At 49.2% G+C, this 70,677-nt stretch overlaps 1 protein-coding gene across 1 annotated transcript; it reads left to right on the top strand.

Annotated features, from left to right (window-relative positions):
- Nucleotides 1–14,763: 14,763 nt before the first annotated feature.
- Nucleotides 14,764–63,639, top strand: SLCO2B1 (solute carrier organic anion transporter family member 2B1). Its single transcript, XM_009492141.2, has 14 exons — nt 14,764–14,844; nt 25,170–25,307; nt 25,408–25,570; nt 27,166–27,393; nt 29,010–29,108; nt 32,508–32,638; nt 44,132–44,240; nt 51,026–51,190; nt 52,772–52,964; nt 53,764–53,920; nt 59,400–59,569; nt 61,381–61,445; nt 62,289–62,409; nt 63,465–63,639. Exons 1-14 carry the CDS (start codon nt 14,764–14,766, stop codon nt 63,637–63,639), a joined length of 1,995 nt encoding a protein of 664 aa, XP_009490416.1.
- The last annotated feature ends 7,038 nt before the right edge of the window (nt 63,640–70,677 follow it).

Here is a 70,677-nt window from a genome sequence, read left to right as displayed (position 1 = left end):
AGGGTTGCTTAAGGATGCTTTATATCCATCTACAGAGGCTGTAAAACCTGTTACTGCTCCAGTTACTGAGCAGGTTTGTCCTGGTTTCGGCTGGGATAGGGTTAATTTTGTTCCTAGTAGCTGTCCTAGGGCTGTGTTTTGGATTTAGGATGAGAATAACGTTGATAACACACTGATGTTTTAGTTGTTCCTCAGTACTGCTTATGCTAGTCAAGGACTTTTTAGCTTCCCATGCTCTGCCAGGTGCACAAGAAACTGGGAGGGGGCACAGCCAGACTGGCTGATCCAAACTGGCCAAAGGAATATTCCATACTGTACAATGTCATGCCCAGTATAGAAACTGGGGGGAGTTGGCTGGGGGGCAGCAATCGCTGCTCAGGGACTGTCTGGGTATCGGTCGTCGGGTGGTGAGCAATTGCATTGTGCATCACTTATTTTATATATTATTGTTATTATTACTATTATTCCTTTTCTGTCCTGTTACACTGTCTTTATCTTAACCCATGAATTTTACTTTTTTGTTTTCCAATTCTCTCCCCCACCCCAATGGGGAGGGGGAGAGCAAGCGAAGGCCTGCGTGTTGTTTAGCTGCCGGACAGGTTAAACCACAAGGTTTCTCTTTGCTTAAGAGGCACGTTACAGAATCGTTTAGGTTGGAAAAGACCTTTAAGATCATCCAGTCCAACCATTAACCTAATGCTACCAAGTCCACCACTAAACCAATTAAGGGGAGAGTAGCAACCCCATGCCTCCTGGCTTGGTGGCTGGATCATTTATAATGAAAGTAAAAACTAGGAATCATTAAGGTTGGAAAGGATCTCTAGGATCTTCAGTCCAACCATCAACCCAACACCACCGTGCCCACTAAACCATGTCCCACAGTGCCACGTCTGCCCATTTTTTGAACCCCTCCAGGGATGGGGACTCCCCCACCTCTCTGGGCAGCCTGTTCCAATGCTTGACCACTCTTTCCGTGAAGAAATTTTTCCTAATATCCAATCTAAACCTCCCCTGACGCAACTTGAGGCCATTTCCTCTTGTCCTATCACTGGTTACTTGGGAGAAGAGCCCAACACCCACCTCGCTACAACCTCCTTTCAGGTAGTTGTTTATGCCCAAAGCTCTCTGCAAGCTGCGTGTAGGGATACGCCCTGGTTCTCTTATATCACTGGTGGTTTGGGGCAATTGCTGTGTCAGAAGGCCGCATTCCTCCCTCACTCCTGTCTCACCTGGATACGTGTCTGAGGCACCTTTTCACAGTGGGCATGGATTTGCAGCCGTGCCATGGGTTTTGTCCAGCTGGAACCCCTGCAGTGCACTGGGAGATGGGTGAGATCCCTGGACCATGATGCTATCAGGTCCTGCTGCTTTGTGTCCAACCCGAGCAGGTTCTGAGCTCTTCACTGATGCTTTTAGTGCTCCAGGTCCATGGCAAAAAGGAAAATGCCAGTCAAGGATGTTGGAGTAAATCAAAGAACAATGGCAAATGAGGCAAAAAAGAGAGACGCTTAGGGCTGGTTGTGAGCAGAACCAAGGATACCCAGCCATACAAACAGGCCAGAGCTGAGCTGCTCCAGGAGCTTATCAAAATTCATGTCTATATTTCACCCTACCAGCTGTGTATGATAACCTTATATAGCATCTGCCTGAGGCAGGGCAGTGCAGCTCGCCCGCGGCTGCTGGTACAGCTCCAGCAGGCAATGGAGCATCCTTTATCCAAGCTCCCATCAGGATCTGATTTCTCACCAGTGCTCCAAGCCGTATCGATCTGCTCCAAAGGGCCTTTTGTCAGGTATTTGCAGAAATTTCATGACTGCATTTTTTTCCTCTCCCTGCCCTGGTCTACAGTGTCTTGTGCTCAGGTGGAAGATGCCAGAAAGGTGAAAAACATTAGAAAGGAGCAATCGCCTCCCTGCTGTGGCATCCATCACGGCATCCATCTGCTTTGCCTTCCACTAAGAGTCAGCAGCTATTGAAAAGCCTTGCAGCCTGAGAGAGGGTTTGCCCCTGCCTTGTTTGCACAGACACATACAAAACCGTGCTCTGCTTTGGCCGTTTTGCTCATAAAGCTTCTGAAGGGCTGCTGGGGGAACTGCTGATATCAAGCTGGCTGTGTGAGCCCTCCTGACTCCCAGTCCTCCTGGTTGTAATTTATTATTTGGTTATTTTGCAATGTGCTCTTAATTTCTTTTCATTTTTCCCTCCTGCGCTTCAAATTTTCTTGCCTTTGCCAGCCGTGCTGCTGGGGGTGGGTGGCATTTCTGGGCTCTGAAATGCTTTGTCCTGGCTCATCCAAGCACTCCTAACCCAGCCGTTCAGTCTTGCTGGGCTGCTTGGTCTCTTGTCTCCAGGGATCCTGGTCTGGTCGAAAATAGATCCTAATACCCTTTCTCTGTGGTTCCTGGTTCCCAGTTTGGTCCCAGTGCCTCCCTGGGGGTGCTGGTCTGCACTGTGCTGCTCTCGTTGCAGCTTGGCAGCACATCCCAGCTTTATCCTGAATCTGCTGCATGTTCCCTGGCTTGAACCATCCCGTGGATTAAATGCTTGGTGTCTTCAGCCATTACCTTGATAAATATGGGCTTGAGGGAAGGCCTGGGAGCCTCATTACCCATCTCAGGACCCGTCATTAGCCCCCAGGCTTTGAAAATGTTGATTTTCAAAAGAAATGGAGGCAGTGGTGTAAGACGCTGAGCAATGAAGGGAATTTCTGGCTTGAAACATGATTCAAACACTGCAAGGCTCTGAAACATCCTCTGGGAGAGATCGATAGCGAGTGGCTGGCTGGAGAAATCCTGGGACAAGATTGCTCCCAGGGTTGCAGGAGGGGGCTTGCTGCCAGCTGGGTGCTGGGTTGCAGACGGGCAGCTCAGCCCAGGACAGATGTGGCTCCAGCTGCAGGTCTGGGGACTTCCAGAAAGTAATCTCCTTTTTCACTGGGCCTCCTTGATTCGTCTGAGTGGGCCAGCCTGTACCTGCTCTTGGGGTGAGCAGGAGACGCTTCTTCCAAAGGGTATAAAAAAACCTGGCAGCAAAAAGAAAAGCAGCAACATCCCTCCATAATAAAGACGACTTGCTGCAGTCCATTAATATTAAATAATGGAAGAATGACATTTAGTTGTGGCATGAATTAATTCCCCCTGCTGCCCAAAATATCAGCGTTTCTTCCCTTTCCCGTGCCAGCTCCAGCCCGCTGGGCTGGGACTTGCTCCAGCGCTCACCCCTTGTCCCAACATCGCCCTGTAATGTCACCCACGCTCTTCCACCCTCAGTGTTTCCTCCTGGGTGTTTATAACCAGCTCCTTTTGCTGGCTAAGGAAGCTTTTCACTTCTCCTAAACCTTACTTTCAGTTCCCTTCATCGTAGTAGCATTTCTCTGCACCTGCCCTCCCGTTAATCCCTCTTATGTGTGGGTGGCCGGCATCATTCACAGCTCCTGCTGAAGCAAAGCTTACTGGTCTCCCCCAAAAATTTGGGGATGCTTTGATTACTAATCTATGGATTAGTCTGGAGGGAGGAATGAGCTGCCCTTGAATGTCCCGTGGAAACAAATGGGTAGGAAGCAAGTGAACTGGTGTGTAGGTGCTCCTCATGCAATACTCGGCATCAGCTTGGGGGATCAGGGCCGCGGTCCTGGGCAGACCATGTGTGCAGATGCAAAATCCTGGTTTGGGGTGTGGGGTTTTTTTGGGTTTTTTTTCAGAAGTTATAGATAATATATAGCAACCAACATCTGGCTTGCTCCAGGAAGACTGTGCTCCAGGGAGTTATTGGGACTTTCATTCAGGCTGCGTGTACAAGGCACAAGGCCTTTGCAGCATCTCCTGCTTTTCATTTTACAATAGCTTCCCCTTCGAAAAGTTAGTTTTTCTCATTGGACCGTGTTTGCATCTGTCAGGCACTGGAGCCCCTCTGGCTTCTGCCTTTTTCTTGCTTTGATACATTTCCTCCAGCTGCTCCTTGCAAATGGCACTGCAAAAAGTCTTACAGCTCTTTAGAAATAGTCAGCAAAAAACCCCATCTTTTTCAGAAGTCTTCACTCCTGTCCAAGCATCAGTAAAGTATGGGGGGAAAAAATTATCAGGAAGGCATTTATGGTGTGTAAAACCGCAAATTAGAAAAACTCTGATTTGGGATCACCTTCCTTCAGACTTCTATTGGCAGATGTTTCTCTGTAGACTTGAGCACCGTGCCTGCAGCCTACGGAAAAGCAGGTCCCCGCTGGGGAAAGGGATTTTCATACTTAATTCATCATTTTAACTCCTATCCTGAGGTTTTGAGCTGCTTGAAGCAGGGAATATTTTCCTGCCAAACACACAGGAGGTGGTGCTAAAATAGGAAATCCCCACCAAGGACACGAGACATCGCTTTTCTGTAGTACACACCACACCTGCTCGTCCCCCCGTACAAGAGTGTGCTCAGCATCTGGCACGGTCCAAAGGAAAGGGATAACCTTTTATTCAACGTACTGCCTGAACTCTTACGGAGAAGCAGGAAAACTCCCAAAGCCGTGAGCTGAGAAGGAGGAAAACTCACCAAGCCGTGAGCTTGAGCTGAACCATCCTTGAGCTGAACCGCATTCACCCCAAAGCACAACGGCCAGCACAAACCAACCCCCAGTTCACGCGGGGAGAAACAAGGGCAGGAGTGGCACCGAGGTTTAAGGAGATGTTGCTTTTGCATGGAGCAGCGTGCATCCCGCAAACGCTTGGGAAGCAGTGGGAGTGAGATGGCGAGCGGGGGGTCTCTGGGGGTACCGGACTCTCATGGCTCCGGAGCCCTGGGCAACCTTTGAAAATGAAACCGTGCGAACGATTCATGTCCTTATCCAATTCCCAGCCTTGCTGCTTATGTAGTTTGCCGAGATTGGGGATCTCAGCTGCAACACCTCCGTCACCTGTAACCTCTGCAATTCTTTCCATCTGCGCTCCGAGCCACTTTTGCTCTCGGGCGCTTTCCCCTCTTGCAGGCGAGGCCACCTCAACCCTTGCGATGGGTGCTGTCTTCTTCCCAAGGATGCATGATCTATGAGACCTCATCACAAAAATGGGGAGAAGGGCTTCATCCTTCCCAAGTTGGAGGGGGTCAGGGCTGGCAGGGACCTCCAGAGAGCACCTGGTCCTGCCCCGTGCCGGAGCAGGGCTGGTGCCTCTCCCTCATCACCCATGGTTGTGTTTCACGGGTTTCAACACCAATTTTTCTCTTTCTTCTAATCTTTTAACTTCTCAGTAACAGACTTCCTTTTGTGTAGTTTCTTGTGGGGTTTATGGAGTTTCAGGGATGTGTCATCCCTAACACATTTCTCTTTGTAAGAGTCACCAAGCTGGGCTGATCTCATTTTCACTTTCCTTTTGCCAATTGGTGCAAGATTGAAACAGCATTTGGGCACATCTACACATCCATTTTATCCCTCAGATTTTCCAGCGAGGGAATGATGTGTATACATTGGATTCACAGAATCACGGAATGCTTTGGGTTGGAAGGGACCTTTAGGGATCACCCAGCCCAACCCCTGCAGTGAGCAGGGACAGCTTTAACCAGAGCAGGGTGCTCAGAGCCCCGTCCAACCTGGCCTGGGATGTTTCCAGGGATGGGGCATCGACCACCTCTCTGGGCAACCTGTGCCAGTGCCTCACCACCCTCACTGTAAAACATTTCTTCCTTATATGTAGTCTAAATCTGTTCTTCTTCAGTTTAAAACCATTACTCCTTGTCCTGTCACAACAGGCCTTGCTATAAAGATTCTCCCCATCCTTCCTGTAGGCCCCCTTTCAGCACTGCAAGGCTGCACCAAGGTCTCCCCGCAGCCTTCTCGTCTCCAGGCTGAACAACCCCAACTCCCCCAGCCTGGCCTCGGAGCAGAGGGGCTCCAGCCCTCGGATCATTTTGGTGGCCTCCTCTGGACCCGCTCCAACAGCTCCGTGCCCTCCTTGTGCCGAGGGCCCCAGAGCTGGGCGCAGGGCTGCAGGTGGGGTCTGCCCAGAGCGGAGCAGAGGGGCAGAATCCCCTCCCTCGCCCCGCTGGCCACGCTGCTGGGGATGCAGCCCAGGATGGGGTTGGCTTTCTGGGCTGTGAGCGCACATTGCCGGCGCATGTCCAGCTTTTCATCCCCCAGCACCCCCAAGTCCTTCTTGGCAGGGCTGCTCTCAATCTCTTCATCCCCCAGCCTGTACTGATACCGGGGGTTGCCCCATCCCAGGTGCAGGACCCTGCACTTGGCCTTGTTGAACCTCATGAGGTTCACACAGCCCCACCTCTCCAGCTTGTCCAGGTCCCTTTGGGTGACATCTCGTCCTTCTGGTGTGTCAACCGCACCGCTCAGCTTGGTGTCGTCTGCAAGGATTATAAAGCATCTTTGCACCCACATTTTCCAAGCCAGCTTCCTGTTTAACACAGGCACACTCATAAATACACACGCTGACACTATTCCAGTTTTACCACTGGCGAATGTAAATTATCTAGAAATTCAGCAGAAGGAAGACAGATTATGAGATGTTTGCTGGCATTTTGTCTCCCCTGCTGGGATTTAATTTGCTGTGTTATTTTCACCGTTATTTACTCAAGCTCTGCTGAGCCCAGCGCGTGCTTTTCCTTGTTCAGCTAACAGGAGCTGCGCTGCTATTAATAAAGGTGTTGCGATAGATTTATGTCCTCAGGAATGGGACAGGAACCTGGTGCCGCCGAGCCCGCTCCCTTGGTATCGCAATCGGGACCATTGTGCAAGTCCCAGAGAAAATGGGAGGTTTTGGGGTACTTCTGCTGCTCTGGTATGAAAGAAAGGACAGCTTGGGGACAAGTGGAGCCGCTTAATCTGTGCTGCAAAGGTTTATGGGGTTATCTGGCCAAGCTCTGTACATATGGGGGTTATTGCCCAGATTGTAGCCCCCTGCTTTGCCACTTTGCAGGTCACTGTCTCCTGGGAGCGGTGATGTCAGGCAAGCAAGGCTGTAATTAATGGCAAGATTTTATCGTAACCTGATGGCATCAGTTGGTGTGGGACCGGCCTGCTGGCAGCGTCCAAGCTCTGTACCCACGACACCCAGGGCTTGTCGTGTCAGGCTCTGCCTTCCCAAGGGATGCTGTGACCCAGGCCAAAAATGTGGAAAAAATGGGGCTCTGAGGACAAATCCTTCATCCGTAGCTGAGAGGAATAACATCAACTGATGGATCTGCAGCATCAGGCACCTTTGCTCTCTGAACAACCATCCATCCATCACCTTCCCTGGAGGAAATGAGTAAATCCTGTGGGTGCTTGGTAGCTGCTGGTTGGGGTCCTGCTGCATGAACCCCTCCACTGAGCCCCTGCACCGAAAACGTCATCTCCCAGAAGCCACCCTCGGTGAAACCTGGGCACCCGCGCACCTAGCTAGACTCCTAAGCGCCGCTGTTGAGCGCAGAAAATCCCTCTGGGTTTTATGGGAGAAGCGATTTTGCTTGAGAGTTTACATGCAGGCGTACAGGGAAGCAATTTTCTGCTTCATCAGGGTGCAGCGCTGGCTTTAAAGGGCTTTGTGCCAGGGTCAGTGACACCGCTTGCGGTCACGGATCCTGCCGCTCCTGCCTGTCACCCTGCATCCCACCCAACACCAGCCTCTCCGTGGCTGTGTTTCCCTAGCAAATGAATTTCATGCTCCTGTCATTTGAGGGAGAAAAGGTGAAAGGCACCACTGAGAGCTCCGACAGAGCAGCGTTTGGCGTCACAAATACCTCGCTGGGCTGAGATAACACCTCTCCCCTCTGCTGATGTGTGCAAATGAATATAGCTGTGTTGGAGCTGATGGGTACAGCTGTACATGAGAAAGCAGTGCAGAAACGCCCGGGGCTGGCTGCAGCAGCTGCTTTGCTGTGGGGCTTCACTCCTCGTGGTCGAGGAGGGGAAAGGAGGATGCATAGCGAAGTGTTTGGATGGAGGTGCTCAGAGGGGTTTCTCAGAGCAGAACTGCAGCCCCGGGCTGCTCTGCGAGCTAGCGAGATGTGAAGGTGTGATGGAGAGCAGACGCTGGCTGCGTTGTCTCTGCTTGCCATCCATGGTGAAGACCATCCCAGGAGGAGGAGACCCCCGCTGCTAAGGCACCTCCGTCGGGAGGTGTTCAGGGAGAAATGTGCCTTTGCTGTCCCTCCTTTCCTCACCGCTGTGTTTCTTGGACGTCCCTTCCCATCCATGTATGGGGCAAGCTCATCTCCTTTGGGCAGCAAGAGGCCGTCAGCTCACCAAGCAGGCTTCCAGCGGCCGTGTTGTCCTGCTTAGTGTCTCACCAGGAGCAGAGGACTGAAGTCAAGTGGTGGCATCTACTCCCGCTTTGCAGAAATATCCCATTGCCAGCACCATTAGAGCAGAAACCGTGTCTCTGGGGCTGGCTGGAGGGAGCTCGGAAAGGAGAGGGGATGCTGCCTGGCTGCCATCGGGTCTGAAAACAGCTCCAGGCAACCTCTGCCCTCGCTCCTGCAGGCAGGCACTTGCCCGTGGCCACAGCCCAGTTCTTCAACCACCCCAATCCTCTAGACAGCATTCCCCAGCTTGCAAGCAGCAGCCCCTGACACTCATTAAGCATGTTGTATAATCATGGTACGTTGTGCAAACACAGCCTAATTGCTCTCAGGTAGCCAATTAAGATAGGTGGGATGGTCACTTCGGGTTTGTGTTTGTAAATGGTGCTGGCGTGCTGCGTTCACGGCGTTTGCGAGAGCCTGGTCTCGCAGACCCGGGGTTAGTTCCTTCCTTGGCGATGCTGCAGCCGCGGTATCACTGCTTGCAAAAAGACCTTGCAAAACGCTTTTCTGGGAAGGAGCTTACTCACTGCAAGAGGCAGCGAAGCTGCCCCCGTCACAGCACCCTGAAAAACCAAAGACAATGTTTTGCTGCTTGGCTTAAAACCCCTGCTGTTATGTGGGTTAACCTTGGTCTGACACCCTCCTAATGCGGTTTCGAGCTGGAGGAGGAGGAGATTTGGCATGGAGCAGATGCTTGGCTGCAGGGATGCTGTGGAAGTCATTAGGAAGTTCAAGCTCTTGTAGCAGCATCTCAGCTCATGCTTTATTGTTTAGGACAAAGTTCCTTCGAGGGCACAGCTGGGTGCAGCCTGCAGAAGTTGCAGGGAGGAGTAAACAACGCTCTTTGCAGCACCCTTTCCTCCCTAGCGGGGCCGGGGAATGGTGCCCACTGTGCTAAGTCAGCCCCCACTGTCGCAACCCACAGCCTTTGCCTGTCCCAGTTTGTCCCAGTTTGTCCCAGTTTACCCACGGCTCCCCAAACACTTTACAGGGGCAGGTGGTATCTATTCCCTGGCCTGTTCTTGGGGAAACTGAGGCACAAAGACGGGAAGCATCTTGCTCCGGAGGTGAGGTTGGGAGCTGGGTGCTGTTGGTCCTTGTTCTGCGGGGCTGGTCTGGGAGTGGGTTTGGGTCAGGCTCTCCGAAATCAAGGGGTGGCACTCCGGGATTGACTATTTCTCACCTTTTCCCATCGCACTGGTGTGGCCCCCGTGTGCCCCACAGGTACCTTGGTGAACGCACGGGGATGCTTGGAGCAAGGTAGGAATAGCAATTCCCATCGTGTGTGTGTGTGTGTGTGGAATAGCAATTCCCCAGTGTGCCCAGGTGGCCAAGAAGGCCAACAGCATCCTGGCTTGTGTCAGGAATAGTGTGGCCAGCAGGAGCAGGGAGGTGATTGTCCCCCTGTACTCGGCGCTGGGGAGGCCGCACCTGGAATGCTGTGTCCAGTTTTGGGCCCCTCAGTACAGGAAGGACATTGGGGTGCTGGAGCGTGTCCAGAGAAGGGCAACGGAGCTGGGGAAGGGTCTGGAGCACAGGCCTTATGAGGAGCGGCTGAGGGAACTGGGATTGTTTAGCCTGGAGAAGAGGAGGCTGAGGGGAGACCTTATTGCTCTCTACAACTACCTGACAGGAGGTTGTAGTGAGGTGGGTGTTGGTCTCTTCTCCCATGTAGTTAGCAATAGGACGAGAGGAAATGGGCTTAAGCTGTGCCAGGGGAGGTTTAGACTGGAAATTAGGAAAAATTTCTTTACGGAAAGGGTGGTCAAGCATTGGAACAGGCTGCCCAGAGAGGTGGTGGAGTCACCACCCCTGGAAGTGTTCAAAAAACGGGTAGATGTGGCACTTCGGGATATGGTTTAGTCTAGTCTACCCTTGATTGGCTTAGAGTAGACTTGGTAGTGTGGGTTAATGGTTGGACTGGATGATCTTAAAGGTCTTTTCCAACCTAAACGATTCTATGATTCTATGATTCTATGATCGTGCATCCTCTTCCTGGGATGCTGGAGGGGACTTGGGCCATCAGGGAGCAGAGGGCTGCAGGCATGAGCCAGGCATGTCCTGTCCCCCCCAAATCCCGTTGGGTTTTGGTCTTTTTGCCTCCCTCTCTCCTTACTCTGAGGCAGGTATATCTTCTGGTATTTGCTATCTCATCCTTCCTTTCTGCCTCCTTCCCCTGCCGTACCCAGCCTGCAGCGCTAATCCTGCCGCACCAGTTCTGCCTCCTTCCTGCAGAGGAGCAAATTCAGTGACCCCTCTTGACTTTACCTAGGAGAAATTGCACTAATTGAAAAGAATCTTTTTTCCATCTGGAGATGTCCATCCACGAGGAGAAAAATGTGGCTCTCGCCAAGCAAGTGCCATCCCCAGAGGTGATACGATGCGTTCTGGGAGAGCTGGGCTGAGCAAAATGGGCTCGATCCAGTCAAAGGAAACAACAACCAGACTGACCTTAGCATGCTGCTATTTCATGCAATTTTTGTTTTATCAATTAAATCTTATCTGCCTTTTTATTTGGTCTGCTCATTGTCCTTTGTGCTGGATCAAAGTACTTTTCTGTTTCGTTTTATTCTTAAAGAAGCGTTGTGGATGAACAGTGTCTGAATGCAATAGGTTATTCTCATTTTTAACTGCTGGAAACCTTTGCAGAATTTCAGATCTCTGCTGGGCGTTTGCCCTCAGGTCTCTGGGTGCCTCACCCACCCTCCCTCTTTCATAGACGGTGTACACTCTCAGGTAATAGCGAAATGGAGGCATGAAACCTTGCTGAAGGTGAGGTGAAGGTGTGCATGGTGCGATGGAGTCAGACTTGGCCGGGCATCCTTGGCCACTGGCTGCTGACGGATGATGCCAGTTGTCCTTAACACAAGAGACTCCTCTGGGGAAAGAAGAACCGAGTTCCTCCGTGGCGGTGTGGGAAATTTGGGGTGATTGTGGTGCACGGCAAATGGTGAGGGGCTTTTACACCCTCCTTGGGCAGGGATTAGTGAAAACATTTCTACCAGTGCTTTCTATCATTTTCTTCTACCAAGAAGACTATGAAAGCCAATTAGGGAAGAGGTTGGGCTATTTTCAGATGCAACAGCTTTCTGGACACCCTGAAGTGTTAAAGGATGCACACATTTAAAGGAAGGCCTGAAAAAGATGGGCAGGGGGACCAAAATACTCCTAGAGACCATAGGATCTGTTGTTTGCAAGTCTGCTTGAGTGCATCTTTGGTGAGGAGGGCTAGCAAAGGCATTAATATGGTTAACAAGGGAAAGAAGGGCATTAAGCCTATAGTGGTTATCAGCTCCATGAACATGCCCATGAAATCTGGTTTGGTTTCCTCCCTTGCTATCCTGGCACCCTTTTTCTTTCCCTTGTGTAGCTCCTAAGCTTACAAGAGGCTCCAGCAGCAAAGTCGGTAGCTGTAAATAATTAATCACAGCACTGCTCCCAGAGACAGGCAATATTGGACGCCGTGGTCCGGAGACAGGCAGGTGCTTTTGCTCCTGCACTACTTAACCCTCCAGAGGTTCAGGGGAGCTTTTCATGGATGCTTTAATTTACGAACGAATTTACTTTATTGATCCCATCTTATATTTTGTTGTAGCAATATCTCGTCTCTTGAAATGGGGCTGAGGAGAGCAATTGCTTTTTGCAGAGGATGCCACGGAGCTTGTAAGTCAGCGGTGTGCAGGTCCCCCTCTTGAATTTACCTCTCCTGTGCAGTGCGCTTAAGGGTTGTATAAACACCACAGTTAAGACAGTCTCCTCTTGCTAGAATTTACATCAACCCGTACATTTGTTAATTTGTTTGAGGCTGTGGTACTTGCTCCTTTGCCTCTCATCACAGGGGAAATAGAATTATGCAAACTAATAATGTAAAGCCTTTCACCCCATTTGCTGTAGAGCTTGCAGATGCCGCTGAGATGGAAACATCTATTAGAGTGTACTGAACAACAGGCTAAAGCCTAATGGGTTTAACGTGCCTCCAAACAATACAGCTTCCTGAGCAGGAAGTCTGGGTACTAAAAACCCGACAAAGACATTGTCCTCCCGCACATCATTCGCTCCGCAGATGTAGCCAGTGAGAAGGGAGGAGGGAGCACAGGTCGAAGGGAAGGAGGCCAGCGGTGCAGGGAAGGGGACGGTGGCTCCCCACGGATTTACATTGCTTTGCGTGGTTAAATTTAGGGGGTGGTTGGGAGCCAGAAAGCAAGGGTGGAAGGATTCTTCCAGGCGAGATGCAAAAACACTGGGGGGGGGGGAAATGAGAGGCAGGAAATAGAATAATGGAATCATAGAATGCTTTGGGTTGGAAGGGACCTTTAGGGATCACCCAGCCCAACCCCCTGCAGTGAGCAGGGACAGCTTTAACCAGAGCAGGGTGCTCAGAGCCCCGTCCAACCTGGCCTGGGATGTTGCCAGGGATGGGGCCTCCACTGCCTCTCTGGGCAACCTGTGCCAGTGCCTCACCACCCTCAGCGTAAAACATTTCTTCCTTATATCCAGTCTAAATCTGTTCTTCTTTAGTTTAAATCCATTATTTCTTGTCCTGTCACAACAGGCCTTGTTAAAAAGATTGTCCCCATCCTTCCTATGGGCCCCCTTTCAGCACCGAAAGGCTGCACTAAGGCCTCCCTGCAGCCTTCTCTTCTCCAGGCTGAACAACCCCAACTCCCTCAGCTTGGCCTCGGAGCAGAGGGGCTCCAGCCCTCGGATCATTTTGGTGGCCCTCACAAAATGGCTGTAGAAAGGAGGGCTTTAATCCATCAGAGACCCAGCGTATGGAGGGATGGAGAAGGGCTTGCTGAACCCCTCTCCTGCAGGCAGGAGCTGTCCATGCCTCCAAGCCCATGGGGGAGTCCCCAAAACCCACCTGCATTTAGGCAGAGCAATGCTTGTCTTTAGCCTGGTCTTGGGAAGGCAATTTGGCCAGCCAGCATCTCTAAAGCTGCTTGATTTCATGCACACACTTCTGCACGCCTTGCCCTGGTGCATCCATCAGTCCTGTTTGATGGGGAGCTGAAACCAGTTACATCCCATGAGGACATTTAGCAGCAAATGCGCCCTCAGCTGCAGCTGGTGAGCTTGGCCTCACCTTGGTGGGATCCTCGTGTCTGGGCAGATCCCTTGTACTTGGCCCAAGACTGCTCCAGCACCGTTCAAGAGCTGAGCTAATGCCCAACTGTGTTTTCTTCTCAACCCCTTTTCCCATCTCTTCAGTGCTGTGGGTATTTTTCTCGCTCCGTAGCATTGACCTTCAACTACAGTGTCACTGCGTAATGCGTATTGCAAGCATACCTAGAAAGATAAGACAGCTTGATATAGTGCAATATATAATGTGGAGGCTGGGTCCTTGTCTCAGCTGCATCTAACCAAATCAGAGGAGCTGCCCTGGGGTTTGTGGAGCCGCACTACCATGGGAAAGAGAATAAGGCTCAAGGAGATTCACACCAGCACGGTGGAGACCAGAGCCTGCCCCAGGCACCGTATGAAGACCCTAGGATGCTCCTTGTGGCTAGGGTTCAGGATGGGATTAGGGGAGGTCTGGAGATCCATTTTCTAATTGGGATGCTTGCTCTAAGTGTGTGGTTGATACCAGACAAAAAGAAGCCAAGATGTCCTGTGTGGTTCAAGGATATGAAGGGGTCGATCGGAGCAGAGTTTGGGACAGTAAAGATTGCCCTCCTTCCTCCTACTGGTATTGAAATGATTATTACAGGACCACAGAATGGCTGAGGCTGGAAGGGAACTCTGGAGATCATGTCCACACTCCTCTTAATGCAGCCCAGCTCACTTGCTTTGCTGTGAGGGCGCGTTGCTGGCTCACGTTCAACACAAGGTCCTTCTCTGCAGAGCTGGTTGGGGCCCAGCCTGTGCTGGTAACTGGGGTTGTTCTCCTCAGCAACAGGACTTTGCACTTTTGGTTAACTCCAGCCTGTTGAGATCCCTATGTCTGCCTGTTTCTCCAGCCCATTGACGTCCCTCTGGATGACAGCACAGCCATCGGCTGTGGCCGTCGCTCCTCCCAGTCTTGTATCTCCTGCCAACTGTCTGAGGGTGCACTCTGTCCCATCACCCAGGTCATTGATAAGGATGTTCAACAGTACTCACCCAGATAAACAATACTGGCCTTGATTATATTGAACAACGTTGGCCCCAGTTATGCTCTGGTACGGCTGGGATTTGGGAATAGCAAGAACCTGGCCCAGCGCTGCTTTGTTGCTTTGAAGTGAAATGATTGATAACTCTTAACCTCTCATGTACCCTGCTGATTAGCATGTTAGTGTTTTGCATGCTGCTTTTTTTTTTGCTTTGCAGAAGCGAAGCGCTAAAAGAAAATGAAAAACAGGAATAATTAAGAATTGCTTACGACGACCCTGCGCCTACTGTGTGGGTTTGCAAAGCACGACAGGATTTTGCTGTGCTGAGCAAGGCGAATTCAGGCAGAGCGACGTAGCATTGTGCTGATTTCTTTTGGCAGGCGGATAAAGCAGACCTGACAGAATGACGAGTACCACTACAAAGAGCAGCTACCCGGACCCATCCCGGAAAACACTCTGCAGGAACCCATTTCTCAGTATCAAGGTAAATACCTCCTTGCTTTCTATAACCGCCCCCCTTGGATTACTTGCCTTGTAAAGAGGAGTTTAGCTTTCTGCAGAAGGCATTGACAGGGTTTCTGTTTACAAAATGTGTTTGGAAAATGCTCCGGTTACTCCCTACGGCAGAAGTGCCATGGGACGTGCAGCCAGATCAGCGCAAAAGCAAGCGGTGGGACGGCGATGTTGCAATGCAAGTTTAACTTTCAGCTTCTGCATTATTTAACTTCTATCAGTGAAACTCCCAGAGCCCAAAGCAAACCTTCCAGAGAAACAAATCCCAGATCTTAAAGCAGCTATGAGCCTCAGTCTTCAAGGAAAAATTTTTTTTATGATATCCATGGTAAATGCATGCACGTAATGGGGGCAGATGAGATGGAGGAAAGGGGGAATCAGTGCTCACTCTTGGAGCTCAGCCCACAGCAGCCTGCAAAGCTTTGGGTTTAGCTTTTCTAGCTAAATTAGCCCCCATTTAGGCAAGGAATGGCATCTAGTTGGATTAAACCCTGCCCTTGCTTGAATTTATTCACTGAAAATGTCCTAAGCAATGATTTAGGCCACCGGCCCTACAATGCTGCCTGACCCTGACGTAAGTTCACCCAGCTCCTCTTGTTTTGCTGTTGGGTATCTGGGGGCATGCAGGGAGATGGTTCCTCCATACCTCCACCCAAGAGCTCTGCCAGGTCCAGTGCAGGCGACCAGATGAGTGGACTTCAGTAAGCCCTTTGGAGAAGCCCCAAAAGTTGGTTGTGGTGGGGACAGCAGGAGGTGATGGTCACTTCTTGCGCAGCAGTCTGATGGTCAGAGGGCTGCCCAGGGAAGGCAGAGGACAAGCTCGACTCACCAACGTGGGCATGAAGCCACTTTTCCTCTGTCGTGGAGCACTCAAACTGGGGAACCCTGGGTGAAGGTCCCCTTTTCTCCCCTTCTCAAAGCTGGGAAGAGGCATGAGGCTGGATGCAGTAGAAGATGAGATCTTCTGGTGGTGGAGCCCGTGCTGCCTGTGTGGGCTTAACACGCTGATCCTGAGCTTGCCTGCAGATGTTCATGGCCTCTTGCCACCTACCCAGGGCTGTGTCGGCACCAGAGGGGCTCCTCAGCTCATTATTTGCAAAGGCATTTGCACGCTCAGTTGTTTGCTCATGGAGGTGGTGGGGAATCCTTTTCTCTTTGTATAACGCTAATGGCATTTTTAAAAAATCCCATGTAATGATAATGATCACACCATTTGTGCAGCTGGCGGTCTGCTACAAGATACTACTAGAGAAGTGTAGCAACACTCAAAAGAGAAAAGGTGTAAACATTTAGGTAAGATGAGCATCTGCAAAGTGCAAGTAATAATCAGCACTGACCACAGTATTGTCAGAAAAAGACAGTTCTCAGCTTGCATCAGATTCAAGTTCATATTTCCATCTTTTTTTTTCTACAAAAAGGACATTTTTCTACAAAAAGGACATGTTGTGTTCTTTTCTTACATGTCACAAGGAAGCAGGAAATGAAAACTAAAACTGCTGGGTGAATAAAAGGAGAACAAGACAGAAAATGCTTTTTCTGTTATTATGCAGCCACAGGTTTGGGGATTTTCTTTGTACACATGCAGTATGCACATACATGATTTAACATGAGCTTTTCTTAACATGTCACTGCAAGCGTGTGCAGGAAATTATGGTTTCATTTACTTCAAGCGTGTGCAGGAAATTATGGTTTCATTTACTTAAGAGAGTTGGTAGTCACTTGGTAAGTTGGGAGATCAGATTCCTCATTCTCTCTGTTGTCTTTTCATTTAATTTTAACGTAAGCCAGAGCCAGTCATATAAACCTTGCTTCTTCAAAGTCTTAGGGCAATGCAATGCTCTAAGTGTCCTCCTCAGTGCAACCTCAGGTCCCCTCCAGCTGAGCGTTTGAGGAGCTCTTTGCAGAACCGCGGGCTGGTTCATTCTCCTTTGGTTGAATAATTTGCACCTTATCAACAGTGGCAGCATTATCACCAATTTAATGATACATTCGGAGTAGCTGGAAGCCAATTACCTGACTCATTAGAGAGTCTCGCTAGGTTGTAGAGCAAAAGGTGACAGCCAGTGTTAAAGGCTTAAGATTTCTTTGTCACTCTCATGGGGAAGATTTTGGGGTTTGGGGTCTTTTAACAAATGCTGGTGATTTAATCACTCTCATCCCTTGTGGCAGAGGGGAAATGAGCTCAGAAGAAGTCAGGGAGGCAGAGGGTTACCAGAGGCTGGAGGCACGGGAGAGGGGATTGCCGGTGCCATACAGTCCTGAGGTTTCTCCCCCGATACTCTTTTCAGTCCATTCAGCTCTGGTTTTTTTTTTTTACATGACAGCAAGATTATCTTTAAAAATAAAATCCCATTGATTTTTTCCTTGCAGAGAAATTTTAAAGGGGTTTGAAATGTCAAAGATTAAAGCCACTGCGGTGCAAAGTCAGCTTGGGTCTGGGAGCAGAATCAACATCTGTTTTGCTGAGCGAAGGCATCTATGAAGGTAGATGTAAAGGAAACTCTTCATGAAGAATATTGCAGGCCAGACCTGGGCAGCACAACAGGCAGCTCTGAAACTGCCCATGATTGCTAGAGTCCATTGCTTTCTGAAGGGTTCCTGGAGCCCACCCTGAGAAGGGCAGGAAGTGAGGGATTTTGGTGGAGACCATTTCTGCTCCTGATGGACACCCTGCTGCTGGATTTCTGCTTGGAAAGCTCAGCAGAGAAACCCTGACTGATCCCTGCAGGTCAGAGCAGCGTTGCAGGAGGCTGCAGGGATGACTTCAATCGCAGCAGGCTGGGACCAGCCTCACTGAAGCCATTGCCAGGAGTTATCCTGGCACTGCCAGGCATTATCCTGGCTGCAGCCCACAGCTAAGGAGACCAAAACCTCTTTTCCAGTTCTATGTTCCACATTAAACTGCTGAAGGACTTGGTTTTACCCCAAAGGCAGAGCTGACCTGACCATGCATGTCACCAAGCACACAACTGTACTCAGCACAGGATGTTCTCCCCAGATCTCTTTTTTTAGTTGGGTTGTTTTTTTTTTTTTTTTCTTTCAAGAAGTGAGGTCACCCTGTCCGGTTTCTAAATTACTTGCTCAGAAAACATAACTTTAAGTCCAGGGTTTGAATGGTTCTTGCAGAAAACACAAAATCACTGCACAATGTGGTTTATGCGTTTGACATGGCTGAAGGACCAAAAATCACAGCACCGCGGTTTTTATATATGTATTGTATGTATCTACAGAGAGAGAGAATGAGTCACAAAAACTAATTGCCACGTGTCAAAATGTGACTGAGAAGCATAACTCCAAACCATCCTTCTAGGGAATGCTCCCAGGGCTGATGGTCCCTGAGCCTTTAAGGTACCTGGCCATAACTCCAAACCATCCTTCTAGGGAACGCTCCCAGGGCTGATGGTCCCTGAGCCTTTAAGATACCTGGCATGAATTCCTACAGTCCATCAGAGCAGATTAAAACAGGTCTACTGCTGCTTCCAGTGAAGCGCAACACCTTGTCTTGGCTTCAAGGAGCGTTTTGCATCCCATGCCAGACCCACAAGTTTGGGAAGAGCAGTTCTGCTGAAGAGCTGGTTATGCAAAGACATGGAGAAGTAGTTTGGGATCCTTTGATGGAGACTGCTACAGAAGGAGAAACTTTTTTGGAAAGACTATGTGTGTGTAACAGCAGGTGAAGAGGAAGCAGACTGAGAGCAATGACTTGTTGGGCAGTAAAGCATAGTCCATAGTGTGATCCATTGTAGTCAATATAAAGAGTTTTTGGCCAATAGAACTGGGATATCTGGAAGACTGAAAGGCCACTTGAACATTTGAAGACCGTGGCTGCTAATGAGGTCACTGGTGGGTTGTTTGAGGTGCACATGTTTTCAGGCATCATGCCAGCGGCAAGGTTGGTGAAACCCCTCCTGGTAGGGACAGGCGTGGGAAGGTGAGTGGCCCCAGGGGGATTCCATGGTCCCATAGCCACGTCTTTCCCATCCCTGCCAGGCCCTGCCTGTTGCCATCCTGCACCTTGAGGACATGCGCAACGACCTTCATGCCCCAGAGGTGGCTTCCAGGTTCATCTGCAGACACAGCTGTGGATCCAACACCCCTCCTCAAGGGATGGCATGCACGTGCCCACTTCCTAAAGCAGCTATCGAGGAGCTGGCTGAGGACATTCACCCTCTGTGAGAGCTTCAGCCCTTGATGTTCTGCTCTGTGCTTTAATTGAAGAACAAACTAGAGCTGTCCCTGCCCCAAGCCTTTATTACAAGTGGTTCTGCACAGTGGTAGGGACTTGTGCCCAATTACACGCAACTAATTTTGATTAAATCATCACTGGAACAAGCTGATTCCTCCCAGACCTGTTTCCTCCCCTCTGCAAACACAGCCCAGTGCACGGGATTTTATCATGTGCTAAGGCACAAAAGCCTTTCTTAAAATAGCAGCAAAAGGCTCCCAAACACATGGAAACAGCGTGACAGGGACTTCCCTGTGACAACCGGGGCAAAACTCTGTGTGGCTTTCAGAGCCCTTACATGGAAGATTTGTTGCCAAACTGCATGATCAACACCAGAAACAAAATGGAAGCTTGGTAAGAAGCTTTTTCCAGACCACTGAGAGAGGAGTTATTGGTGTTTAATCCCCAGTTCTGCAATTTATTGGCTGCTCAGGATTGAGTACATTTCTCTATTCTCTTACACATGCGGAGTGGGAGCAGCAATACCTCACCGACGCAATGCAAGGCTTAGTAGAGAAAAGCCTGCAAAAATGTATTAAAAAATACAGAGAAAAACAGAAAAGCAGCGAGTTCCTTCGAGAGTGCACGATTGCAGAGAAGCTCCTTGTTCAACGTGTGGTAGAGCAGAGACGCGCTCATCCCCGTGCTGGTTGTGGAGGGTGTAGACATTGGGTTGGGATGTCGTTGCCTGTGGGTGAGGGCACCTCACCAAAGACCTGGCAAGGATGCTGGTCTTCCCTCTGGGGCACTGGGAAGATGTCTTGGGCACTCTCTATGCCTCACTAGCGGTAGGAAGTGGTGGTGGCACGTCTCCGGAGGAAGAAGCACCCTGGCACTGCAAGAGGGTTGTTTTTGGCAGGGGTACATCAGTACCAAGCACCCTCTGTCCCTGGTCTAGTGCAATGTTTGGTGTTATCCCAACATAGAGTCTGAGGAGGCTCTTATAATATTGTTTCACAGATGTTTATCAAAAAAAGCCATCAAAAAACCTCTCCCTTCCTTCCTCCTCAGCCTACACAAGCACTTGTTTGGATTCTTTGAGTTGTTTTAATTCTACTGATGTAGAGGGGAAAGGATGTGAGCATGGCTTGGCCCATAACAGGAAAGAGGTGCCAGACAGCTGGGCTTGGGGCTTCTGAGAGCAATGAGCTCTGGGGCTGCTCCTGTCTTTCCATGACCGTGACCTGCTGTTGGGGCCCAGGTCTTGGGAAAAGGCTGGTGTCTGCCGACCCAGGTCACCTTCTGATCTTCTCCTGCTGCTGGGGTAGCCCATCCGACCCAGTCTAGGTGTGGAGGGAGCCCAGCCTCATGCCCTTGGGAAAAGTAACTAGATGGCACAGAAAGATGATGCAGAGGATCTGCCTGCCCTGTGGCATGGGCTATCTCCCAGATCTAGCTGAGAAAGGTGCAGGGTGGCATCTGAGTCTGCATGTGGTCAGCCCTGCACCTAATATCATCGGAGGTCCCAGAGGACCCCTGTGATAGACACACTGCTGGGGCTCAGCCAACCACCACCATCATCACAGCTACAATGGGACAAGCTGGAAATCACACATTAGCAATTACCATCTCTCTATTTCTCACCCATTAAAATACTCCCCAGCCTAAAAATGCCCCATGGTTAGGGTGGTTGCCCACAATGACTCCCTGAGGAGCAAGAAGGAGACTTGGCCTTGCAGAGCTTTAATTGCAAGACCTCCCACTTTGCTACTTTAAATCACCATCATGGAGAAATGGGAAACACAGAAAGTCTGGCAGATCCTGTAAAAAGCCGAGTTTTTCTGTGACATTTTCCCAGAACTAGTTGACTTACAATCACTGCAGAAATTGGAGAAAACACAAGCAGTGGTCTTCACATTCCTGTTTGTTTCTTCTTTCTCAACCACTTGCATCTTGATTTTGACTTTGTAAGTGTTCCCCTGCTAGCTCGGGGGTTCTGACTTGGGTCTAAAAACTTTTGTGCAGCAACTAGTGCAGTTACCATCTGAATATCCAGGTTTTTATAAATCTGCTGGTCTTTGCTCTTTCAACACACACAGTGCAGAAATGTTAGATGTTGGCCCCTCAAATGTGTTTGGTTGTTAGCAGTCATTTTTTAAAAAGGCACACATTGAAGAAAAGAGATTGAAATGTTTAATTAAAAGCTGCTATTGATAGCTTGATCTTAGGAATCTCTGCCGGGCAGTCCATGGGGATTTCCTTCCCTTTGTTTCATCCTGCTGTTTGCACTGTGGTCAGATGTCTTTGCAGCTCCTTCACCGCCCCTGCTCCTTCAGTGGGACACGGTGCATACCTGAGGGCTCTTGCTGGGCTGTCTTTAACCACCCCACCAGCTCCTGGTGTTACCCAGGCCCCCTGTGCTCCGCCTCCAGTGTCCTTGAGCTGCTGCAGTCCCCTCAGGATGTCCTGCCACCAATGATGTCCTCATACCCTTGCATTGACCCAGGCTTCTGCTCTTCTCCGTGTTCCCCAGGGCCTGCAGTACTGCTTTTCTCTTCCAGAAAAGGGAAAGATAAGCCTATAAAAATGCACTGCGGATTTCAGTGAAGGAGCTCCAAGTCTACTAGATCTTCATCCCCTGAAGTCCTGGAGGGCATACCCCAAACTCGAGCAGACTGGGAGGGCGTAGGTGATGGTTGCAGAAAGCACAGGAACCTTCTTCCAGTATAGGGTTTTGGTCTGGATGACTGAAGCTGCAAGCAGCAGCTTGCTGGGAGAAACCCAAAACCCTCTTATGATGAGCATCATGGTGTGGCCACCTTCCTGGGCACATCCCAAAAGCAGGACCAAGACTGCCCTGCACCTTCACCCCAGCACAGGCTGGGGGAGCACAGCTGGGCATGTTGATGCCGGTCCCCGGGATCAGGTCCTCCAGGGATGAAAGGGGCATTTTGCATACCAAGATGCCAAGCAGACCGCAACATTACAGCTCATCTGGCTGTACCTCTGAATTATCACCTACTCCATGACTTAGCCCTGGGCCAGCTACTACTTTCCCCCAAAAATGGGAAGCTGAGGCCTGGGGACCATTCCCAGCAAGCATTTTGGGTGAAACCACCCTATTTTTAAGGCTCAGTGAGTTTACTAGGATGGATGCAGGCTATTCTGTTCCCACTGGCTTTGGCTTCAGAGAATTGCCTCTGACCTGTTTCATTTATGGGTATAGACTCAACCTTTGGGACTCAACCAAAACTAGGCTTGCAGCCATGCCTTTGAATGGAGGAGACCTGGATCATGGCTCTTGGTGTCACACCCCTCTTTCCAGCCTGCGTTATGCTTGTAATGTGGATAGGATTCACAGCCTGTACTTTGAGAGTGGAAAGGGATGCTCTGGGTTGGGAGGTTTGTTTCCTGGGAGCTGATAAGCAGACATAATTTTGCCCAGAGAGGTGGTGAAGTCCCCATCCCTGGAGGGGTTCAAAACACGGGCAGACGTGGCACTGTGGGACATGGTTTAGTGGGCACGGTGGTGTTGGGTTGATGGTTGGACTGATGATCTTAGAGGTCCTTTCCAATCTTAATGATTCCTAGTTTTTACTTTCATTATAAATGATCCAGCCACCAAGCCAGGAAACATGAAATTGCTACTCTCCCCTTAATTGGTTTAGTGTGGACTTGGTAATATTAGGTTAATGGTTGGACTGGATGATCTTAAAGGTCTTGTGCAACCTAAACAATTCTATGATTCTATAATTTGATTTTAGCGTGTTGCCTTCATTCTTAACACCACTGCTGTCTGCTGCTTCTCCCTCCTTTTGCTGGGAGTATGAAGAAGCAGGCTCTGCTGGCAGGGAAGGATTTAGATGAAAGCAGGCTTGGTAGGGTTAGCCCTGCTGATCTCCTGGGACAGGAGAAGCACAAGTTGGTGTGCATGTCCATATGACCTCTGGCAGCTTGGAGATGCCGTAGGCATCTATGCCCTGTGGCTCTCAAACAGAGCTGAGCTTATGCTCTGCAGCAGTTGGTCTTCAGGAAAATCTCTCCCTCTGTTCACGAGGGTCACGCTGGTGTCAGTAATGGCCTCTCCTTCCAGGCGTGAAGATCATCTTTCCAGACAATACAAGTTAGAGAGCCAGATGTCATGATCAGACACAGAAATGTAAACAAGTGATTTCTGCTGCAGGACAAAATGCAGCCAAAGAGGGACATCTTTCTCTCCAGGGGATCTGAAGTCCATGAGTCTGTTCCTTTTTTCCCTGGCAGATCACCAGCCGTGCTGTGATCTGATGGCTAACAGCAAACAGCCCCTGGAGCTAGAAGAGCTGGGGTCCTTGCCCGGTGCTGACACCAAGCCACTGGAAGTCCTTTGCAGAGCCATCTCTCTTTTCTGTGCTTTAGTCTGCCCAGATAGGGGAGGCTGAAATAGCAGATTTCCAACCCATTTTGACCTCCTGTGCTGAAGAGGATGGGGGGCAGTCGTGGGCAGCAGCTGAGCTGATGTAAACCAACGTGCCATGGAAGTCCTGGATTTGCATACCCATTGGGCTGTGTGTTATGGATACCTGGAAAAAAATAATCTGACCTCAACATTTCCCTCTGAACTTATGTATTCAGGGAACAGTGCCTGGACATAGCCAGCATGTCTTGCAGGAACGTAGGAGTTTTAGCAAAGCTGACTGTGGGAAAGCTTTCCTTTGGCTAGGTGACATCTTCTTAGTGCAAACATGTTGCACCACTCAGTGGTGACATGAGCCTGGAAGCGGGAAGGTCCTGGATTGCATCCTGCTTTGCATGATGCCAACGCATCACTTTTGGTGGTGGTACCTGTACCCCCCGTGCTCCAGCTCTTAGGGAGCCAAGGGGGCTTGACCATCCTCTTTTTTTCCCCTTTTTGTGCTGTAAATAGTCCCTCTGCTTACAGAGGAGTCCAGTTAAGCAGTGACCCTGCTTCAGCCCTGGATTAGAATGAGACATAGCAGAAATCCAGGCCAGGCTGAGCAGCTCCTCCAGGCGAGACTCCTGCCTGGTGAGAGCTGGCTGCAAAACAGGCACAGCCGGAGCAAAGCCCTGCTCTGGCCAGCAACTGGGAAAACACCTGCCAAAAGCAGTACCCGGTGGCTTTGGCCAGCATCAAAGGCTGAGGGCATCAGCTTTGCAAGGACCCAGGGATATTCAGCCTGTTCTGCAGTGAGATGAGTGGTCCATCTCCTTAGGGTATGCGACTGTTTGGGTTGGTGAGTTTGTTTGAACTCATTTGGGGACTGGAAGGATGCCCGTGGAGAGCCATGAGGCAGCAGGGAAGGAGATGGCTTGCCACCTCCTTTCCTTGGCCAAGTACTTTGCAGAGCTGCGGAGGAAGAGGAGGTGGTCTCCATCCCACCTGGGACAGTTCATTTGGCACTTGCAGAATGCTTCTGTGCGAGGAGCAGGAAGACAGATGCTGCTCTCAGTAATGCTGGGGCAGTTCAAGCCACGTGTTCGCCTGGGCAGCTGAGCACCAATACGTCCCAAACTCTGGAGAACATGAGGTCAGATGATTTTCTGGGAGCTGATGGTCTTTGGCAAGGTTTCCTTCTGGAAGTGGAGATGAAACATCACATTTTCCAAAAGGAGATACATCCTTTACATCCAGAAGGAAAGGAAAATCAGAAAGTCTGAATTATTCTCCCTGACCTTCTGACTTTCTCTAAAGAAGCTGTCTGTTGTGTTCGGAAGGGCTTGTTCCTGTCCCAGAAGTATTCCTGCCAGCACTGGGGATGGCTGCCTGCCTCGGGCTGGACGGGAGTGGGAAGGTTGTGTAACCTTCCACTTCTGCTGCTGGATCTCTGGGTCAAAGCCAACACAAACTAGCAGTATCCCAAGTGAAGACATCTCTTTGTCCAAAGGCACTTTCAGCTGAAGAAACTACGCTCTCCTTGCAAATACTAACCCTATTGTCATTTTTGGCAGAGGACTATTTAATGGCCCTGACCTAATTTCAGAAGACCACTGATGGCAGGAGAGAGGGTAATATTTCAAAGGCTTATGGTGAAAGGTTCATGTTCAATAATCACACCTTTGTGTAGGAGATGCAGTTTGTTATGTTGCAGCTTGCAGTAATCATGCTGGATGCTCTCTTTTTGTGTTGGCAGTTCTTCGTTTTCTGCCACGGGCTCCTGCAGCTCTCCCAGCTCCTGGTCTCTGGCTATCTGAAGAGTTCCATCTCAACCATCGAGAGACGATATGGACTCTCCAGCCAGACATCAGGGCTGCTGGCTTCCTTCAATGAGGTGAAAACCAGCTTGCTTCTCCTAGTCTACCTGGTGAACACTCTCCCCATGCTCCCGCCATTCCCTTGTGAGACATCTTGGTCTGTGTGTCCTGCTGCAGGTTGGAAACACATTGCTGATCGTCTTCATAAGTTACTTCGGGAGCCGAGTGCACAGACCCCGTTTCATCGGCTGCGGTGCCATCCTTGTCTCCTTGGCCGGGTTCCTCATGTCTCTCCCCCACTTCATAACTGGACCCTACAAGTATGACCAGTCTGTTGCCAGTAGGTACTCTAGGAACTTATTTTATGCCTTTTGGGACACATAAAGGAAATTACCTTCCCTCAGGGGGTTGGGAGCTGCAAGCTGCAGCTTTCTCCTCAAGGAATTTTAATTTTATGAGAATGAAATCATCTCAGTCAAGAGGCAACAGCTGATGGTGGGAAGCAGAGCCAGGGGCAGCTGGAACCACAGGATTCCTAGTTTTTACTTTCATTATAAATAATCCAGCCACCAAGCCAGGAAACATGAAATTGCTACTCTACCCTTAATTGGTTTAGTGGTGGACTTGGTAACGTTAGGTTACTGGTTGGACTGGATGATCTTAAAGGTCTTTTCCAACCTAAACGATTCGATGATTCTATGAAACGGAATGAAAACCACCAAAACGTAGGCTATGCCTCCGATTCCTCTTGTCTTCTGCACATCCATGCAGCAGACAAACACCGGCTAGCAGGAAGGTCTTCCCCAGCCATTGGGGCCCTCGTTTTCCACACGTTCAGCCACGTTGTCCTCACGCACATGAACTCTCCTTTATTTTCATAACATAGATAGGATAAGGTTTCATGAACACTGAAGCCCTTTACAGGAAGGAAACAAGAGGTATGGGAAGGAGCTTGACTCAACCCAACGGGGCAGCTTTGGGGGTGAAATGCTGTTGTCTGCAACAGGGGAGCATTGGTTTCACACCTACCTTCTGCTTATGGGGTACCTCACCTGTCTTCCTGTGCCTAGCTGAGCTGTCTTTGAGGGAATGCTTTGAGGTTTTAGATCCCACTAGAAAATCAAGCTCCTGTGAGTAACATGCAGGTGTAAATCACTCATGGAGGAGCAGGTCAGGGTGGAATTTGGATTTTCTCCCTGAAAGGGAGGTGAGAAGAAGGTGAAGGGATGAGAAAAGAAAGAAAAGAGAAAACCACTCATTACCTTCCCAAATCCTGCCATGAAGGTCCAGCAGATCTTTTAGAAAGCGCCACTAAACAGCTTTTCTCTGGCTCATCAGAGAGAGCGCAGCTGGTTCATGCAGCTGCAGCCACCAAAGGAAGACTTAATAGGTGAATAATTCATGGATGCAAACAGGGGTCAGTTTGGAAACAATTAGCCATGCATTTTGGGAGTGCTGGTGCAGGTGGCCCTGTGTCAAGCGCTCAGAGTTGCATATGATTTGGGGCATAACCATGGAAATTCTGCTATAAACATCACCCCTCCCTCCCCCAGTATTTTAAGGAAGATGAGGGTGCTAGAATCAGCACTTTCACTCAGGCAGCTTTGTAATCCACTTCTGGGGAAAATGAGTTCTCATTTCCTGAGTAGCTATTCACGAAATCTGCAGTTTTGCTCACTTACCTTTATTGCAAGGTCTATCAAAGGTCCTGGAAGTGATCTCAGCTCTGCTTTTTCCATGGAGGTGGCTTTTCATGGCATGTGCATCCATCTCGCTGTGAACACCTGCACAGTAATAGTAGCACTTTTTGCATTTTCTTCCACTGACATTTCCCACCTGACATCTACTGAGCGCATATCTGCGTGCTTGCTGCTGCCTTAGGGAAGCTCTTTCTCTAGCCTGAGCCCCTTAGACCTGCTCCCCTTGTCATCGCAGGCATGTTCAGCAACACAACTGACCTGTGTGAGCCCAGGGTGCCGGCGTCCCAAGGGAACTTCAGCGATGCCGGCTGCACCCCTCATGCTGCCAGGGAGAACCACGAGGTTCTCCTCGTCATGTTCATCGCCCAGGCGCTGCTGGGCATCGGTGGTGTCCCCATCCAGCCCTTTGGGATCTCCTACATCGACGACTTTGCCAGTGAGAGGAACTCCCCCCTCTATTTGGGTAAGGCTGGGGCTGCTGTGGGAAGAGCGTGTTCAGAGACGGGCAACAAGGCTGGTGAAGGGTCTGGAGAACAAGTCTTATGAGGAGCGGCTGAGGGAACTGGGGTTGTTTAGCCTGGAGAAGAGGAGGCTGAGGGGAGACCTTATCACTCTCTACAACTACCTGAAAGGAGGTTGTAGTGAGGGGGGTATTGGTCTCTTCTCCCAAGTAGCTAGCGATAGGACGAGAGGAAATGGGCTCAAGCTGCGCCAGGGGAGGTTTAGACTGGAAATTAGGAAAAATTTCTTTGCGGAAAGGGTGGCCAAGAATTGGAACAGGCTGCCCAGAGAGGTGGTGGAGTCACCATCCCTGGAAATGTTCAAAAAACGGGTAGATGTGGCACTTCGGGACATGGTTTAGTCTAGTCTACCCTTGATTGGTTTAGGTGGGCTTGGTAGTGTAGGTTAATGGTTGGACTGGATGATCTTAAAGGTCTTTTCCAACCTAGACGATTCTATGATTCTATGATTCTAAGAGGATAAATGAGAATTAGTCCTCTATAGCAAGGCCAGGCAGTACTAATTTGCATTAATGAGAGCAGAGCTTGCTATAGCCCTTCTGCTCTACCCAGTGCTAGGAAGGTTTCTGCAAAAAGAGTTTACCTGCTTCAAGCTTACCCAAACTGCAGACAGACCAGGAGTACTGGAAAACGTGATTTAGGGGAGATGTTGAGATTTTTGGCCTGAGAATGATAAGTCAGAGAGGGACACAATAACTATGTCCTCCTCCAGAAAGGCTTCAACAAGGAGAAGAGGAATAATCTGATCTCCCTGTTCACAGGAGGCAGCTGTGGGCTCAAGATGCAGCAAAGACGACTTTGTTTAGATATAGGGAAAATTGTAGGAAGCTAGAAAAGCAGGCTCAACCATCTGGGAGGTGGGCAAGTATCCTTCAGGGGAGGGGCTGCTGGAGAACAGCTTGGGCACACAGCTGCAAGGGATGTCCCAGGGTGGTGGGATGGACAAGATGGTCCTTGCAGGTCCTTCTAGCCCTTTTCCAGCTGTTATCTGTGACGGCCTTTTGAACTGAATGGGACAGCGAGGGTGGCTCAAAAATGGTGGCTCAAAAACAGGTCATTACTGTCAAGAGACTGGAAGAACTGCATCAAATTTTGCTCTGGTAGATGCTCCAAACCTCTGAACCATGTTTGAAAGGATCACCTGTAAGATAGGAGTGGAATCTTGCATGTGTTTAATTTTTTATCAGTAAGTCAGATAGAAGAGTTTGCTGATAACTTTTATCTCCTTAACCTTGTAAAAAACCTTTGCATTTCCTGAATTTCTTATGCCAAGGGGCACGTCCTGTTCCTGGGTGTATTTCAGTCTTTCTAGGAGGCTGAAGAAAACTGGCAGGAAAGATCTGAGTTTTGCAAAACCTTTCCTGTAGAGGGATCCTGGAAAGCGTGGGGTTGTTATTCTTTGAAAGGCATGAGATAAGAAAGCTGCCAGGGAAATAGCCCTTGCTGGAGGCAGATGGGGTGGACCCTGGTCCAGCACGGTCCTGCCTCAAGGCACCTCCTGCCCGCCCTGGTCCCTTCACGCAGGACTGAGCCCCTCTCTGCTCTCGCCCCTCTGCAGGGATCTTGTTCTCCGTGACTGTCATCGGGCCGGGGGTGGCCTTCATGCTGGGCTCTGCCATGCTGCGTTTTTACGTCGACATTGACAAAGTTGCCAGAGGTGAGTGAACGTGCCCTCGGAGAGCCGGCTGGCACCCTTCACCCTGCATCCCATTTACTGAGCTAGCAGTGGTCCAGCCCCTCTCTGGGCATCCCGACCTCCAAGGGATGAAGATGCAACCTGCGGGGCAGGGGCTGGCTCCCTTTGCCTGCTATCTCCCCTGTTAAATCGCTTCCATCACCTGGGAGTGCTCTGGGACCGGTCCCATCAGTGCTGGGGTGGATGACCGAAATAAGTAGGTCCTTCCTACCGAACTCGGTGTCGCACACACCTCTGCAGGGTTAAACCTGGCCCCCGTGGCAGCTGGAATCCCATATTTCAAGCAGCGCTTTTTCCTCCTTCAGATCTGGGGATCCCTCACCCCTAGGCTGCTGCCGGGTCTGGTTAGAGGGATGCCCATCTCTATTGTGCTTTTAGAGCAGACCTGATTTTCATTCTTCTACGAATTTTCTGCCATATGCTAGCAACAGCAGCAGGAACATTTTGCCGCCAGCCAGCACTAGGGAAGAGTGGGGATGTGGAGGATGAGCAAAACCCAGAGAGAAACATGGAAGAGAAAGATGGAGGGGAGAAGTAAGAGAGAAGGAACGGAGAATGGGTACCAGGACCCTGAGATGTGAAGAAGCAGAGGGAAGGGTAGGATGGGAGGAAGGTGAAAACAAGTAGAAGAGAAATGCTGGGTAGGGCAAAAAAGGAGCATGAAAGGGACTTTCTTTAAAAGCTCTGCCTGAGCCATGCTATCAAAGCATTTGTAGTCGCCTCCTTTTTGGTTGCTCTTGAAACCCAGCCTGGAAAACAAGAGGCTCTTTCCCGATTATTAACAGAGCAGACACACGTTATACAGCTCAGCATATCTATCCCTCATGTGAGGAAAAAGATGATGGACAGGCTCCTTTGGGTGGTGACCAGAGAGCATCAGGGCTGGAGCTGGATGAGCAGCGGGTGTTGACACTACAGATGCATTAGCTTTGGCTCGTCCTCGGTGCCTCCAGCTCATTCCTGCAAACTGACTTCACCAGACGTTTTTTCACCTGGACTTTGTCACTTTATACAATTATAGTGTTTGTAGTCTCAACATTGCTGCCTCCTATCAGGTGACCTCCAAGCTTATTGCTGCAGCTATCCACCCTCCTCAATGGGTGAACCTTGGCAAGGTGTCTGGAGTCTTGGTTGATCTGCCTCTGAAAGATGAAGAAATGGGATTAGGGTCTGCAGTCTGCCTGCACACCCTGCCTGCTCAGTTCTTCTAAGCCATCTCCTGCAGAAGGACATTGAATGAGAAATGTGCCGGAGTAGCCAGAACTGGAGAACACCCAGTTTTAGAGCTGTCTTCAGCCTGAAGATGTCTTAGAATCATAGAATCATAGAACCGTTTAGGTCGGAAAAGAACCTTAAGATCATCAAGTCCAACTGTTTACCTAGCACTGCCGAGTCCACCACTAAACCACGTCCCTAAGCGCCACATTACACATCTTTTAAATACCTCCAGGGATGGAGACTCAACCACTTCCCTGGGCAGCCTGGTCCAATGCTTGACAACACTTTCCATGAAGAAATTCCTCCCAATATCCAATCTAAACCTCCCCTGGCGCAGCTTGAGCCCATTCCCTCTCGTCCTATCGCTTGCTCCTTGGGAGAAGAGACCAACACCCCCCTCCCTGCCCCCTCCTGTCAGGAGCTGCAGAGCGGTCAGGTCTCCCCTCAGCCTCCTCTTCTCCAGGCTGAACACCCCCAGCTCCCTCAGCCGCTCCCCACCAGCCCTGTGCTCCAGACCCTTCCCCAGCTCTGTTGCCCTTCTCTGGACACGCTCCAGCACCCCAATTTCCTTCCTGTAGTGAGGGGCCCAAAACTGGACACGGCATTCCAGGTGCGGCCTCCCCAGTGCCGAGTACAGGGGGACGATCCCTGCCCTACTCCTCCTGCTGGCCACACTATTCCTGACACAAGCCAGGATGCTGTTGGCCGCCTTGGCCACCTGGGCACACTGCTGGCTCATGTTCAGCCGCCTGTCGACCAACACCCCCAGGTCCTTTTCGGCCAGGCAGCTTCCCAGCCACTCTTCCCCAAGCCTGCAGCGCTGCATGGGGTTGTTGTGACCCAAGTGCAGGACCCGGCACTTGGCCTTGTTGAATCTCCTACAGTTGGCCTCGGCCCATCAGTCCAGCCTGTCCAGGTCCCTCTGCAGGGCCATCCTACCCTCCAGCAGATCGACACTCCCACTTTCAGCCTATTGGGGAGAGCTATCAAGCTGTGGCTGCTTAATGCTATATCTAATTTAACCTCACGTTTTCCTCGAAAAAAACTTGTTCATGTTTATTCAGGAAGGGATTTAAAATTCCAATTTGCTAAATGCACCGTGCAGTGAGGAGATTATAACATTTCTTTGACCTATCACTTGTTACTTCCAGAGATGGGAGATTAGATATGGCAGTATCCACTGTACCAAAATCCAGTAAACTGATTGCAGTTTTAATTGCACCCCCACAATGAGAATAGCTGACTTGTGTTAAACCTCACAGTTAAGGAAGAGGTTTCTGGGACAACTCGTTTCCCGGGCTTGCTCATGAATGTTATCTAACCACAGGTATCCCCTTTTTCTGTAGATATATTTCAGACTCGCCCTGTTGTGAATTTGCATTCTGGCTTCTGCATATCCCATTTTATTTATGCCAAGTACCCTCCCCACAGAAAATGTTATCTTTGGCAGAGTGCCCTGAGGATGACAGGAGAAGAGGCTGGGCAAACTGAAGGAGAACAGGCAGGAGAAAGGGATATAATCCTTATTAAAGCATTTTTAAAGATCAGCTTCCGTTGGTTGAGCTGCAAACCAGGGACTGGCTGATGGACCAGACTGGTGGGCAGAGCTCCAGGGTCCGAGTCCTGCTGTGAACAGGGGGTCCTTGTGTGGGTAGCCAGACTGTAAAAAAGTAAACCAGTGCTCTTGGGTGCTGAAAGTTAATTTGAGTTAACTCCATTTTAATCTTAAGAAAGGATTTTTCCTTCTGTATTGACAGACATCATGGCTTAATCCCCTTGAGTGAGCATTTCCAAGCTTTTTCACATGGGTATCCCTTCTCTGAAAAAGCTGTGATGGGGATGCTTGCCTTTGCCTTTCCAACTCTAAGACATCCCTGCCCCAGTTATCTCCATCCAAAGGGCTGAGTGGGTTTTTAGACACCCTGGTGACGATGAAGAATGAAATGTGATTTAGCACCAGGGGATGAGTCAGGTGCAAATGCTGCTCAGACCCCAAAACTGATGGCCCCCCGGTTGGGAGCCACCACCTTGGAGCACGCTGATGTTTGGGGTGACTGGGGCCACCCATCACCATCCCTTAGGTGCACTGGGGTCCCTCCGTTCACCTTTGATTTAATCCCCATTTCTCCGTTTGTGTTGCAGATGGAGTCCAGCTCACGAACAAAGACCCACGGTGGGTCGGTGCCTGGTGGCTTGGTTTCCTGATCGCAGCCAGTCTTGTGGCCGTGTCTGCGGTGCCTTATTTCTTCTTCCCACGGGAAATGCCAAAAGAGGTAGGAGAGTTGCTGCGGATTCCCCTTTTGGCATTGCACTCAAATACCTCGTATATTCATATGCACGCTCCTCCCTCGCCGCCAGCGTTAGCTGCTGCATCCGTGGGAAGCACAACTATGGAAGTGGTCACGCAGCCTATAGCTGCATCCCGAAGTCGGATGTGAGCTGTGGCTTGCTCTCATCTCCGGTGTCTGAGGCTCTCGTATGCTAAGCAGATGCTCAGTGAAACCCAGCATGGCACAAGCAGCTTAAGGGATGTGATAATTTCCTTGGTGGGGCACTGAAACAGCACCTGTGTGTCAATTCTTCTGCATAAGAACATATAGCAACAGGCAAACCTTGCATGGATCGAGGTCCTTCTCACAGCCTGGCTCACCGGGAGGTGGGACTCCTTGCCTTCCCTAGAGAAGCAGTGGTCCTGCTCCTTCTGCTGTGTCTCTTTTGGGGGCTGGTGGGAGATGCTGCACCGATGGCCCCTGTTTCCCTTCAGGGGAAGCCATGTGTGCCTGATGAGGAAGTCGGTCCCAGTTCATAGGAAATATGAATAATGCATCAGGAGCCTTTCCTTAGAAGTGGCTTGTATGCTGGGGGTGTTTGAAATACTGAGGCTGGAGGGTGGTTTGTCTCGTTTCCAGTGCAAAAGCACCTTTTCACCGCCCACTGTCCATGGGGCTTGGGGTTAGCTGCTGCTCCAGCATCCGGCTTCACCCACCACCTCTTCTCACTGTGACCTTTTTGCTGGCCAAAAGGATTTTAGACACTTTCCAGCCCCTAAAAACCCTGGCTCTGTAAAGTCCTCAGAGATAACCGGCAGGGAAAAGCCTTTAGCTGCCTGGACCTGTTATTGCAAGCCAAGATGATGTCTGCCTGCCTGCAGTTTGCTCAGGGGATGCTTGTCCCTGGCTCTTGCTGGAGTCCACTGGTGGGACAGTACTTTGCTCCGTGTTTACTACCAGGGTTTTTACTTCTCCGGAGCCCTCCTGAGTGCTTCAGTACTCATGCCAAGACACAAAACAGCTTGTGAGCTTCCCAAGCGCTTCTCTGGCAGCAGGTCCCGGTTTTCTGGCACCCGGCGTGTCGTGAGGAATAACACAAAACAAATTGTTCTTTTAGAGGATGCATCATGCCACGGTTTTGAATGTTATTGAAGTTGCTGGGATGCGCTTAGTAGGTGAAATTGCGCTCGTCTCGATGTCTTCGCCGTACTCTGGCCTGTGTAATTGTCTTTCACATGCATTTTACCTTGGGGCAGTGTCGAAACTTTCTTGTCTAAACAAGTCCATGCACTGCCTGCTGCAGAATAATTCTTCATTTCTCCTGCCACTACCTGAATTACCGCAGGAATGAGTGATTCTTAGGAAGGTTTGGGTTTCACCTGCCTGGGAAAATGTGACCTGTTGTACCAGTTACGCTTCTGGCGATATAACGATCTACTCCTGGGTTATATATGCTGTGAGGTTTGCAAAGGTGCTGGGGTCCTGTGAGGTAATGGGGTGGAAACTGCTCAGCACTTTGCAGGATGAGGGCGATACTGAATGCAATGTGCCTGACTTATCCTTGTGAAGCCTGGTTCACTCTAAAGTCATTACGGATGATCTATATTAGCAGAACCCACTCGGTGTGCAAAGGTGGCACACTACATCTTAGGAGAAAGGTTCTTTATTAGGGCTGATGGGAATATTAATCTCATCAATGGCTTTTGAGAGAAAATAATGTACTTCAAACTAAAACAATGGTACTTTTTTGCAAGTGCTGCACTCCGATCAGTCTGATCGGTTTTGAAGAGTTTAGGGAAGGATTGGTTGGATATTGATTTAAGAAAACAGCAGGAGGATGTCACCTGCTCTACTGGCTGATATCTGCAGGGAATGCTTCCACATGGCTGAGCACCCATTTATCCCTTTGCAGCCCAGGCCTTCCTGAATTTCTCTCCATTTTACCATTTCCTCCAGAAAGCTTTTGGAAACTGTTTACAGTAAAAAATAATAATAGGAAAATAACCTAAGAGAGGTGGTGGAGTCCCCATCCCTGGAGGGGTTCGAAACACGGGCAGACGTGGCACTTGGGGACATGGTTTAGTGGGCACGGTGGTGTTGGGTTGATGGTTGGACTGATGATCTTAGAGATCCCTTCCAACCTTAATGATTCCTAGTTTTTACTTTCATTAAAAATAATCCAGCCACCAAGGCAGGAAACATGAAATTGCTACTCTCCCCTTAATTGGTTTAGTGGTGGACTTGGTAGTATTAGGTTAATGGTTGGACTGGATGATCTTAAAGGTCTTGTGCAACCTAAACGATTCTATGATTCGATGATTCTAAGGGATGGCAAAATTCTGTTCGCCTTGCAGGACGAAAGATGCCAGGGCCAGCTGAGCTGGCTCATGCCCACCCCATGGGGGTATCAGCACCACCAGCAGCAGCAAGGGGCCCTGCTTAAAAAAAAAAAAAAAAAGCCTCTTTAGAAACTTTGCCAGATGCTGTTCCAGGCAAAACATGTCTGCTGTAGGAGCAGTCAAAGCTTTGTAGGAAATCTGCATTATGACAGGTGAGTTTCTGTAGGTATAGCAGAAAAAAAAAAAAACCAAACCCAACCACTTTCTTTTGCTTGCCCTTGGGGTAAATCAGTGTTTGGCTAAGGGTGTAAGCACAACCACTTTTCCATCATGAAGGGCAGCCCCCTTTCCTCTCTGGTGAGCTGGAGGCAGCAGCATCTCTAGGTCCACCAAATTACTGCACCTGCCGTTGAGCTAGTTAAAGACATGGCTCCCCTCCAACAGAGCATCAGCCGGGGAATATATTGCGAAACCCTGTAGAAGGGCTGAGTAGAGTTGGTAAGACATGCAATGCAGGAAGGAAACGGGTGTTTCCAGGCACAAAGCTCAGCGCTGGTAAAGAATTGACCCCAATTTTGCCTTCCTCTGCCCCAGCTGGAGCAGCTGCCCTTCCCTGGTAAGGTGGGACCTGCAGTGGCTCATGATGTTGCTTTAGGGTTGCTTCCAGGTTTCCACTCGCTGCACAGAGCAAAGCCATTGTTTCTTCTTGTGCTTGGCTCTGTTTTGGGACACAGAGGGGGAGATGCGGTGTTGCAGTAAGGAAAGGTGGGATGCCCACTGTAGAATCGTAGAATGCCAGGTTGGAAGGGACCTCAAGGATCATCTGGTCTAAACCTTTCTTGGCAAAAGCACAGTCGAGACAAGATGGCCCAACACCCTGTCCAGCCGAACCTTAAAAGTGTCCAATGTTGGGGAATCTACCACTTCCCTGGGGAGATTATTCCAATGGCCGATTGTTCTCATTGAGAAGAATTTTCCTCTTGTGTCCAATTGGAATCTCCCCAGGAGTATCTTGTACCCATTACCTCTCATCTTTTCCATGTGACTCCTTGTAGCCACTCTTTAAATACTGGAACATAGTGATAAGGTCTCCCCTAAGCCTTCTTTTCTCAAGGCTGAACTAACCCGGTTCTCTCAGCCTTTCCTCGTATGGCAGGCTTCCCAGTCCTTTGATCATCTAGCTCCCTGCCGGGGCTCTGTAGCACAAAGCCCCATCCCCAACGCACTGCAGAGGGGAAGGGAAGGATGGGGTCAGCACGGGGTTTTACAGACCAGCAGATCAGCAAGAATGGACATTGTGATAACCTTTGGGTCAACCCTGTCTAAATACAGCTGCAGCTTCAAAGACGGTCGGCATTTCCTTGGCTGCCTTCGGTTTCAGGGTTTCTGCCTGTCCAAAAAGCTACCAGCAGAGCATTCACAAGCTGCAAGTACTTGAAGCACCAGCCGGGCTTTTCCACTATGTTTGTAAAGCCCCAGCACAATATCTTACCCACAGCAAATACCTCCAGGCATGGCAGCTATAATAACACATGGGAAAAGCACAGATCTGCTCTGTCCACAGAAGAAGCTGAGATGTTTCTGCACCACCAGCTGTGGGGCTTCGTTTCTGGAGGTCAAAAAAGGAATTTCAGGTGCCCCAGACCAGGCTGTCCTTATGCCACGTGCTGTCTGAAGACCCCTGGGAGCACGCATGTCTCAGTAGATGATGAGGCTGTATGGGAATAGCGTGTCCACACCAAGCTGTGGGTATGTTTCCCCACTGCAGAGTCCACCAAACAAGATCACAGCAGCAAGGACTGGCTCATGGCTCAGTCCTTCTTGCTGCCCAAAGTGATATTTCTCCTCTCTGATTCTCATCCTGACTTCATTTTCTTTTCTTTCTCCTGCCTCACTCTACACAACTCATTTGAGCCCTTGGTGGTTTCTCCAGACCAAGGACCATCCTCCTCAATGGGCATCATCAGCAAACATTGACTAACAGCACAGCCCTCTGTCTACTTGGAGACTTATTTGCCTCCTCCCATCAGCAGAGACAGATCTAGATTATTTATTCTACAACCACATTCCAGCTTTATCTTTATTTTACAGCCTCTTTCTTTGAAGTTCCTGGAATGACCTGTGCGCTTAATGTTAACGTAATGATAATGTGAGTTTGCTCTTCTGGTCTTTTTTTCATAAATCAATCACTCCAGATCCAGAACATTTTTATTCCTCTGCTTTGAAACTTGTCAGTAAGTTTCTAGCATGAAAGTATCCTGAATAATCCTATTTGAGGGACAATCACAGCAAAGCCGTAAAGTTGTCATGATCTCAGGCAGGGGATGAGAGGATGAGGCTGTTACTGGATGAGCTGTTTCCAGTCAAGAGCAGTTTTTTTCCCCAATAATTCCAGTTTAATTCTGCCTCTGTGAGCCTGAACCATTTCTTGGGGTTGTGTCCTGGATTGTGGGGAACTACAGTGTTTGAGCATTTTCCAGTTGCTGAGTATCCAAAGTTTAGCTCGTGCTTTACCATCTGTCACCGGCGATGTTATCGTAGCCCCACTCAGGCAGTTGTATTCTGTCTGCTAAAGGCTTTCCCCATGGTTTTGCTCGGGCACGGTGTCTGTCTGTCTTGCAGGCTTACCGTCTGTTGCCTTGCAGCTGGTAAAGCACCTCCCCAGTCCCTGCAGCTCCGTAGATGATGTGAAAAGGGTTTGAAACAGGGAAAACTGCTCTCGGGAACACCTTAAATAAAAGCAGGATCATTGCCTTTGCTCAGCATTTGTCGTGTGCAAGATCTGTCTTGTACACCCAATTATGTCCCCGTTCAGGTTTCCTTCTGTGACTCCAAAGTCACGTAGAACCAAACATCTCCCAAACGCCGTACAAAGGGGGTGACTGACACTTCCTCCTCACCCTGACAAAGCATCCCCTGTAATGTCAGCACATGTCATTTGCAAACAGATGCCTTGTGAGAAAGCTCAGATGGATTTTATGGGAAGCAGGTCTACATGTCCCGGTCATGTCCAAGCCCTGTCGGCTTCGGTTCGCTGTCACGCAATTCCGTCTGGATATCAGTCCATCTCATCAGTGCTCTCCTCTCAAGCCTCACCGTTAGGTAGTTTCAGAAACTTATTTCCCTGCATGTTGCAAAGCTTTGTCTAATCTCTAGTCTATAGTTTAGTCTTTAGTTTGTTCTTCTGCCCCTAATCCTGATTAAATATTTTTTCTTACTCATTGCCATATTGGCGTGGTTATAGAAAGCCTTCCATTTGGGGGGTGAGGGAGGCTAGCTAGTCTTCTGCTGCCAAAGAGATTCTCCATCCCAGGAGCTCTGTTCTTCATCCATCCCAATCACAAGCTGGTTTTCCCAGTGCTGCACCGGTCTGGATCTGGTCTCTGGTGGTGGTGCAGCAGGGTCTGCACTCCCCCGGCTCTCCTGGAAACACCATCCTCGGTTCTTCCTCACTTACTCCTTCTGTGGCTGCACCATATGCTTATGCGAAGGTAGACCTGGAGCTATTTGTCATTCTCCTCCTCTCATTTCCAACATTGCTAGCTGTGCAGCAGAGATTATTTTTAAACCCTAAGTGCGTGGCTGTGCCCTTTGCGCTAAGTTTTGTTTCGTTTCTGTTATTTCAGCGCTCTAGTTGCCTAGTTTTTCCTATATGGTGTCCCAGCCCACTCCATATGGACAAGTCCCACCTTCCTTCTCCTCTGCAGATTAAGCAGTGCATGTCTTCTCACTATATCAAGGAGGTTACTGAAAATATTAGCTGGGCCTTCTCTGCCAAACCATCAAGGAAGCCACCAGCACCTCCCAGCAGCTCAGTACATCCCTCTGGGACACTCCTCTCTCTTTCTCCTATTTAGCCATGTTGTGTTTACTCTCCTAATGTCCATGTTCTCCAGTTTAGCTAATGATTTCCCATTTGGTGTTGCATGTTCTGCTTTGCCCAGGTCTGTAGAGATTAGATGTACTGCTTTCCCTTTATTTATTTAATCACCGGTGTTGTTGAGGAGGGAGAACAGGCTGCTGGTGATCCATCAGCCCCTGACCCAAGGTACCCAGCCATCTGGGGGACACGTGGGTGCCAATCAGAAGACACGAGCAGGATGGTGCCTCTTTTGTGTTGGGTCCTTCATCTCAAACGCTTCCTTGGAAGCATTCAAAAAATGGGTAGACGTGGCATTTTGGGACATGGTTTAGTCTAGTCTACCCTGAATTGATTTAGTGTGGACTTGGTAATGTTAGGTTAATGGTTGGATTGGATGATCTTAACGGTCTTTTCCAACCTAAACAATTCGATGATTCTATGATTCAAAGCTTCATGTGTGGCACTTCAGCTGGGAGAAGTGCAGAAATGGGGTGGAAAGGAACCATGCTCCTTCCTTGGCATTGCTAATGGGGGAGGTGGAAGGGGCAAGGTCATCTCCTGTGGGATGGGACAGAGAGGCTAGGAGGTGAAATCCTTTGCAGAACAGAGGAGGTGGATCTCTGGGGGCGTTTCACAGTGGGGCTGGAGGAACGTGAACTCTGGGAGAGTTCAGGGCATGCAGAAACGCAGCGGCTCTGTGGTGGCCTAGCAAAGTGCATCTGATGGGATTTTCTGCTGGGATGGTAGGGGACGTGTCCCCTGTCATCTGTACAATATCTCCAGATTTTAATTTCAATTGCCCTGCTGGATAGTTGGAGCAGACGCTTGGGGAAAGAGGGGAACAGCAAGCTGGACATGCAGCTCCATCCTGGAGGAGATGTACATGGCAGAGCAGAGGGTTAGGAAGTCATTTCGCATTTCCCAGGGCAAAACCCATCTGTCTGGGCAGCACCTCAAGCTGTGGAGTGGGGAGCTGGCAAGTTTAGGACCACAGCGTGCAGACTGGATTGACTTGTTTTATCCCAAAAAGTGTCTTGTGCACAGTGGCAGGAGGGGCCTGCAAGCATGGAGAGACCTTGAAAGAGATGTGTTTGTGTCCTGGCTACACACATCCGTCTCAAATGTTTGGACATCGCCATTCCTGCTGGAGGTGGCATTGCTTGGCAAGGTCCAGGCAACGCCTGTCCCTCCAGTCCTGAAGCAGAAGGTTTGTGACGAGGAGAAGCTCCTGCAGGTAAAATGCTGCTGGGACCCCTCCTGCCCTGTGCTGAGGATGCCCCATGGATGCTGGTGCTGCTCTCTGCTACAATCACGGGATTGCACCAGCATGCCTGAGCCTGCAAGGAGCCTCCTGCCCTTCTCCAGGGTCGCTGGGGACTTCCCAACCCAAGGAAGGGTATTTGCAGGGTGCAAACAGCTGACAGCTCTGTCTGGGGTTGTCGCCAGGGGTCCCAGCAGCCATCCCAGGTCCAGCGTGGTGGGATGGTTCTGGGGCAGCGACTCGACCCTTCTGTACAGGCAGAGACACTGTGCAATGGCGCTGGGGAAGTGAAAATAACTTCTCCAGTTTCTGTCTTGGGACCGATCGCCTGCATTTATACAAATCCTCCCATGTTTATTCATCAGTGACCCAGTGCACTTCCAGTGCACGCGAAAAGCTGAAATGAAAATAACCGACAGGGAACTCTCTTAAACGCCTGCTCCAATTTGGGTTATCAGTTAATGGGGAGAGGTTAAGGGAAATATAAGTCTTTCTATGGAAACCTTTGCTCCTGAGGCTGCCTCATTAAAGCTCCTAAAGTGCCAGCAAAGGCAGTCTAGAAATACAGGACATTATCTGTGGAGCAACCGGGCGGGCCGAGCGGCAGGGCGTGGTGATGCTGCTGGCATGTTACAGAAATGGGCTGGTCTCTATGTTCTGTTTTCCCCAGGGAGCTTTAAAGACAGGCGCAAACGGCGGCTAAAAATAATCATCCCATTTCATGTCAGCAAGGTGCCTGTCGGCTGGTTATTTTAACACTCTAGGAAATGGGGTCCCTGGTGGGACCCACACTTGCTAGAAGAGGCATAATGAAGTGTTTGTAGGGAGCATGACCCTGTCAGGAGGAAAAGAATTCTTTTTCAAGCTCTGAGGTTTTATGTTTTGTTTGCTTAATATGAAAATAGCTTCTCTGACCTTATTTTTCACTGAGCCGGGAGCGCCGGGTTCTGCACAGCCGGAGGGAAACTCTGCAGAAGCCTCAAATTAAGCAAGGAAAACCTCTCTGTCACAAAGCAGGTCATTCATCCCTTTTTCCAGTGGTTTATTTGAATAAAACCAGACTGCCAGCACCTCTGGCTGCCCTTCTCGCAGGTGCAATAGCAGGCAGGTGAAAGCAGGAGCCCTGCTCGCAGGCAAGATGCCTTCATTTGCCTTTCCTGCAAAGCAAGTCCAGGTCTCAGCCCTGCTCAGTCATCCCCGATTTATTCAAGTCTGTGCAGGGAAATGGGGGCTTTCCCCGGGTCAAAGTCAGGTTAGGGATGCTCTTCCTAATGCAAAGCATGGGGGAGCTTCATCCTCCTTCCTCAAAAGCCGGTCTGCCTCCTCCTTCCCCCCACGGGGCTGGAAGTGACGGCGATAGATAAAATCCCATTGCAAAAACCTGAGATGCAACGAGAGCTCGTTCACAGGTGGACGTGCACCAGGAAACCAAGTCCTTTAAGGAACCATCCTGAAAAATCCAAGCGTGGGGGCATTTTGCAAGAAGTTTTCCACGTTTGTTTGTTTTTTTCCTTGGCATGATGCTGTGGCAGACGGCTGGGGTAGTGCTGAGCAACCAGCCCGTGCTATTGCACCTGCAGACGCCGGCTTGCCAATCACCCGCTCTGAGTAATGCTAAAATCCCCTGCGGCAGAAGCGCAGCATCGGCGGCAGGGCTTGAGCGTCTCCGCCAGTAGAGCCAGCACCGTTGTCTTCCCTGCCCACAGCGAGCAGGCAGGATTCGTGCCGGTCACTCCGCAGCGTGCTTCCCCGGCATGTGCCTGCTTCATCCCAGAGGAATGCCTTTCCTCATCCTTTCAGGCAGCAAAAAAATATATCATGAGGCCAAGCCAGCATGGGGAGAGGAGTTCTCCTCCTCCTCGAGGGCTTTGCTCCATGTGCAGGCAGCAGCTGCTCCTTGGGTGGGTGCTAAGCCAGCAGATGTGCGCAGAAATGTCCCACTCACAAGGGTCACGCTCATGCAAAGGCAGCCCAGAGTAGGGAATTTGGGGGCATTTGGGGTCGGGTTTTTTTGGTGGTTTTGTTTGTTTGGGGTTTTTTTTTGTTGGATGTGCAGGCAGTGCCTAGCAGACTGTTACCTCTCTGAAGTACAAACAGCTGGAAGCTGAGAAAGCCACACTCAGTAACAGCTTGAATGTATTTTTGGAAAAACACCGCAGTTTTAGAGCAGAGAGAAGAGATCCTGTAACCTAATTGAAAAGTGAAAGGAAGCTGGATTTTATCTTTGTATTTGAAAAATGTATTAAACTCTGAGCTCTACTAACAAAAACCATGAAAGGAATTTTACCGCTTTTGCCTTGTAGAGGCTCTTCAAAAAAGGGAACGTGGCATTCACGGCACGGGACATTTTGACCTCTCCGATGTTTAATAATCAGTCTCGGTTTCAAAAGAAAAGAGATTATTTTAGCCAAAGAGCAGTCCAGTTCTTTCTGTGAATTAAGAACATCCAATTTCTGTTGAATGAACTCATTTGTCCGACTCATATTAAATTTGCATGGAGAGTTGCAACAGCGCCGTTGCTGAGCTGATGTGGGATGTCAGACTGGGCCGCTGACTCTGTCCTTCTGGCTAAAAATATGCTGTGGTTTTCCGTGAAAACCGCACTCACGCTGAACGCTTTCTGCTATTATACGAGTATAGTAGCATATCTAATCTAATTCATACCCTCCATCCAGTGATTCCCCTAAAAGCCTGCAGAGCAAGGGATCCGATGCACATCCAAGAAATCCTCCCCTCCCTTGGCCTCCTGCTTGCTAACGGGATGTTGGACACTTGCCTTGGACATACAGTCATCTCCTAACGGGGCTGGGATGGACCTTAAATGATCCGAGCCCTTCATCTTCCACCTCTCCTCTTCTGCCAGCACCTCATTGCTTGTGAGCAGTGACAGTGTGACACCCGGGGTGCAGATCCTGCAAGCACCTGGATTAATGTCCTGCAGAGCTCGTAAGCACTAGCTGAGGCTAAATTAAGCAGAGACACCTCGACCCATCTGACCTCCAGCATCAAAGTGTTGCTCCCCTGAATAGAGGAGGAAGACTGGGGGAGCTGCAGGATTTGTCCCCTTCCGTGGACCAGGGTGGGAGAGGATGTCCCTTCCATACTGCTGCTGTTCAGTGGGGCTAAAAAAAAAATAAAAAGTATTAAAGAAAGTAGGAGTTGCTAAAATTCAGGTGGGGTTTCCAGGAGCAGGAGAAGAGTGGAAAGGGGCTGGGAGACGTGAGGGCTCTGTAGCTGCTCCCCATGACCCCTGGTACATCCTTACTCCAGGTGGCCCTGGGTCAGCCCCACTCAGCTTAGGAGGTGAAAAATATTTTGCCTCTGTCCCAAACCCCCTCCTTGCCTGGATCTTTTCCTCCTACAGTTGCTGCCCGCTCTCCTTGCTGGTAACAGGGGCAAAGGCACCCACACAGGAGCTTTGTTACGGTACACATGGAGACACAGGGGAAATGCTCATCCTCTATCCAAAATCAGTGTCCAAACCTGCTTTGGGTGGAGGTCTAGGTGCATCGCTCCTTGGGTTCCTGTGCCGGCTTCCCCTGCACACAGGAGCAAAACCGACCCTCTAGGGAAGAAAAGCGTCTCCCTAAGGGTGTCCATCTTTCCCCATGCAAAGGCTTACACCTCCTGAATTTCCATATTAACATGAGCTGAGCAAACGGTGTGCTGTACCTGGGTAATGGCCCAGCTCGATATTTATGAAGTGTGATTCATTACTCTTACTCATGGCTCTTACCCCTGTAATGCAGACATCTGCGTGGATACTTTCAGGCCCATTGGAGACCCAACAGTGCGGGCACGGAACAGCAGCCATGGGTGGGAGAACACCTGCCCGGTGGCACATCCCACGCTGGACACGGGCAGTGTTGGCCAAGCTAACATTGCAAACTCCATCTGCAAGAAGCACGAGCTGCTGTCTGTCATGATTTGGGAAGGAGATTTTCCTTTTTTTCAGCAATGCAGCTGTGGAAAAAGCAAGTTCGGTGGAAACTTTGGTATGGTCCGTGCAGTGACAGCCTCTCATCTGTCCCCAGGTGGCAAGTGGGAAGGAGACCAGCAGCAAGAAGAAGGAGGATGTGCTCAGCCAGCTCAGGTCAAGATCTGAACACATGCAAAACCTCTCTCTAACCAAGTTCATCAAACGTAAGTGTGTACATCCCCCGCCTCTCGCTTGGACGGGGTTTCTCTGCTTGCACAAACACACGTCCTGGCAATGCAGGTTGCAATGCTGGTAAGAAAAAGGGATGTTCTTCCCTGTGCTCAGCCTAACTCCTAGCTAAGCCCTCAAGATGCAATTAAACTGCTGGGTTTAATTAGATCTGCAGATCTCTTCCCGGTCTGCTCACAGCCGATGCTTGCCATCACATCCAGACTACCCTGCTCCACCTCATGCTGATCAAAGCATCTGGGGTTGGTAGCTTTCAACATTGCATGGCTTTATGGCTCATCTGGGCAGCGGGAAATGGAGGCCAAAACCTCATCGGAGCCCAAAGCCAGGCAGGAAAGAGGGGTGCAAGCTGTGAGCCTGGAGCAGAGCTGTGGGAAGGGAAAGAGCCCCCCCCAGTTAGAGGGGTTTTGCAGCTTGGGTGCATCTAGCTCCTATTGCTCAGCTCTCAGGTCATAGCAGGAATCAGACCGCCAGCAGCACTGGTAGCTCTTCATCCCCAAAAACCTCCTCAGACCCCCTTTTTCAAGGCCGGTGACAATATCAGAGCCAGGCTGCCCTCCCCTTCCCACCAAAGATGGCCGGTGCTGCCTGGAGCCAGGGTCTGAGCAATTAAAATCAGATGCATGTTTGTACAGGGTGATCTTAATCCAGTGCAATTAGCTTGTTTAGAAATGAGTAGGCTCTTTGTGCTGAAGGGAATCAGCTGGGCTTTAGTCTGTGGGGGTTACCACTCAGGGTTGTTTTTTCTGAAGGAAATACTCTGCACTTTGGCAATTACTTCAGAAAAGTGACCCTCTGAAGTCAATCCATGTCAGCATCCTCCATATTTCCTGAATATTATCCCTTTAATTTATTGGAAATTCTCTGTTCTATTAAGGTCAGTGCAGGGCAGGCACAGCCAGACAAGCGTGGGCAGGTTTTTATTCTGCTAGTTGCACCATTTGCTTGCTAGCCTAATGCTAAATTAGAGGAGTAAGTCGGGGGTTTATTCCCCCGCTGACCTTGTTGCACTGTCATTTAGAAAACCTGTGTGAGGGAAGCGATTGTGTGGGAGCAGATTTATAGCACTCGGATGGGATTTTCACACCGACACTCTGCTTTTTGCCTCTGAAAAATGAATAAAAATGAGCTCCCTGCTCCTGGGAAGAGAGAAAGAAATATCTTGCCTCTGCTCGAGCTGCAGGTTTGGCTCGGGGCTTGCATCAGGGTTGCTGTTGTCAGGGCTGCAGGAGCTATGCTAATAAATTTGTTATTTCGGAGAATTTATCCCCTAAAGCCCAGTGCTGAAAAAAATCTAATGTCTGCAATTTTTGTCAGGAGAGCAATCTTGCTGAAATCACTGGGATTTCTAATAGAAAACTCTTTTCAGAGCCAAAAACTGGATGGTAGCTAGTGTGTGATGGTTAGACAGGGACAATTTGGTTCAAGTCTAAAAACTTCAATGCTAGCTCATCTGCGGGTCACTAGAAAGACAATTTTACCTCCCATTTTGTGATTCTTATGCTTATTTTGTTTCTTCTTTCTGTCACCAAACATTCTTTCCTCTCTATTTTTACAATTCTTTTCTACACGATAGTTTATGAAAACAGTATTTGGAGATTTTCCGGCCCAGTACAAAAGGATGACCCAGCTCCTGAAGGAGAGGGGTCCCGATTTGCTGGTCTCAGAGGGCTGGAACTGGCGGGGTTGTGCTGTGAAATCTTTGAGTCGTACCTCCTTGGTTTTTTTGATTGCATCTGGCATCTCTGCACGCAGCGTGGGGGAGCAGGAGCCCACGCTGCAGAAAGGCAGGAGATGGGCAATTAGGAGATGGGCAGTGTCAGTCCACTAGCAGAAATGACACAAAGCAGATTCCTATAATATCTTACAAGAGAAACAGCAACCTGTATGCTAATTCAGTCTTATGCTCACAGCTTTTCACTGCTTGTAAAAAATATGTTAGTTTTATGGGCAAGGGGCTAAGCCTTATGCTGGAGATGGCTAATGGCAAGAAGTGGATTGGACCTCATCTGCTTGCCGGTCCATCTGCATCTCAAGGAGAGCTTTTCCAGATGGTCCCCTCCCCAGAGCTGCCTGGTATTTTGGTGCTGTCCCTGGGGCAGGCAGCCCCAGGCTGCCCGATGTTGGTGGCTATGGGTCCCCCGTTCACTGATGGCTACGGGTCCCCTGTTCAGGGCGGGATGAAGGTCGCTGATGGGTATGGGTCCCCTGTTTGGGGTGGGATGAAGGAAAGCATTAGGATGCCAGCAGGGATTGGATCAAGCAAGGACTGCACAAGACCTCAATTTTTTCCCTTTGATATTTCAGTCCTGTTCCTCCTGCATCCTTTGTAAGACAGAGCCCGCCCTCTGACTGAGGTGTTTGAACACAGCAAGCAGGTTGAAAAAATGGGCCTGGAGATTAGGGCTGTATTTTTTTATTTGGTTCATCTGCAGATCTTCATCCACTTTCAGTTAGAAGGCGCTTTGCACCATCAGTGTTGGGTCTGCCCAAACAGAGCACTTGGGGTTGGAGTCAATTGAGTCAACACTTGGAGTTGGCTCATCGCTGGTGTTAAAGCATTTTGCAAACTGGCCTTGTACTTTCACACAGGCCACCCATGGTGGATGGCTGCAAATTCAACCTGGGACCGGGAACGCTTCGCCCGGGAGGAAGGCAGCATCTCCTCTTGGGAAATGTCCCTTTGCCTATCAGTTGGATAACAGGGATGGCTTTCCCTCAGCACTGACAAGTGGGGAAAACGCAGCTCCCACTCCAAACCTGGCCCAAGCCTGGGGGAAACTCCAGGTGAGGAAGATGCTGCCTGGTTAGGCTGTGATTCAGCAAAGCACTTTGAGGCTGCTCCTTGAGCAGAATAAGACTGAGAAGTGCCTTTAAGGGTTCATCATTTTCTTAAAGGCTTGGCAGAGGCAAGCGTTAAATTACTAAGCTGACCTGGAGTAGGCGGATGTTCAGAAATGCTGTTTAGTCACTTATTGCAGCTTAAATGATGCAAAATGAAGCATGATTATGGAGAAGAAAATGCATTTTGTCATTTTTTTCTGTTGCTTCAGTGCACATGGAGACGACTGAGAGCAAAATAAGGCTTGCAGGAATTTTTGCCATTTATTGGGAAAAAAATGAGGATGCGTTAGAGCCCATCCCATGAGATGCTTCACATTCTCCATTTCTCTGGAAGCCGCTGGGCTTTAAATCTTTCTGGGGCAAGGTGTTATGAGCAGAGAGCAGTTTGCAAAGCCCAGGAAACTCTGCCTCAAGGACAGGAAGAGCTTTTCTATCCACAATCAGCAATAACAGGATGAAGCTGTGTACAGGATAAATACTCAGGCAAAGCACTGGGGACATTTCCAAACAATGAGGTCAATTACCCAAGAAGGGAGCAGGCTCCACTCGCTGGATTTATTCAAAAGTAGGAAAGTCAAAGCACTATGGGGAATGATCTGGCTCTTGCACAGATGCGCTGGATGACATTGGGTTGCACCCTGCTCCTTGTACTCACAAAGTGCTCCTTTTGCAGGCATTGGACCTGCTCACAGTAATCAAGAAAGTAGGATTTAGCTAGCCTGAAGTAATTTCCATTGCTAATTTCTAGGCTTCTGTTGAAAACACCTGGGAGGATGTTCAGCTTCTGTTGCACATACTGGGAATTAATCCATTAAAGGTGATCTTCAAAGCAATTAAAACACTGGGCTTGTGACTTGGTTGTTTCTCTGTGGTGCCTAAAGATAGTTTCAAGGATATTTTTTATTATTATTTTAAAAGTTTCCACTTGCTTTTAGTATCTGTCCAGCTTCATCTTTGCAGCTGTAAGGAAGATCAAATTAGTAATGAGATGGTGATAGCAGAGGATGGCAATCTTGCTGCCTCTCACCGTGAAGTGGGAGACCTACTCGCTGTCGTAGCTTTATAGCTCTGATGTGGGGTGGCAGAGGGGGTGTAGTTTGATTGAAAAGACCGAAGAACTCTAGGGAAAAGAAATCTTCTTGGTGGAAGATTCCCACTAACTCCCATAAAAGACTGGATTAGCTCTTGGGAGATCTTTCAGCAAGCAAGTGGAGGTTTCATATTTGCAATATGTCTGAGATGTCCCAGTATGTAAACTAGGCAGAAATGTGCTTCAAAAAGCAAGACCTCTGTTGGTGCTTAAGAGCAAAACCACCTCCTTTCTTTGGGGTTCATCTTTGTCTAGCGCAGAGACACCATCGCAGCTCGTTCCCTCTCCCGTTGGCTACTAGCCTCCCAGCTCTCCAGCGTGTCAGTATTTCAGGGTCCTTGAATTTGCCTTGAATGCTTGGACCCTCTCTAGTGCCCTGAGTTTACTGCTCCCCAACGTCTTTAGCTGCTTGCTTAACCCAGAGAGCAGAGTGCTGAGCTAGGGAGGCAATACTCCCATGAATGAGAGTTGGCCTTCACGCATGGAGGACGCCCTCGCATTCACAGAGGGACCTTTGCTCTTCTCATAACTTTTTAGGACAGCTAAAACAAATGCACAGCTTGGGGCAACACGCAGACAAGCACCAGACAGCTGTCCCTCTGCAGTCCCCCAGTGCCTCTGTGCTGGAGCAGATATAAAGATTGTCCCGATTGTTTGTGAGCTGTTAAGAATTAACACCATTAATTTATGGCAGGCCCTGGCATTAATCCTCCCTGTTAATTCCTTATCTCTGCTTCAGCATATTGACTTTCAGAGCCCTCATCTGGGAAACTCATCATCTGCTTGTGTGGAAGTTGCCCTTTGCTTGCGCACTGCAAAGCCGGACGAAGAGCCCGGGGGAAGGAGATGATTCAGGGGAGCAAAGGCATAAGCAGAAAGTGGGTTTGGGATGTGCATGAAGGAAAAATTGCTGCAGGCTGGAGAACTGCAGCTTCTCAGCTGGCGGGTGTCAACATCGGACATCCCGATTCCCGTGGCACTGGGAGTGGGACAGCTGTCTGCTGAGCAGGCTGAAAATATCTTTTTCTCAAGCAGTAAGGGTTCAGCCACAGGGGAATTTGCTGAAGAATTTCTTGCCTGTAATCAAAAAAATACATTTTTATCAGTGAAACGAAAAGGACATTGAAATTGCAACGACAGCAAACAAATAAATTAACTTTTAATGACTTCACAACTACTTTAGTATTTGTTTAATAGAAGCCCTGACAGAAAACTTCAGGGAAAGGAACCGAGGCTGTGTTTGTAGCAGCCCCTGTAATCACTCAACACTGCAGCCCTCAGCCCGTGGGTAGTGGGGGAAAGACAGGCAGCTTTCGGTCTTGCTCTCAGCCATCCGGGTACAGTCCACCCATTGAAGGCAGGAGACAGAGAGAGTATTTACAGAGGATCAGCTGAGGCTGAAAAAATATCACAGAGCCACTTGCATTTCTTGCAAGGCATCATAAGACCCTGGCAGCTCAGAGCTCAGCAGGAGGTATCGCGGCAGATTTGTCCGCTGCGTTAGCAGATGTTCAGGGTTGCTTGAGCATGTCACCCAAGTGTTGATGTGAGATAACAATTTTCTTGGGTCAAGGTGCTTCATTTAGAGTTTACTTAGGAAGCATTTCTTTACTGAGAGGATGGTCAAAGACTGGAACAGACTTCCTAGAGAGTTGGTCAATGCCCCAAGCCTGTCAGTGTTTAAGAGGCATTTGGACAATACCTTTAATAATATGCTTTAACTTTTGGTCAGCCTGGAAGTGGTCAGGCAGTTGGACTAGATGATTGTTGTAGGTCCCTTCCAACTGAACATATTCTATTTTATTCTGTTCTGTTCTGTTCTATTCTATTCTATTCTATTCTATTCTATTCTATTCTATTCTATTCTATTATTCTATTCTATTCTATTCTATTCTATTCTATTCTATTCTATTCTATTCTATTCTATTCTATTCTATTCTATTCTATTCTATTCTATTCTATTCTATTCTATTCTTCTGATGCTGATGCCTCCAACAGTTTCATATTGCGCTGGCACAGACCCTTTGTGTGCTGCCTGCGTGCACGTGTGTTTAGAGCAGCTTCACGGTCTCAACTGCATGGGCTTCAGCAGAAATTAAGCGTGACCGACCTTAGCAGCAAATCATAGAATCATAGAATCATAGAATCGTTTAGGTTGGAAAAGACCTTTAAGATCATCCAGTCCAACCATTAACCTACACTGCCAAGTCCACACTAAACCAATCAAGGGTAGACTAGACTAAACCATGTCCCAAATCAAACAGATACGGAGGTGAGCTCTGCAGGGATGGGACATGCCCAGAGAGGAATTGTTCTCTTCTCAGGTTCACTTTGAGGCTGGACATGCTTTGCACTGAAAACCCGACTTTTTTTGCTTCAGCTTTTGCAACAACTAACTTCTGCCATTGATTCACCCATCCCATGGCTGATTCCTGAGGCGGGTGGGATGAATGTCAGCTTCCCTCTCTCACCCTGGACAACTTAAATAAGACATCTGTCATTAGATGGCTTCTGTTAACTGAGATGAAATCTGTTTTATTTACAACAAACCTCAGTGTTCAGGTGTTTAATTTTTGCAAAGTCCTGATGCTTCATCCTGACTTTTAATATCCAAATAGTCAAGCAGTCAAGCCCTGAAATTATAAACCCTGCAAGCACACACTCTGCCCCTTTGTAAATGAAATGTTCAGAAGAGCTCACCACTCCCAAAGAGTTAATTCTGCACAAAAAAAATGTAGGAAAACTCAAGGGTTTGCCACTTTTTGTGGATTAATATTTTGCCGAGCACCTCTTTCATATGCAACAGGTTTCCCCTTTTCCTTTCAGATTTCCCTCTGGTCCTGTTGAGGAACCTGCGTCACCCTGTCTACCTGCTGGTGGTGTTGGCTCAAGTCAACCTTTCTGCCATGGTTGCTGGTTTAGCAACATTCATGGGGAAGTTCCTGGAGAGACAGTTCTCTCTCACAGCGTCCTTGGCCAACATGATCATCGGTAAGTGTTGCTATCAAGGCTTGCCAGCTCTTGAGCGCCTCTTAAAAATGAATCTAGAGATTACTGAGAAGCACCTTTTCCTCTGGAGCCAGTCTCCTTTCATTACCTACAAACAGACGTGGCACCAGGTCCTTGCCCATACGATTTCTCAGCTACCATCTATCTTCCTTCCTTTACATTGCAGCCTGAGCTTGCTAAAATAAAACTTTTTAAGGCCCGGAGAAATATTTGTTATCTAAAGCTGTTCACTCTAATCAAGGAGAGGAAACCAACTCATTGCATCAAGGGAGGAAAGAAACATCGGATACGAATTGTGCACGTTTCTGTAGCAGGGATTACTTTACATCGATCAGCGGGTTAAGGGTCTTTAAAAAAGTAGATAGTAAATAAAATGAAAAACTTTAGTAATCTATGCATGCATTTTAAAGACACCTTGCAGCAAGAGGCCAGTCAGGCTGGTGTAATAATTATGCTTAAACTCTTCAAAATGTTTGCTATAGTTAGACTAATTGCTTGTAACAGTTGGGCTAATTGCTTGCTGTTGGTATTGTTCAGAAGGAAAGGAATAAGTGTTAAGCAGGATATGTGCTCATGGGATTAGACTGCTTTTGCCTGTATTGTAATATCCAGAATGTCCTGTTCAGGGCTGAGGTCTCCCTGTGCAAGCTTGTCATGGTAATAAAAATATGAAGAATAAAGCCCTACTCTTACAATCAGTTGGAGAGTTCAGAGATCTAGACACAGAAGTATTTTAAATATATTTTTGAACAAGCAGCACGCATCCTCAGAGAAAGAGTCTTCTGAAGTCTGCAACAAATAAATCAGAAGAAAGTGAGCAGAGCGGGCTGGTAAAGCCCAGCCACCCAGGCTAAATACAGGCAGAAAGGTTAAATGCTGAAGCAGTGGTGTCCTCCACTGATGCGCCCTGCTGAGTTGTTCCCAGTTGTCCCTGCTCTGTTAAAGACGTGCACCGTATTCCTTGTTCGAATTTATCAAGCTTTTGTTCCCAGCTACTGAATCTTGCTTTGCCTTTTTCCGTTAGATCAAAAAGCTTTCTGTAGTTGGAAAACCCTTCCTTGTGTGGGTATTTATGGGCTGAAAGCAACCTCCCTGTTGATTCTTTGTTGAATTAAACAGATTGCACCTCTTTGGTAACCCATTGTAAGGTGGGTTTTGCGAAACTCCAGGTCTGGCATGGAAATCTTCACAGTTTTGTAACGGTGACAGCAGAAGTGGGCACATTACTGCATTACGCAGAAATTAAATCTTGTCTCCAGGTTTCATTGATATTTTCTCCTGTCTGCACTGAAAATTCACATTTGCTGAGTTAAGCATAGCTTTTTGCTGGTCCCTACCTCTTCCATGCATGGATACATGAGACAGCCAGTTTGTTGTGGGGTCCTGCTGTTTTTGCAAAACTGCTCCTTCTTAGCATTATTCCACCAGTCCCTGCAAAAACCTTGGTGCCCTCCAGATCACTGATGCTGAAAAACAGGAATCCGACAACAAATCCTCTGGGCCTACAATGAAGGGACTGATGCGGCTCAGAGGATGGAAAACAAGGACCCTGCCTTTCCCCAGGTGCTGTGAACATCCCTGGGGCGATGGTCGGGATCGTGGTGGGTGGTGCCATCCTGAAGCGGTTCCAGATGTCCCTGAGGCAATGCAGCGCTATGTGCGTCCTTGGCATGTTCCTCTGCCTGCTCGTGGCTTTCCCCCTCCTCTTCCTCGGCTGCCCCACGCAGAAGGTCGCAGGTGTTACCTACAGCGAGAGGTACTGACAGCTCCAGCTAGGCTGGGCATGAGTGGGTCATTCCCAGGGCTGTGGGTACCCCCCATCCCCAGCTGCACTCCTTGGGGTGGAATTTAAGCAGAATACCCAGAAATGGGTTTATTCCCTCTTGAGACACAGGTAATGGTGGTAAATAAGGCTAGAAATTAATGCTTTTGTGAATAAACACTGAATCTGCTGCGTCCTTACTCCTTCTAACTTCATTGACTGGCGGTGAAACCCGAAGGGAACACATTTTTGGCACAAACATCACAAGATTAAAATTTGATCATGGGAAGTGTGGCGCGTAACTCACAGGCAAATAATTTGGGCAGGGGCCAGCCCTAGGATCACACCTTCAAAGCCGTGGCTGCTTCCCCGCGCAGCTAAACGCGGGCAGGACCTTGTATTCCCTTCAGGCTTGATCCAAGTTGCTATAAATTCACATGTTCAGCATCCTGTGGTCTCGGCGGAAGCCGGTCAGAGCCCTCAGTGGGAAGCTCACCACCTCCCACAGCGTGGTGTTGCACTACCCCAAGATCCCATGTTTGGCGCCAAATATGAAGGAAATGGGCAACTCCCTTGACCATTTGTGGTCAGGATGCTTTGCCCAGGCAGAGCGAAGGCTTGGGGAGGGGGTTATAGTGGAATTTCTGTGGGTTCTCACTCACATATGGGGAAGGTTTTTTTAAGCAATCAAACATTTCTTTACTAATCTCAATATACATGCAGTATATTTTCTATATAAGATGCGTATTAATGATGCTCAATACCATGCATTACTGTTTTCTTCCTGCTGTAGCTCTGAATTTGGACACCACGCCTTGGAATGTAACCGCCAGTGTAACTGCCCTGAGAAAGCCTATAACCCCATCTGCGGCTCTAACGCTATTGAATACATCTCACCCTGTTCCGCTGGCTGCAGAGTCGTAAATATCAATGCAGACAACTCAGTCCTGGTGAGTCATTCCCACTGCGCTAGCGTCCGGGCTTGGGATGGCTAATGAGGGATGACCAATGCAGCGCTCAAGTCTGGCAGTTAGGTTTTCTGATGTCTGTTAGCGTTGGACAAGCTCTGCGTGACCCTGTGGGATAAGCAAGGGAAGGTTGAGAATGTCCCCGGAAAGCTCTGGTGTCTCTTAGCGTTCTCCAGTATAACGCAGCCCTTGCCAGTACAGGTCCTTGGTCAAGGCAGTAAGCAGAAACCTTTCAGGTATCCAACCTTTTAGGATGTTAAGGTGTTCTTCCCCATCCACTTCTCCTCCCAAGGTGGGGTTTTGCTCCACAAACCCTAGCTTCAATATCTCCCTTGCTACCCAGCAGCTTGAGTGGACTTTTTGCATGGAAGATGCAAAGACCTTCTGCTTTCCCTTCACCCCTAAACAGTCACCAACAAGGTCACCTTTCTTAGCTGAGTTTCCTGTGGTGGGACAGGGGGATGTGCAGTATAGGAAGAGCTAATACAACACCTAGCATGACCCCAAGTCCATGGATGCCTCTTGTACTCAAGGGATGCTTTCTCCACAGGGCGAGTCAGCCCACCTCCAGGCTCCTGCTATGAATTGCCCCATCTGTGTTCCTTGAGTAGGGACGTACCGAAACCAGGCTCCCAATTTAGGCATCACATGCCTGAAGTCCTCTGAAACTAGATGGAGTCCAATTGTTTTCCTTTTTCCAGGGTTGTGAAGGCAAAATGTCAATGCAGGTGGCACACATTTTCACATACTTCAACGTGTTGCGGCAGGTATCACCCAGGCTGCTCACCCAATAGGATTTGCTTGGGCTTGACCTAAAATACTGCTCAAAGCCTAGAATGAACAACTTTATTTACTTGTTGTTGCTGAAGCAAAATGCAAAACTGCACTTGGTCCAAACTGCCCTCCTGCAGAGCGGGGGGAAATACCAGCTGAGAATGTTCAACTGATACCTACAGTTGCAGAAGTAGCCTGGGTATTTCCATCATATAACTTGCTTTAGTTATGCTACATCTATAGATCATGTATAGGGATGAAGAGCGGGAAGGTAAATCCCTGGGGACTCAGGGAGCAACTCCGTATGCTCTGGGCAAGCCAAGCCTGGAGGGACCCAATGCACCAGTACACACAGCACTGACATTTAGCAGACCTTCATTGAATGCTCTGGCAGGGCCTCGTTAAAGCAATGTTATTCCACCTTTCAGCCTGCAGATTTGCAGGTTAAAAAGTCACGATCTAGTTGCAATGTGCATCCTCCTCTCCATGAGTACCGGATGTCAAGCCAAGTGTCTGTGTGAGAGGATGATTTAGAGGGAGAGTCCCGATGAGCAGGCTAGAGAAATGGGTTTTGCTCTTGGCTTTCCCTTTATTTGCAGACCTGGCCATGTTATTTTGCTGTCGTGTACTTCTCCTCTGCTGCTCCCTGCCTGTCACCAAAACCCCAGTAGGGCTGAGTTTTCCCAGTGCCAGTTGTCTGTTGGCTCTCCAGGCAATACAGTTCAATAACTAAACAGTAAGGAAATCTTGGCCAGTTCCAAACCCTAGCTGAAAAATGTTAGTGAGTAGTTTTCCTCTGTGTTCTTGGCACAGGATATAATGGTGTCATGGGACTGTCTGGGCACTTTTTAGCAGCATTTTGTTAATTAACAACCTTCATTTTAATAACAATTATGTTTTCTGCCAGAGCTTAGTCCCAAATGTGCATTTCTGCATCCCTGTGCCTGCCTTTCATACAGCAGATCCTTTTCAACTGCTTCTTCCTCCTCAAAGATGCCTCCAGCCCTTTGACATCCTGTGCTCCTGAATGTGACCCTCTCCCAAACATGACCCGCTCCCAAACGTGACCCGCTCCTGCATTCATTATACGTATTATTATGTGTAGCCACATGCTACAACAAAATCAGGGTTCTCTTGATGATGCCATGCAAACGCTACTTAGTAAAGCCGGCATTAACTCTTCCTTTAGCGCTGAGGTAATTTGCTGGATCTTCTTTCCACCTATTGATGCATCTTGGCCCAATTTAAGTTGGGTGAGAGCTTCTTCCATGCTGGGAGTGTATCTCAGTATGTTGTTATAAATGCCAAGCCACGTGCCAGCATGTACTAGCTGGAGCACGTTGCATCTCCCTGGGATGGGGCATTCATGGCACACAGTGATGTGGCTACGGATGCTGAGCTCTGCTCCCTTATCATGTTGGACTAGGGGCTAAGCTCAGGTGTCTGCAGAGCAACTTCAGTCCCTCTCTGGTTTTGGGTATTACCTGTTGCAGGAAAGGAAAAATGAGATTATTGCATTTTATGGCATTCCTCCAGCTCCTGCTTTCTCTGCTATGTTACACTTTTCTCACTATTTTCAGCAGCTCTTTGCCAGTGCAAGGACTTGTTGGCTACTGCTTCCCATGCCCCAAACACCTGGGCTTCTAGAAACACTCCCAGTGTGCAGGAAAACCTGCATTTTTGTGCTCAGCTTTGCTGCAACCCTTCCAGAGGAAGTTTGCACAGCGCAGTCTTGGCTTTAACACTCACATTTGAAAACTCTTGCACACTGAAAGCGATTTGCTCTTGCGTCGCCCAATGTCCCCAAATTTCATGGGCAACAGCAGGAACCTGCAGACTTTGCCCAACAGCAGGACCTTGCAGTGACAACCTTTTAGTGCTTTGCTATTTGTTCAGGTCCAGTGTGAGCTGTTGAAGAGAGGTGGCTGTGGGTGCTCCCCTGGCACTGCAGGAAACTTCGTGCCATGAGGCTTCTGGGTTTCTGAGCCCCGCTCTGCTCTCATCATGCATGGCCATGGGTGGGAGCAGGAACACCCCCCTGCTGCCAGCCAGGTTGGATCTGAGGTGGTCAGCACACACCCCAAAATTTAGCGCACTGAAATGTCCCAGCTAGGGAAAAAAAGGCAAAACAAGACAGCATCAGGCAGAGTTTGATGTGAGCAGATTTCTCTCTTAAGAAAACAATTGCTAAATGGTACTGTTAAGGATGTTTGACGTACAACACTGCAAAACGTGGGGCTGGCTGCGTGCCATGCAGCAGCCCAACCCTGCCCAGAAATCACAGCCCTGGTTTCAGGGCTGTTCCTGGTTATTCTCCTCTCCTCGCTTTGCCGGGTGGTTTTTCCCAGCCCTGGTGCTGTGTCAGCCTTGTGGCACCGCTGCCCAGATGATGCATCTGCGGGGACAGGCCACCGGTGGCTTTGTGGCTTGGCCCTGCTGCTCAGAGGTTTTTGCAGCTGGGGTCATGCTTCCTGCTCTAAAATCCTCCAAGATTTCAAAGAAAAGGGCCAGAGCCCTGCCTGGTGACTCCATCATGTGCCTCTCCAGCCCTTCGTCTCCATTTGGCTTTGTGCGAGTCGCCTAAATATCATGACTCCAATTCTCTGTAAAAGGCGGCAGTTGCACAGATCGAATGAGTTTTAATTTATCTAATTGCATTTTTGTTAACTGCTTTGGCCCAAATTCATCTCAGCTATCACAGGCACTTATCTGTGGTAGGTCCTCTGGAGACCCACCTCTCCCTCCGTGACTGCAGAAGAAGCCCAGATGATGAGTTTGGTTTAGTTCGTTTCAGATGGCTGGAGAAGATAAATCCCAGTCTTAATTTAAAATATAAATCCTCTTTCCTAGAGGTGGGAGGAGGGATTGTGTCCTCTTTCATCCTAAATCTCCCCCTGTGCTCTCAGCTGGGAGCAGTTCTTTGTGGGTCTCTCTTATGGGCATCGACCATGCCTCTTCCCCAGGTGGGACTGGGGATTTGGGAGACCCTGGGCTGCTCCTGCCTCCGGGAGCACCCTTCTGCAAACTGCCATCACGTTGTCAATCTGCCCCCCTCCAGCAACAATAAGATCATGCTCCTTTTATTTAAAGGTCTCTTCCAGAACAATGAGGCTTCTTAAAAAAAAAAAAAAAAAAAAAAAAAAAAGAGAGAGAGAGAGAGAGAGAGAATTGTGATTAAAATTTGGAAAAAAAGAAAAAAATCCATATCCCTCGCCCTGGGGCATCCTTCCTTTGCTAACGCTGAGCCGGTTATTTATGACCCTCTCTCAAAAGTGAGGTTTTGCATTTTCCCCTAGTAAGTGTTTTCTGATTTAATATTCCCCTGAGCTTGGGCTCTGGCTTTGATTGCCAGCTCTGCTCAACACGTAGCCCCTGGCTGAAGGGTCTCACAGCAGGAGACAAGCTGGGTACAGGTGATGGAGCTCATGCTAGAGATTTCATCCAAAAGATATAACACAGGCCAGTAAGCTCGCATCAGACTTGAATGTTTTATCAGTGGTGGGTGAGATTTTGCCATGCCAAGCACCCAGATTTATGCAGGATGCCAAAGCGTTCAGCTGGCAAATGACGTTGAAATAAACCTGTGCGTAAGCTCCTCCAGTGCACAACAGGCGTGAAACACAAGACTGGAAGCAGGAGCGTAGAAGGATGGCTGCAGGGGGTAGGGAGGCATTGTTGGGACTCAGGTGAACAAGGCAAGGATGCGTGTGGGTTGAGAGCGCTTCCAGAAACCTCTGGAAGCACAGGCGCTGCTGTTGTGGCCCATCAGCTGTGTGTGCTCACCTGTGTGACACCCTAGTGATGCCCACGGGACCTGGTGGGACTGACACCTCCTTTCAGAGATGGCAGCATGTCGGAGGCTGGAAGTGGGGATGGGAAAATGTGTTTCCTCATCCATTCAGTCTGTTATCCTCTCGTGGTTTAGCCCCAGGCAGCAGCTCAGCACCACGCAGCCGCTCGCTCACTCCCCCTACCCTGATGGGATGGGGGAGAGAATCGGAGGAGTAAGAGTGAGAAACACTCCTGGGTTGAGATAAGAACAGTTTAATAATTGAAATAAAGTAAAATTAGTAATGATAATAGTAACAATATAATAATAATGATAATAATAATAACAACAATATCCAAAGCAAGTGATGCACAATGCAATTGCTCACCACCCGACGACCGATACCCAGACAGCTCCCGAGCAGCGATCGCTGCCCCCCGGCCAACCCCCCCAGTTTCTATACTGCCCATGACGTCATATGGTATGGAATAGCCCTTTGGTCAGTTTGGATCAACTATTCTGGCTGTGCCCCCTCCCAGTTTCTTGTGCCCCTGGCAGAGCATGGGAAGCTGAAATCTCCTTACCTAGCACAAACAGTACTGAGCAACAACTAAACCATCAGCGTGTTATCAACATTCTTCTCCTACTAAATCCAAAACACAGCACTATGCCTGCTACTGGGAAGAAAATTAACTCTATCCCAGCCGAAACCAGGACATATCCCCAGCCAGCTTCATTGTATGTGTTTCTTTTTCTTTTTTTCCCCCTGCTCCCTGAAGTGTTGAGTGTTAATCGCTCTTAATTATTTACAGACAAAACCTAAACAGCCTCCCTCCCTACGACAGCTGGCAGCTATCCCTGGTATCTCCATAGCCTTGAGCAGATGAGCAGCCTCTGGGTTTTCTCTCCTCTTTGCAGAACTACACCAACTGCAGCTGCATCTCTGAAAATGGGCTTGCGGGCTTTGCCAAGCCGGGGACCTGCGGCACCGGCTGCTCCCACCTCTTCTTGCCCTTTGTGGTCCTGTCCTGCCTGGCAGGGATCCTCGCCAGCACGTCCCACACGCCGTCCTTCATGCTCATCCTCAGGTGAGCAGACTGGGTTGGTCTAGGTGCAGCCCCTCCTTTAAGCACGGCAGAAAAGACATCCAGAGGTTGTGTTTGGAAAACCATGGGGTCCTTGATTTGCGAGGAAGGTTTTCTCCAGCTGAGCGACTGGAGGGTTAAATCAGACCTATATTGCACCTCGTGCCCAGTTCCTCCAGTTGCTTTTACATGGTTTTTGCATGTGTTGGTGCGGGGAATGAGGAATGGGGCTTCCCTGCTCCTGTCATCTGGCAGTGCATGCGGTTGTCCATCTCCCAGGCTGTGTCTGTCTCAGGAGCAGGCTGTGCTTTGCTAGCAAAGACCTGGCATGTCTGGGCAGGACAGAAGCATCAAGTGTCTCCAGTCTCAAATGTTGAAGCAGGAGAGACCTTCAGGACTTGCTCTTGAAGACCCCGCATTAACAGAGCTCCTGCTGCCCTAAGACTACAAAGGCTCTTCCAAGGTCTCTGGCTGTCGCTGCTGAACACCATGTGGAGTTAAGCGAGTGGAGGTTTCAGGTTGCTGGAGGCTTTATCGTGGAGCCACCAGCGCTCCATGGCCAATTGCTCTTGCAGGCAACATGGTGTTCACCAACAAGCTCAGGCAAGGAGCAGCCAGTGGGTCAGTGGGTGTCACGCCATGCCGGGCCCCCACGTCACCTCCACCCACCGACGGGGCTGTGGGGCTCGCAGGAACCCCACGTTGCCCTGAGCACCCCCCATTCCTGGTGTCAGCACAACCTTCAGAACCAGCAGCCATCCTGTTCCTTCTCCCCACCCACGGCTGATAGCTCAGTAACGAGATGCACCATTAACTCAGCATTAATTTAGCACGGCGGTACTGTGGCACTTTTTAATGCAGCTCCGTGTTCAGTTAAGACGTTTAATTACCTTCCTTCCTTCTGATGGGTCTCGCTTGAATACAGCCTCCCTTCCTAGTGCAGAGAAGCAATTAGGACTCTAGTTTCCCGCACTACGGGGCAGGCAGCGGCAGGCTGGAGCCCCAGGCTGGTGGGGTTGGAGCCTGGGATGGGCACAAGAGGCTGAGGTGCTGGGGGAGAGGGGAAAGCCAGGCAGGAATCTCTGTGTTAGTCTATAAATGATATTTCCAAGCACATTTCTGTGGTCGAAGCACTCCAAGCAGTTGCTTTTTAGGGAAAAGCTGTGGTTAAAACCTGTTTTTACCTCCACTCCCAGGCATTATTAAATCACCTTTTATGCCATGAGCGAGCTATGCATACACCAGGCATTCAGAGAGGAAAGGGAAGCCGAGTCCCCTGAGGTGGGATGACCCTGGGGGGCGTCCTCTGCCACCTGGTCCTCTCCCATGTGTGACCCCAGCAGGAAACGCAGCCTGAAATACTTATTTCAGAAAACTGGGGTACCACCAAAATATACACTGGGGCATCCCACCTCAAAAAAAGCCACTTCCTCAACGGGTAAATCACTTTTCTCTTTCAGTTACAAAAAGCATCCCTTGTGTTGCTTGTGTTTGGCAGAGCCAGCGGCTATATTGGTTTCTGTTTGTGTGTTACTCGTACGGATTCTTTAAATTAAAAGCAAAAATACTTTGCTGAGCTCCTCCCTGTCTCCTACCAAGTTTGGTAGGTTTGTCAGGCCAAGAAAAGGCTGTGGTAATCTTCTAGCCCTAATGAATGAAACATCATTTTTGCTGATGTAAACGGGAACTGCCTGGGGTCCTTGGTGGTTGGGTTGAAGGATGACTTTTTGGGTAAGGCTTCAAATGATGCCAGGGAGGGAAACATCTGTCTTTGCGCAAATGCCAGAGGGCACGCTTTCCATTTTATTTTTCAGGAGCATCCAGCCTGAAGACAAATCGTTTGCGGTTGGGATACAGTTCATGCTGCTGAGAGTTTTAGGTAAATTAAAATGTGTTGAAAAGCCGTTGTGGAAAATCATGGAAGCTCTTGGGGATTTGTGAGAATTTCATCCCTGAGCAGCCCCAGGGCTGCAGAAGTGCTGCTTATTCAGTTTCAGACTGGCCAAAGCCTGTCTTAAGGCAGGGAAAGATGCTGCCTTGCAGGGTCTGGGCAGCTGCACACGGTGGGGAGGGGAAGAGGCACCTCTGTGGGGCTACATCTACACGGCTAAATAAAAGAGGGCAGGGAATAAGTTTGGGTCCAGGAGGACAACCCTTAGCTGTGTGCAGATGCTGTCATGTTTGCCTCCAACGTATCAATGCGGCTGCAAACTATGTCCTGTGATCCCACTAGTTATTTTTCTTATGGTGGAAATTAATTTTCACCTGGAGGCCCCCAGAACATGCCACTGCAATTATGGGAAAGAGTGCAGAGCATGAAGGAGGTGAGCATCATTCCTGGGATGAGCGATGGTCCCTTATCAAAGAGCAATGAGAAAGAAGGACCTTCTTGCATCTTGGTGGGGTGCAAACACACAACCAGCCCTTGGCGTGCTGGGCAGGACCAGTGGCTTCATGGGCCACAGCAAAGAAAACCATCCCCAGCCACTTTCTACCCTAAGACATGGGAAAGTAACCAGGGTTGGAGCTGTCCCGGCGGAGGTGCTCCCATAAACCATGGACATGGTTCAGTCTAGTCTACCCTTGATTGGCTTAGAGTAGACTTGGTAGTGTAGGTTAATGGTTGGACTGGATGATCTTAAAGGTCTTTTCCAACCTAAACGATTCTATGATTCTATGATTCTATAACATAACAAATCCACCTCTGCCGCTCTGCTTCCAGCGTGGATGCCGGGGCCCGTTCTGTACGGCAGCGCCATCGATACGACCTGCATCCTCTGGGAGAAGAAGTGCGACAGGAAGGCAGCCTGCAGATACTACGACAATAACCTCTTCAGGCAAAGGTAGGGATGGGCGGTCAGGATAAGGGCTGAGGGTGCAGAGGGAAACCCAGGCGGAACGTGGCATCAGGCCACCTCCAGCGTGGGATAAGTTGTTGTATACGCCATGGTAAGCAAACAGGGACACTCGCATGCCCCCCGGCCAGTGCTAACTCCCCGCAGTGCTCAGGAATGGTTTGGAGGGAAGTCATTGGCACAAGCCAAAACCATGCCAAGGACCATGCTAACTTGATGCTATAGACCACAGACGTCCACTTCCAGAAGCACTCCCTGCATTCTAGTGAGTTGTTCGCTGGAACAACCTCCCCAGGGATGTGGTGGAGTCTCCACCGCTGGAGGTTTTCAAGATGCAATTGGACAGGGTGCTAGGTAATCTCATCTAGGCCAAGTTTCCCATGAAATGTTGGACCAGATGATTTTTTGATGTCCCTTCCAACCTGGGCTGTCCTATGGTGCTATGATTATGTATTTCACCAGCACAGACAGAAGCAGCCTGTCCTGACGCCTTCTCCATGGAGGTAATGCAGCAGCAGGGGTGACCTCAGCCTCAAAGCTGCCTGTGAGGTGGTGCAGGGTCCAAGCAGGGTGCCTTGCACCATGGGGTTCACCTTCCAACAGAACAGCCCAGCTTGACACACAGAGGACACCAAATCCAGCCTGTGCACTGTGGGGAGGCTGGAAGGGAGCTGTAGGAGGTCTTCCACCCCTGTTGCAAATTCGTCATTAAGTGTCTCCCTGCCCAGTAGCTGCAGCAAGTCCTATTCACCCTCGACCCCAAGATGTGTTTTCATATGCCTCCTTTTTACCAGGAGGTATGATCTGTTGATGTAACACCAAAGAGAAGCAGCTCTTCCTAGCTCTGCCTAGCTCTTCCTCCTCTTTCTGCCACCCTTCTTGAGAGTCAGGCTTGCAGCCGTTGCTTGCCCACTGCTGAATGTGCCCAAGGAGCCCATCCCCATGCTCCGTATCTGCTGGGTGCCTGGGGACATTGGGTGTTGGTGCTTGATGCACATAGGAATGCCCTTGCTACCCTGATTTATTGTGTTTCCACACCACAGGTATCTTGGTCTCCAGTTTTTCTTTGAGGTGGGTGCTTTCCTGTGCTTCGTGACCGTGTATATGATTCTCAGACGGCAGGAGAGGGAAGCCAGCAGCGCAGCAGAGACAAAGGCAGACCCAGAGAAGGAGAAACTGGCAGGAAACTCCATAAAGAGCCCAGAATCCAAAGTCTAATGCCAAAAATGTGAATTGCGATCCGTGTCCCGGGAGGCAAAGCCATGTGAAGCTCTCCACACTTGAACTGTGAGGCATGGATGCTTGGAGCGAAGGATGATGGCGCTGCTTCCTAGTCTTCTGGGTGGGATGTACTACTTCTGTACTGCCGTGGGAGTCTGTCCATATGCTGTTTGTTCTACACCTGCCTCCTCCACCTCAACGGTGCAGCTTGCTCCTTCACATGGATTAGTCCACACACATTAACCTTTGGACACTGCAGTCTTCTGGATTTATGGCCCCCAAAGCATTTGTTCCTGCTGAAAGTCTTGATGATGCCAACACTGAGCATTAGCTGTATAGCTGAAGGGTTTTTTTAATAAATCATTTTTAAGAAATGGTTTTGTACTGAAGCCATACATCTCCACGAATGATGGTCTGTCCTTGCCCCCAAAACGTCAGTTGTGCTTGTTCTTTTGGCTTTCATGGTGTTAGATGGTCTCTCTTCTTTGAAGGCTTCATCCAGCTCCAGCTGACATTGATGGGATTTTTGTCCCAGGCTGTGGACCATTGCAAGGACCAACTCACATGCTTCACCCAGCTGCTGTGTAGATGCTGCTTTGGTGGCAAGGGGCAGGGATGAGGGCACTGGGGAGGGGAGGCAGGGAGGATGGACACCAAAAGGAACCACAGATCCAGCCCAGGAGAGACACTCCAACTGCCGCAGACTTGTTGTGCTTTGGCAACACAGCCACATTTTGCAGCAATAATAATAATTATAATTCTTATTTTTGCATTATCAGTACTTGTCACAGGAGCTTAGTGAAGCATGTGAGTGTTAAGGGTCCTTCCCATTTTCCAGTTTAAGAAAGGCAAAACTTTTCCCAGGGATACAGGACACCAGAAAGGGAGGTTGAACCCAGCCCTCTTGCAGACTGGGCAGAGCTTGTGGCTAAGCCATTTGACCACACAGCCAGACAGCCTTGCTGTGCTCCTTGAAGGGGTTACTGTCAGATGCAGCTGTAATCATGGGGTGAAAATAAGTCTGGTATTATTTTGGTGCAGCTGCCTCTATTTTCTGCATTCTTCCCATCTTGGGGCTCCTTTTCACCCAAGCACAAATTGTGCTGCTGGTCTCATACCGTCAGCGTGCAACCACAGACCATTGGGTAACTTGTAATTTTTGGCTCCAGAAAGGAATTCAGTAGAGAAACCCAAACTTCTTAAGTTCAGCCCAAATATGCTGAAGGGCAAATAAATACACAGTGGAGAAAATTCATTAACTCCTCACACCCTGGCAAATAGTCCTACGGTAAGGCCTGGGGGGTGCAGAGAAGGACGGTGGTGGAGGGTGGAAAGGCCAGTGGTTAAGTGGCTGGTTTAGATATTTCACCAGACTGTTTGCCCAGCCATTTTGAGAGATCTAATTAACATACCTCAGAGTAACAGACTCATTATTGTTATTTTTTTTAGGGTTTTCTGCATATTTTTGTGCAGTGCCTTTTGTTCATTGAGGCGATGGTTAGAAGAGTCTACAGCCCTGTTCACAGATACCTACACACAAAAGTGACTTCTGGCTTAAAGGACGGTGTTAGAAGGCAGATGTGAAAGAGGATGCTGAAGAGATGTAGGTGGACCCATTCAAGGAAGGACGGGTAGCATATGCTAACCATGAGCATCAGAAAGCCAAATCTGGGGGAGTTTTGCACTATTCTCAGTTTTCGAGCCCTGACTAAGTAGCATCTGTTTCTAAAACAGACTAGGAATAGGAGTGAGGTTCTTTGGACAGGAGTAGGGAAGAGATGGGCCATGATGTTCACAGTGGTCCCTCCAGCTCTTGGCAGCCCATGGATTTGTGGAATCCTCGCTCCATCCGGTGGAGAAGAAGGTTCTTTCCTGGCTAAAGCACAAGCCCTTGGCTTGCAGACAGTTTTCTGCCTTGTTCAGCACAACCTCAAGTCACTCCAGGGTACTTTCCAAACCGCAACAAACTAACACCACCACAATTTATTTTGTATGGTGTGAAAAGTCGAAAGCTGCAATGTGCTTTGCTAGGAATACCCCTGGATGGGCTTGCAGAATGACTTTTATAAAGTCAGAAAGGCTGCACCTCCCTACCATTAAGACAGCTGACTTCAGATGGGGACCAGGCCATGCTCAAGCACCAGTGGCCTGGCTGGTGGCCACTGCACAAGTCCAAGGAGTCCTGCGCTCTGTGTTTTGGTCTGCCAGTGCAATCCTTCTGGAAAATTGCTGCCGACCCTTTGCTGCATGGATCTGCCATGCCAGACTGTTGGGCAGTGGTGGAGACAGGCTCAGGGGGTAGCTGTGCCCTTGCAAAGTGGACAGCATAACACTAGATTTCTGCTATAAATCAGAGGGAGACCCTCAGAAGGACGACTGTGCAGCCTTTCTGAAAGCCCCCCAGAACTGCAGCAACTCTTCCTTAATCCTCATGATTACCAAAGCAGCAGTGCTTCTTATAGAAAGGAGAAAGAAGTGGGGGGGAAAAAAAAAACCCTTACACAGCAATTTGTCTTGTATGTTGGTTCACAAACAGCATCCCACAAAAATAAACAGAGAGTTCAATTACCTCCCTTGGATTTGCGGTGGTATTTTGGGCACAGGCAGCCTGCACCATCCCTCGGCCGTCCAGCTGGAATGATGGCCAGGTCTGCTGGGCTCATGATGGATGCAGAAGCAACCTGCAGAACGGCTAGCATGGCCTGTTCTCAGTGCTAGGCTTGGGGCTCTACATCCATTTTCCACTTAGAAAACTCCTATCACATCATATAGAGATTTTTCTCAGGCTATGCACAAGCCGGTACAGCCTGAATTCTTCCTTTCCTCATTACCACCCCAGCAGAGGAGAGTTCCCTGTGGGTAAGCATCCAAGGCAATTACAGTCTGTCTTAGCTTTGTGGTCAACTATAGGCCTGTCATTATGCTTTTGCTGTGGTAATTTCCATTCATTTGGGCTGAAGTTTCTATAAAGAGAAATAAACCCACTTTTTTCCCCTTCCTCTTCTCTGTGATCTTTAAGAACACTGTTGAAAGGGACCGACTTGCAAGAGAAGATTAAAAAGAGGCAGTTTGGAAAGGCTAGCTCCTGCTGTCAGCAGGGAGGGAGATAAAAACCAGGAAATATGAAAAGGTTGTCAGCACCAAGGTGGGAGGAGGAGTGTTTGATGGAAAGCAAGGGGCAGGCAGGTAGGAGGATTGCAAAAAAAGGAAGCAAAGGAAGGTGTAGCATCAGCAAAATCCACCCTGTGCTGTTATGCTTTGCCAGGTTTTCCCCAGAGGAGATATTCCCCTGGAGATAGTTTAAAATAGATTTTACAAAGCACTTAAGGGTATACCTTAGGCAACAGCCATAAATTGCATAGGGGAGGTTAACACGAGGCAATCCAGCTGTGCCATAAGTCCACTGACTTTCTTCAGTCTTGCTCCTTTGTGCTCCAGGAAGGCTAAAGGAGATAACCTACAGGTACAGCAAAGACATCCAGATCAGGAGCTGAATGTGCTGGCTGTTTCTGTGCAGCACTTTGTAGTACCAGAGGTCACAGACCTGAAGGTAAAACAGTGCCTTTAGGGCTGGTGAGAATAGCATAAGGTCAAGAGGATGAATTAAAACAGGAGAGAAGGCTATTTCCCCAATGTTGTGGTTTAGCTCCAGCCAGCAACTCAGCACCACGCAGCCGCTCGTTCACTCCCCTACCCCGATGGGATGGAGGAGAAAATCGGAGTAAGAGTGAGAAACACTCCTGCATTCTGCCTCATCATACATGCATTCTGCATTCTGCCTCATCATACATGTCATGGATGAAGATATTGGACAATGTCAGCCCCAGTATTGATCCCTGAAGATCAATAATCCCCCTTGCTACCAGCCATCAGCTGGATGTAGAGCCATTGATCGCTACCCTCTGAGCCTGGCAGTCCCACCAGTTTTCAACCTATCTAACATCCCTTTGACCACAAGCCCACACCTTCTCAGCCTTTTCTGGTTGTCTGGGACTCAGATCATCACAATTTTTCATAGATGATAGAGAATGACTTTGCAAACATGTTGGCCAGCTCCTTCTTCACCCTCCGGTGAAACCCATCTGACTCCGTGGATGTAAATGTTCTAGCTTCTCTGAGGAGTCCTGCTGCTCCCCTGGGCTCTCCATTGACTTCCCCAACCATGCTGGGGCACACAAAGGTCTAGGACATGGCTTTCTCTGTAAAGACAGAGGCTAAAAGGGTGTATTGAGAACTTCAGTCTTTTCCATAGCATCTGATACCTTCCTGTTTTCCCCATCAATGCAGTCACATTTTCACTGATCTTTTTTTGACAAGTAGAATACCCATAGGATCCCTTCTTGTTACCACATTGTCCCTCATTGGCCTTATCTCCAGCTGGGCTTAAGAGCCCAGGCAATGCATTTGCACTCCTCCTCTGTTGCCTGTCCTCACTCCTGTGGTATGTTCTCTTCTTGTGTTTTAGCTCATTGATTAGCTCCTCATCAACGGCCTTCCCCTGAAATTATTGTTCTCCCTGCCCAAGATCATGGTTTGTTCTGAGTTCTTAAAAATTTTCCTTTCAAACTGCCCCACTCTTCTGGGAACCCCAACCCTCCATGGCTGCTCCTGGAGGATTCTGCTTATCAAGTCTTCAAACAAGTGAAAATCTGCTTTCCTGAAGCCCTGAGACATAACTGCTGTTCACTTCCCCTGCCTTCCCGCAGATCCTGAGCTCACCCATCTCATGATAGCTGCAGCCCCAGCTGCCTCTGTCAGTTTTTCTCCATGATAGAGCATCACCTTACTCAGTCCTATAGCATCTGCAACAAGAAATTGTTACCTGTCTGGGTTTTTCTCTTTGGCCAGAAGGATGGAGGTCACCACATGGGCCCTGACTCCCTCATACCCTGAGTGCTGTATTAGTCCTTATCTGCTGATGGTGTCCCCTGGCTGAGTCAGTGATGACCATATGGATAACGGCCAAGGGAAGCTGGAAATTTGGATGACCCTTAGCAATTTTTCCATAACATCATGCATCTGGGCTCCAGGCAAGCAGCAAACCTGCCTAAATGGCAGCTGTGGCCAGCAGGTAGGTGCTTCTGTCCTTTAGAGGAGCTTCCAACCACCAGCACTGCTCCTGTAGTGACCTGAGGTCTCTAACAGCCTGAGGTTTCCCGACCAGAACCTTCCCCTGATAGATCCAGTTCCTCCTCCTCTGTTACCAGCCCTGAACCCATTTTCTTGGCAGATCTTACCCAGACCTGTGCATTTTTCATCCAGCCCCAACAAGCTTTCTGTGCCAACAGCTGCACAACATCCCTCGGTAGCCAGGATAGCACGATGCTGGTAGAGCAGTGGTACCCAGGACAGTGAGATCACCCCAAAGTACCTCAACAAATTACCATCTGTTACCTTTAAACCAGAAGGAGTTGAGACACTAAAATAAAGCTGGACCAGCCCTCTCAGAACTGGCCTTCCCCTTTTGCCCATGCTGCCTGGCCCAGTGGTCAGAGAACTGGGAAGCCCTTCAGAGCAGCCAGCTGAAATCTTCTTTGCAAAATAAACACACTTCCTCTTGCCTTTCTTCAGGAGACACAGGGGAAAACCTGATATTCTTTCAACAGGAACCTGTTGGGTTTTTTTTTTTTAACTTATCCATTACCCTTTTGCCTTCCCTTTTCTGGAGAAAACAAACACAACAGATTCATCCTCTCCCTCCTAGCTCATGTTTTCTAAACGCCTAATAAATCCATCACTGTCTCCTCTGGTGTCTCTCTGGTTCCTTCATACATCTCTGAAAGTGCAGCACTCAGCTAGGCACAGCTGAGACTTCCTCAGGGCTGGCCAGAGCAGGAAAGTGATGATGCACACTGCTAACACCTATGGAGGACAGTTTCACCCCTCAGACCCCCATCAGCTGGCAGAACCCACAACACTGGAGCATGGCTGTGTCCAGGATAAGGTTTGTGTACCCAAGGCACCACTTGGCTGTATAGGAGCTGGGGAAATGGCAGAAATGGGATGAGAGAGGGTATGGGGATCAGCACAACACGTGACAGGCGCACACATTTGAAGAAAAGAGGATAGGGAGGAATTTGAAAAGTTTCCCCAGATCATCTGGTTTCCTGAAAGCATGGCCAATGCCACCTCCTCCATCCCTGATGAGAGACACACCAGCCCTTCCTGGCAGCCCCTTGCCAGAGGCCAGCAATTACTCAGGTAGAAGATGTGACACCAGCGTCCCAGCTGGGGATGATGTCTGCCTCGTTACCAAGGAGTGACAAATGGTGGTGCAAATGCTGACAGCAGCAAATTCAGTAATTGCTCTTGTCAACTGTGTTAAATTGAGACAGCTAAATGCAGCAGTTCTTTGGGTGTCCCTGGCCAGCACCCAGTTTCAATCCATCCAGCAGTAGAGGGGGAGCTGGGTGCCTTGCAGTCCCACCGAGCACAAATGAAATCTCAAAAAGGGGCACAGCTGCATTTCCAGCACTTGACACGGCAAGGACCTGCTCATGGCTGGGATAACCTTCCCCACAGTCTCTCACACAAGGCAGGGATGGAAACCAGCACCTCCAACTGGGGCTTGCAGAAGCCAAGGTGCACTACTGGGAGTTGCTTGAACCCAGTGGAGATAAATACCAGGGCGGTGTGAGGGAGATCTCTGCCTAGAAAGCCATAGCACCTCTCTTTTTTCATCCAATTGTCCTGTAGTTAGAGCCCTTGCTTGGTGCAGAGGAACCAGGATTCCGAACCTCCATCTCCATGAGGGTTTTCAACACATTGCATCTTGTAGATAACTGCACTGGTGCCGTTCCTGGCATTTTAATCCTTTCCCACTAAACAGCCTATCTGCTGGGCTGTAGTCTTCAACCCGTGAATATTCACTGCTGGTTTGATTCTCTGCAGGCTGGGAGAAGAAAAACATCAGCAGAGTTTGCCAAAGATTCAGTGAACCTGGTTCATCGTTGTCTATCTGAGTGGGGAAGGATCCAAGGCATTTACAGAGCTGAGAGCTACTTTATAGCTAAGCACAATGCTCATTCTTCTGGA

The sequence above is a fragment of the Pelecanus crispus genome, chromosome 1 (assembly GCF_030463565.1).
Source record: "Pelecanus crispus isolate bPelCri1 chromosome 1, bPelCri1.pri, whole genome shotgun sequence".
Lineage (NCBI taxonomy): Eukaryota > Metazoa > Chordata > Aves > Pelecaniformes > Pelecanidae > Pelecanus > Pelecanus crispus.
Note: the sequence above shows the minus strand (reverse complement) of the source record. Positions and strands in the feature narration are given on the sequence as shown.

Excerpts from the sequence above, each read along its gene's own strand:
- SLCO2B1 (XM_009492141.2), top strand. The coding sequence starts at position 14,764 with ATGACGAGTACCACTACAAAGAGCAGCTACCCGGACCCATCCCGGAAA. Across the intron at positions 53,921-59,399 it reads ATGCAGACAACTCAGTCCTG|AACTACACCAACTGCAGCTG; the intron begins GTGAGTCATTCC and ends TCCTCTTTGCAG. Across the intron at positions 59,570-61,380 it reads TCCTTCATGCTCATCCTCAG|GAGCATCCAGCCTGAAGACA; the intron begins GTGAGCAGACTG and ends TTTATTTTTCAG.